The 72,089-nt window shown below is 37.9% G+C and overlaps 1 protein-coding gene across 1 annotated transcript; it reads left to right on the top strand.

The window, feature by feature from the left end:
* The first annotated feature begins 23,859 nt into the window (after nt 1–23,859).
* On the top strand, nt 23,860–70,205 carry Rfx6 (regulatory factor X6). Its single transcript, XM_027402075.2, has 19 exons — nt 23,860–24,079; nt 24,372–24,528; nt 27,303–27,426; nt 28,978–29,039; nt 38,241–38,318; nt 39,521–39,548; nt 50,270–50,377; nt 53,597–53,674; nt 53,765–53,878; nt 55,523–55,572; nt 57,461–57,620; nt 59,093–59,237; nt 59,797–59,906; nt 61,399–61,516; nt 62,915–63,037; nt 63,667–63,873; nt 65,940–66,452; nt 67,185–67,397; nt 70,030–70,205. The coding sequence occupies exons 1-19, from the start codon at nt 23,860–23,862 to the stop codon at nt 70,203–70,205; spliced, it is 2,784 nt and encodes a 927-aa protein (XP_027257876.1).
* Nucleotides 70,206–72,089: the final 1,884 nt, after the last annotated feature.

Raw genomic sequence — 72,089 nt, 5'->3', positions numbered from 1 at the left:
ATGACAGGAATGAACTTACAAAAAATTCAATAAAATGATTGTAATTATGGCCAAACAATCCAAAGAAGATAAGGAGATAAGTGGGAGTGGGAGACTTCAGTTCTCTACTCTCACCAATACCCAGGTCATACAGAAAAAAATGACTAAGCAGAGAAACTTAGAGTTAAATGACATGATAAATCAAATGCATCTAACATGTATCTACAGAACATTCCATGCAAACACTAAGGTACATATATTTTTCTCAAAAGTCCATGCAACATTATCCAAACATCAACCATACATTAGGACACAAAACAAGTCTCAACATAGGTAGAAGAATTGAAATAATATCCGGAATTCTATCTGAGAACCATGGAATAATGTTGGATATCAAGCATAAAAATAACAGAAAGAATACAAACTAATGGAAGCTAAGTAATACAAATTGAAGCATAATTGGGTCAAGGAAGAAATCAAGAAGGAAATTTTAAAAATTCTTAAACTGAATGAAAATGAAAACACAACACATAAAACTCTATAGAGCAGTCCTAAGAGGAGAGTTCATGTACTAAGTGCCTACACAAAATGTCTTAGACATTTGAAGGACTTTCTTTTTAAATATAAAATTTAGATCTAAGTATTTTGTTAGACACAGCATGAAAACATTTCCTGATAGGCTTCATCTAATCATCTCAAATTTTCATCACTATTTTCTTCCAAAGCACTGGGAAAATTGTTTTTCCTTCAAGGTAAAACTGATGGTTTGAGAAGAGAACTTCCTATGCAAGTCAGCAAAATATTGTTCTTGTGTCATTATACAGGCAACTTCTATATGTCTTTCGAAAATTCCACAGTGAGACTGATGCTTCATGAGAAGAAGGGTAAGTGCTGTACTTGTGTTACTGAGGAAGAAATTATTTTCTAATTTTGCTTAACTTCTGTGTGCTCTGCAGTAACTCTGACTGCAAAATACACAGTGGCTATCATTTATTTTAAATTGAGTTAGGACTAATGAACATCTTATTAGCTCGTTTTAATTGAACATGAATGGAGCTTGATGTGTTTTTTAACACACACACACATCATGCAATTTGCGCACTGATAAAACCCAGCCTCCCTTTATCTACTAATTGTCCCTCCACATTCAGGTCAACTTCTGTTAGGTTCCATATGTGTGACAAGATATATAGCCCCTGTCTTTCTGTGTCTGTCTTATTTAATTTCTCACAATGTCCTCTAGTTCTACCCATTTTTTAAAAAAATGATAAAATTTGATTCTTCTGTGTGGCTAATGATATTAGCAAATGCAGCTAATAATAGTGGTTCTCTGTATATTGATATGTATTTGTTTATAAGACTCTAAGGCTGGTTCATTGGCTTACCTATTGTGTTCGGTGCTTTGTAGTAAATATGGATGAACATATGTTTAACTTAACTTCTCTTTGAAATTCAGCAAACATATTGGGGATACTTATTAGGCAAATAAAAATAAAGCATGAGATCAGTGGCTTCAAATTCTGACTTAATCATTTGCTAGTTGTGTGAACTGAGCTAAGTAATACAATTTCTCAGCTCCCTTAACTGCAGATATTCCACCTAATAATGACAATCTCCTGGTACCTTTATGAAAATAATAAGTATGGAAATCACCTAAGTGACCTTGTGGCCTAAGCAGCACTTGCCTGTAGCTCTTATTAAGAAGGAGAATAACTACTAAGGTTTCCGTTATTACATTTTTGACACATGGGAGCTTAAATGTCACTCATACCAAAGCACTTGGTCGTAAGTGAGGAGACACTCCTTTAGAGTGTACCATGCAGCCTGGAGGCAAAGGCTAAAGTAGTAACCCTGTACATTGAGAGGTTTGGTCTCCTGAGCATCAGAGGTCACATTCTAGGCTGAATCCATCATTATGCATATTTTTAAAAACACTAGAAAGTTATGTCTTTAAAAAATTCCCCTAAAATTGGTTATACAGTACAATGATAGGACACATATTTTTTCACAAGCCTGCTTTCCAGAAAGGTTTGTGATAACCTAGAAAAACATTGGTCAACATCCCCACCTACTGGTTACTCCACACTAGCATTTTTTCAATTAATCAAAGAGCAGCAGAGGCTTATTACTGTTAGTATTTAGTACATGTTCTTTATTTTCATAAATTACTAGCAATATTGATAATAATTTATGTTTGTTAAACTCTTATTTTGGGTTGGAAATGTTTTCAATGGAAGTATTCTATAGAAAGGTATCACAAAATAAGAGAATCACAAAATAATCACAAAATAATAGACTTATAAAATTATATTTTGACTAGGCCAATATGATCTAGTGAAAAATAGTTTCCACTGTTATCTTCAGGAGGAATTCACTTATGAACAAACATCAGGACCTTAAATGTGTAATATCTTATGTCTAGAGGACTATAGCACTCTCTGAAGTGGCCTTTGTTCCCCCAGTGGTATTAAATTCTTCTCTTTTAACAATTTTCTCATGGTGATAAAAACAAAGAAATGAAGGAAGTTCTGAAGTAAAATTTAAGTTTAAAAATTAATTCATATATGACAGCTATAGATGTTTCTAGGATACAGTATAATAATTCATATGTAAAGCTTATACTAATCAAATCATAGAACTTGCCATCTCCATCTCCAGAAACATTTTTTATTTTAAAACAATCTTTTCTTATTTTACATACCAATCCCAGTTCCCACTTCCTCCCCTCCTCTTGCTCCCCCATCTTCCCCCTAGACCCCACCACTCCTCAGAGAGGGTAAGTTCCCATGGGGAGTCAAGAAAGTCTGTCACATCACTTTGAGGCAGGACCAAGCCCTTCCCCCGCGCCCCCTCCCCCCGCCCCCCCCCCCCCGCCCCTGTATCTAGGCTGATCAAGGTATCTCTCTAAAGAGACAAAGAGAATGGACTCCAAAAAGCCACTTCATGTACCAGGGATAAATCCTGGCCCCACTACCAATGGCCCCACACACTGCCCAAGCCACACAACTGTCACCCACATTCAGAGGGCTTGGTTGGGTCCTATGCAGGCTCCTCCACTTAAGTCCAGAGTTAGTGAGCTCCCACTAGCTCAGGTCAGCTGTTTCTGTTGGCATCCCCAAAATGGTCTTTATCCCTTTGCTCATATTGTCACTCCTCCCTCTCTTTGACTGGACTCTGGGAGTTCAGCCCAGTGCTTAGCTGTGGATCTCTGCATCTGCTTCCATCAGTTTCTGGATGAAGGTTCTATAATGATAATACTGATAATCATCAATCTGACTACGGGGAAAGCCAGTTCAGGTACCCTCTCCACTGATGCTTAGCGTCTTAGCTGGGATCATCCTTGATGATTCCTGGGAATTTCCCTAGTGCCAGGTTTCTTGTTAGCCCCATAATGGCTCCCTCAATCAAGATATCTCTTTCGTTGCTCCCCCTCTCTGTTATTCATCCATCTCAACCATCCAGTTCCCTCATGTTCTCTTCCCCCATCCTCTTCTCCCCTCCCGCTCCCCTTCTGCTCTCTCTTCTCCCTCACCGCTCCCAATTTTCTCAGATCTTGTCTATTTCCCCTTCACAGGGGGATCCATGTACTATGTCTCTCTTAGGGTTCTCTTTGTTACCTAGATTCTTTGGGGTCGTGGATTATAGGCTGGTTATCCTTTGCTTTACATTTAATATCCATTTATGAATGAGTACATACTGTGTTTGTCTTTCTGAGTTACCTCACTTAGGATGGTTTTTTCCTAGTTTCATTCATTTGCCTGCAAATTTCAAGATGTCATTTTTATTTATTTATTTATTTATTTATTTATTTTACTGATGATTAGTACTCCATTGTGTAAATGTACCACATTTTCTTTATCCATTCTTTGGTTGAGGGGTATCTAGGTTGTTTCCAGGTTCTGGCTAGTACAAATAATGCTGCTATGAACACAGTTGAGCAAATGTTCTTGTGGTATGAGCCTGCATCTTTTGGTTTTATGCCCATGAGTGGTATTGCTGGGGCTTGAGGTAGATTGATTCCCAATTTTCTGAGAAACCACCATACTGATTTCCAAAGCGGCTGTACAAGTTTGCACTCCCACCAGTAATGGACAAGTATTCCCTTACTCCACATCTTCTCCCACATAAGCTGTCATCTCTAGAAACATTTACTATTTCTTTATGTTGTAAGTTTTTTACTCTCTTCTCATACTTTAAAAATGAAAAGGAGATAATACACTGTTAAAAACAAATTCATCTTATTATGCTATAGAAAACTAGGATTTTAAAGAATATTTTATTTAAACATTGGTGTATGTGTATTGGTGTATGTTCACCAGAGGCATTGGATCCACTGAGTGCTTGTAGCTACAGGTGGTTGTGAGCTGCCTGATATGGGTGCTTTCTGGGAACCAAAGTCAAGCTTTCTATAAGATTGGTACATGTTCTTAGCCACTGAGTTATCTCCCCAGCACCAAAATATAGAATTTATCCCTCCCATTTAACAGTATTTTTACTGTATCACATTAAGAAACACGTAGGATTGGGGAAAACACTTCTAAAAGTTTTATTCACAAAAGTATTGATCTCTTTAATATATGAAAAATATGTACTATAAAAACAATAATAAAGAAATAATTTAACTCAAATCTGGCAGACGATCTGAACAAATACTTCTCAAAAATGTACAAAACAGTCCAGAAGCATGTGGAAAATATCTACTATTACTTATTATCAGGGAAATGCATCTCAAACCATTGTGATCTATTAGCTCACCCCAGTTAGAAGGGCCAAAGCCAAGCCACAGAAAGGAAAAGCTCAGCAAAATGTAGAGGAAAAGGAACATTCCTGCCTTGTTGGTGGGAATATAAGTTAGTACAGTCACAATAGAAAACAGTGTGGATATTCTTCAATAAATGAAAAATAGAACCACTACATAATCAAGCTATAGTACTATTTTCTATTTACCCAAAGTAAACAATCAGGACATGGGAGATACCTGCACTTTCATGTTTACAAAAACACGATTTTCTGCAGCCAAATAGAGACAGTAGTCTCGAAAGCCAACTATTTCTGTTGCCAAGGATTTGTGAGGACAAAAGAGAACAAAGTTGTTCTTTGTAAAGTTTATTTGAAAACACTCATAATGCTATCAAAGCAAAATTTCTATCTTTATTAGATAGAAATCTCACAGTTTAAAGACTGAGAAAGAATATAGTCTAGATACCTACATCCTAGACCTTAAACTTCAACCTGTTTCCGTTAGGTAACACAACATGGCCAATGCAACTTTTAAAAAAAAGCATTTAATTTGGGACTTACCTTTGCAGAGAGTTGGAGTCCAAAACCATCATGACGGGGAGCATAGCAGCAGGCAGGCAGTTAGGTATAGGACTAGAGCAGTAGCTGAGAACGTACATCTTGATCCACAAGCAGGAGACAGGGAGATGAGGATAGCATGAGGTTTTGAGACCTCAAAGTCCATCCCTGGGGACACACCTTGTTCAACAAGGTCTCACCTCCTTATCCTTTCCAAACAGTTCCATCAACTGAAAACAAGTATTCAAATACATGAGTTTATGGGTGCCATTCTCATTCAAGCCACCACAGGGAGAGAATGGGTATGCTTAAGTGAGAGTAATGGTAGCAAATCGTGGCCAGAATGTGGACTGTAGTGCTGCATGCACTGTTACTCACATCCCCGTGCATAGGGGTCTACAGCCTTTTCCCTCTAATTCTGTGGAACTCTGTAATTGCTTTGCTCTACAATAATAGCATTGAGGTGACACTATGACAATTTCCAGGCTTAGGTATTAAAAGGGAGTGACTTCTATTTCTGATTCTTGGAACACTTTCTCTGGAACCTAATTCAACCACCTAGAGATGGCCGTGATGCAGAGGTCATTCTTGGTGCTTCAGTTGTCCCAAGTGAACCTTAGAGAACATTAGAGATGTGAGTGAAGCCAGTTCAGCTTCTCCAGAACAGACTCCCATCAGAAAATGCCTCAAAGTATTTTAGTCAATTCCACATGGAACAGCAGAACGCCCAACTAATCATTGCTTGCATTTTTGACTCATGAATTCAAAAGGTATCTAAAAAAAGTTTTTTTTTTAAATGTAAGATTGCATTTTGGTGTAAATTATTAGACAGCAACAGCCAACAAGTATATCCTTTCTTAGTTCATTCTCAGCACAGTGGTCAAACTGAAGATTGCAATGTAATTTGTATCTTGCCCTTTCTTTTTTTCTTATTTAAATTAGAAATAAGCTTGTTTTACATGTCAATCCCAATTCCTTCTCTCTCCCACCCTCCTATGCCTCCCACCAATCCCCCATCCCATCTCTTCTGCTTCCCAAGGAAGGTGAGGCCTTCTATGGGGGATTATCAAAGTCTGTCACATCATTTAGGGCAGGGTCTAGGCTCTCCCCCATGTGTCTAGGCTAAGAGAGTATCTCTCTATGTGGAATGGGCTCCCAAAGTCCATTCGTACACTGGGATAAATACTGTTCCACTTCCAGAGGCCCCATAGACTGCCCAGGCTTCCTAACTGACACCACGTTTTGGGGACTGGTTCCATCCTATGCTGGTTTCCCAGCTGTCAGTCTGAGGTCCATGAGCTCCCCCTTGTTCAGGTCAGCTGTTTCTGTGGGTCTCTTTAGCCTGGACTTGACCCCTTTGCTCATCTCTCCTCCCTCTCTACAACTGGATTGGACTCAATGCTTAGCTATGGGTCTCTGCTTCTGCTTCTGCTTCCATCAGCTACTGGATGAAGGTTCTAGGATGGCATATAAGGTAGTCATCAATCTCATTATAGGGAAAGGGCAATTAAGGTACCTTTCTACTATTACTTAGATTCTTAGTTGTGGTCATCCTTGTGGGTCTCTGGACATTTTCCTAGTGCCAGATTTCTCTTTAAATCTATAATGGCTCCCTCTATTAGGATGGCTCTTTTCTTGCTCTCCTCTATTCTTCCCCTGACTCAATCTTCCTGGTCCCTCATGTCCTCCTCTCCCCTCTTCTTCTCCATTTCTCTTTCTCCTGACTCCTTCTGGCCCCATGCTCCCAATTTGCTCAGGAGATCTTGTCCCTTTCCCCTTCTCTGGGGGACCATGTATGTCTCTCTTGGGGTCCTCCTTGTTTCTTAGCTTCTCTGGCAGTGTGGATTGTAGGCTGGCAATACTTTGCTCTATGTCTTATATCCATATATGAGTGAGTACATACCATGTTTGTCTTTTTGTGACTGGGTTACCTCACTCAGGATGGTTTTCTTCTAGTTCCATCCATTTGCCTGCGAATTTCAAGATTCCATTGTTTTTATTTCCTTCCGCTGAGTAAATATACCACATTTTCTTTATCCATTCTCCAGTTGAGGGGCATCTAGGTTGCTTTCAGGTTCTGGTTATTACAAATGATGCTGCTATGAACATAGCTGAACATATTTCCTTGTTGTATGAATGTGCATCCTTTGGTATACATGCCTAAGAGTGGAATTGTTGGATCTTGAGGTAGACTGATTCCGATTTTCCTGAGGAACTGCCATACTGATTTCCAAAGTGGGTATACAAGTTTTCACTCCCACCAGCAAAGGTGGGAGAAGTGTTCTCCCTTTTCCACATCCTCTCCAGCATAAACTGTCATTGGTATTTTTTATTTTAGCCATTCTGACAGGTGCAAGATGGTATCTCAGTGTTGTTTTGAGTTGCATTTCCCTGATGCATCTTACACTTTCTTGATCCCCAATGACACTTAGTAAAATTCTGAAGTTCTTACAGTGGCAATCAAGACCTGATCAACCAGGCTTCTACTATTTCTCTAGCCTTACTCTTGTTTCATTTTAACTTTGTTTGCCAACTCCCAACACACTGGCCACCTGCGATTTTAGATAAGATTTGACATGTTACTCTCTCAGTATCCCATGCCAAGAATACTCTCCTTTGTAACAACTTTGCTGACTTCTTTATTGTTAGTAGGTGTTCACTTGAGTCTCTTATGAGATAATAAGATGAGAATCTTATTAACGATGCCTACCTTGGTTTCCTTATTTAAAGCTACTGTTTGTCTTTATTCCCTAGCATGCCTACTCTTAACACTGTTGATCCCACTTAGGCTATTTCTTTAATCTTTCTATTCTATTCTATCTATCTATCTATCTATCTATCTATCTATCTATCTATCTATCTATCTATCTATCTATCTTTCTTTCTTTCTATCAATCAATCTATCTATCTATCTATCCATCTTTCTACCTATCTATCATCTATATATATTCTTTCTCTATAATCTATCTATACTATATCTGTCTCTATCATCTATCTAGCCATCTCTATCATCTATTTATCTATAATTTATCTATAATCCATCTATCTATCATCTATCTCTATAGCTCTCTGTGTGAGTACATAAGTACATATGGATCATTGCATGTGGAGGCAGGAGGACAACCTCAGGTATCATTTCGTCGGAGCCATCCACTTGGTTTTTTGAGACAGGGTCTCATTGGCCTAGAACTTGTCAAGTAGGCTCGGCAAGCCGGTCAGGGAGCTCCAGGCATCTACTTCTCCACACAGGAATTACAAGCATGGACCACCACAGACATCTTTTCTATGTGGATTCTAGAGCTCTAACTCAGTCCTCCTGCTTGCAATGCAAACATTTTGCTCACTACACTATCTTCTCAGCCTCTATCATAGATTGTTTTGGCCTTTTCTTACAGGTTTGCTCTTACACTCTATTATAACTTATTAACTCATGATGGTGTTAAAAGTGTCAATCATCTTCACCAGCATGAACAATCCTAAAAGACAAGATCATTCGTATTTAATCACTGATGAATCTCATGTGGTTATTATATATTGATTACTCAATATCTGCTGAATCCTTGAACGAATAAAATGGCTTTGAATTTTGCTTTCATTATACCACACTTGGTAGATATGGGGTCTCAAGAATGACAACTACTTCTGTTCTAGAAGGGAAAAATATTAAACTAACTTACCTGAAATTTCTGAATGTGAAGATGTCTTCACCCTTATTTGTTTATGGGCACACTAATCAAGAAGTAAATCCTTGGAACAAACACATTTTCTTAATATAATTCAGTCGCCAGCATCATTATTGTCACCTTCCTCCAGTCACCATCATTATTATTATTGTCCTTCATAGCAAGCACAAGTTAAGAAACAAATACTAGCCAGGTGGTGGTGGCACACATCTTTAATCCCAGCCCTTGGGAGGCAGAGGCAGGCAGATCTCTGTGAGGCCACCCTGGTCTATGAAGCAAGTTCTAGGACAGGATCCAAAGCTACAGAGAAAGTTTGTTTCAAAAAACTAACTAACTAACTAACTAACTAAATATTTACCAATGCAATATTCTGTGACATAATAGCCATAGCATTGTTTCAACTTATTTTCAGCTATTATTTCTGTAACAGTATTACTTTTGAGCCCCACTACTTTTCCATCTTCCCTAATTAACTGAACACTTTTCACAATTGGGTACTGAATTATGACAAATGTGATTTTTTCAATGTCTATTAAGATTTTTACCTTTGTATTTTGAGTCAGCATGATCAGGTTATGAATTGACTTTTTAGAAGATTAAAGCTTCTTGTTTTCCTAAAATAAGCCTTTTTATCAGGATGGATAAATCTTTTAATTTCTTGTTGGAAATTAACAACAACAATTTCTTGTTGTTAAGATTTTTTAAAACTTGGTCATAGGTACTTATTGTTATTCTAGTGGGTCTGCGAAGGTGCTTCTGAGTTGGTAGATTGAGATGAGTAAACTTCCCTCCCCCATCCAAGCAGTCATTCAATGAGTTGTTTCTATAATGTCTGTATTGAAAACTTTCCATTGTAACACATCGTCCCACATCTGCTTCCGGATATTTTGGGGGTATGTGTGTTACTATTTATAATGGCTATTCTTTGCTCCTGACCTTCAATTTCCTCATATTTACCTTTATCCTTGGCAGCATGAAGTAACTGAATTATTAATCCTAAGAATGTGGACATGCCCATGTAATGGGTCTTTTTTTTGGACCACCAGCTCCCAAATAAGGAAGACTTATTATTAATTATGAAAGTTTGGCCTTATCTTAGGCTTGTTCCCAACGAGCTCTTATAACTCAAATTAACCCGCTTATACTAATCTACATTCTTCCATGTGGTTTGTTACCTCTCCTCAGTACCTTATGTCACATTTACTTTGTGTCTGACTGGCAAATCTCCACTCTCAGAATCTCTCCCCCACCCATAAGTCCCACCTATCCTCTCCTGCCTAGCTATTGGCCATTCAGCTCTGTATTAAGCCAATCAGAAAGTACCTAAGACAGGTAAGGAAGGACAGACGCATTTTCATACCATGTGATCAAATATCCTGTAACATGCTCATAAAAATATGAATAAAAATCCAAATTGAAATTGTAAATTCAATAAACCAAAGCAATACGCAATCTGTACAAAAACCTTAATTTAGTTGAGGGGTTGTTTTTACAGGTTTTTAGGCTGCTGACCAGATTCATGGACCAGTTCCTTTTCTTCTTTCCTTTTTGTGTACTTTATTATTGTTGGGGGGATTTCTGCTAATTCTCTCTTTGAAGAATTTGATATAGCTTGGATATAAAGTGTTCTCCTCAGGCTCCTGTGGTAAAGCCTAGGTCCCCTGCTAGTGGTCTAGGAAATTTCTGGGAGGTAGAGCCTGACTGGAAGAAGTGGGTCACTGGGGTAGTCTGGGGGTCTTCTTGTTCCCAGCCCCCTTCTCTCTCTCTCTCTCTCTCTCTCTCTCTCTCTCTCTCTCTCTCTCTCTCTCTCTCTCTCTCTCTGCTTGTTGGCCACAAGGTGATGAGCAGCTTTCTATTCTGCATGGTCCCAACACTCTGAAGTTTGCCTCACTATTGGTCCAGAATGAATAGAGCCACAGGAAGAGGAGAAGCAAAAGACCCCTGCATCCACCTGCTTCCTGGGTACCTTCAGGGACACATAAAACCAGTCTGCCACAGTGGTGTGTAACCTGTCTTTCCCTAATTGCAGCCTCCAGTGAAATGGTAGGGTTGATAATGTTGTTTGATATAGACAGAAGGCACTTCCTGTGTTATCTCATGATAGCCTCTTCTGATATGAGCAGTAAAATTGCTCTTGTATTAATGACAACATCCTGCACTACAACCTTAATAGGAGCAGACCAATCAAAAAGGAAGGAAGTAAAATGATACACCTGAGGATGTAACAAAGAAGTGGGTAGAATAATTGTCTCTTGGATGAGCTATGGGCTGTTGAGAAGGCTCCAAAGATGAAGGTACTTGCTTTCTGATGACCCAAGACACATGGTATAAGAGAACTTCAAGTTGTCTTCTGGCCTGCACACATGCCACCCACTGAACATGAACATCTAGTTCTCCCACTGCTCCTCACATGAAACACAATGAAATACATATATTGAGTTATATTCTCATACATCTCAAAGATCTTGACAGAAAGATACCTTGACATTCATAATAAATCAGATATGATCTCTTTGTAATGGATACAGGAAAGGGTGTAGATCCAGATGGGAGGAGGGGAAGTGGGATTTGATTTGGAGGACAGAGGGAAGAGTGAAGAGCTGAATGTAGCCTACCTGCTTCCCTGGCCTGTTTCCCTCAGAATGCCTGCATAAGTGGGTGACTGAGACAAAGGGATGATGGCAAGGAAGTCTGTAGAAGAAGATCTGTATGATCACTGGAAATGGGGGCAGAGAGGAAGGGGAGGCCACAGCAGGTGGTTTGTCAAAGAGTATGGCATGAGACTGGGGGATTTGATTGTATTTGGAGGTGAGAAGGGAGAGTGGATGTCTGAAGATTGCCTGCCTGCTTTCCCGGCTGCCTGGTGTGGCCTGCATGGCTCTAGGGAGTGAAAGTCTCTGTTTTCTAAAGAGGAAGAGAAAGAAGGGGTGAAGTTGGGTGGTAGGGAGATGGGAAGGATCTTTGAGTTTGTAGTTATCTTGTCATTTCTAAGACATTTTACATCTCTATTGCAGCTTAATTGTAGAGTTTGGGTGCTACATTTCATCATTCTCCCCCATTTACACCAAATTATACTCCTTTAAGTTTGCTTGGGTATTATATCCAGGTCTGGAAATTGCATTTAGACATGAGATATGATTTTTCAGTCCCCTTTTCTCTCAGTGTCCATTAACCCATCTGGATCTATTGTGTTCCTGCTACATCTCAGGACTGTGCACAGATGGATGGCAACTTTGTGAACTTATTGGAGGTCAGGAATCCCCTTCGGAGAGCCAGTCACTTGCCTGGGAAGATGACACAGCCTTCGTCCTCAGCAAGTCCAGAGGGGTTGTCTCAGTGCAAACATTAAAGGCCACCCCTGTTCCTTCAGGGCACAGCATCCACACAGGGTACATCCCATGTTTGCTGCTCAGTAACGAAACCATGGGGACTTTATAGTCTTCCAGTCCCTGACATACTGAGTCCTAGCAAAATAAGAAGAGGTCATGAACTTGAAACAGTCATTTTATCATCACAACTTTTAAGTGAAACTTCAGAATTTTATTATTCCTGACATGCAATTGTATTTACACATCTTCATGATTCCAATCGCTATAGCTTAGATAGATTCTTAGATTCGATCACCTCAGAGTAGCTGATTGAGTGATTGGAATTCTAAAATGTGCCTACTGTTGGCACTGTAAGTTTACCTTTTCTTTCCATAGGCTTGTGTAATTATCGTTATACCGGAACAGGGTCAAAACACAAATCACCTTTACTTGACTCTCACTCTATTAAAATCTTTATTTTACTTCATCACTTCCTGTATCAGTGATTGCAATTTCCTTTATTTTATGGTCTTCCTCAATCCTCTCATTTGTAACACTAAGTGAGCACTGAAGGCAATTGGCAATCCATCAACTGTTTAATGGAAACTCGTCATAGGATAATTTTCCGTTAGTTTAATTTTCCTTATATGATCAACCAGTAAGTCAGACAATGATCTTGATGACTTTACCTACTATCTCTAAAGGGGACAGTTAGCTGTCATATTTCTCATGTGTCCTTTCAAATTTAATTCATAGTTACATACAGATAACTACATTTCTAATGTGATTAAGTAGTAAATTAATACTTTAATGGCTAAGCTTTACACATAAAGATCTTATTTATTCACTTTATAATAAGAAAGCTAATTCACATTGATTTCAAGTTCATGAATAGGATTATATTCTTTGTGGTTTTCCATCTGCTTTTATGCTGTCCTGCTTGTCAATGATTTGTTTCTGGAAATCTGCACCAAGAGAAATTGCAAATAGACCAACCAAAGGTGTGATCATATGTAACTATTTGCTTTCTGTGTTAGTGTAAATGCTATCATAGTTTATTTTGAGTTCTGAATGCCATTTAATTTTTTAAAAGATAACACTTGATAGTCAATGTTACACATTTTCTGATTTATCCTGCAACATTTTAATATTATAGTATATCCAAACCAAAACTGAAAGATACATTGTTAAAATTCAACAAAGCTTAAATTATAAATGGAAACCCACAATTTTAGTATTGCATCCTTTAGGAAAATGATCAATTGGCGGTTGCATTTGAAGGATTGATCATGGTATTTTTAGTTATTTTATCTTATAAGCTTCAATGTCAATGAATCATTTTCTTTTTAAATTTTTTTTCTGGTTAGTATTTTATTTATTTTTTAATTTTTATTTTAGAAGCACTCTTATTTACATATCAATCCCCCCATTCCTTCGACATCCTATGCTCCCCACCCCCAACCTCCACCCACTCCCCAAGGATAGTGAGGCCCTCCACAGGGAACCCTCAAAGTCACATCATTGGGGGGGGGGGCTAGGCCCTCTTTCTTGTGTCTTGGATGCAATAGTATTCTTCCATAAGGAATGAGCTCCCAAAGTCCAGTTTAGCTATAGGGATAAACACTGACTCCACTGTTAGAGATTCCATAGACTGCCCAGGCCTCCTAGCTAGCACCCACATTCAGAGGGCTTGGTTCGGTCCAATGCTGGTTTCCCAGCTTTACGACTAGGGTCTCCATGTTCTCACTAGGCCAGGTCTCTGTGGGTTTCTTCAGCACAGTCTTGGCTCCTTTGCTCATTCCTCCTCCCTCTCTGCAACTGGATTCCAGGAGTATTGTTCAGTGTTTAGCTGTGGGTGCCTGTTTCTGCTTCGATCAGTTACTGGATGAAGGCTCTAGAAATGGCAACCAAGGTAGTCATCAATCTCATTATAGAGGAAGGGCATCAAAGGCAGCCTTTCCACCACTGCCTAGATTCTTAGTTGAGGTCATCCCTGTGGATCCCCTAACTTTTCCCCTGTGCCAGACCTCTCTCCAAATCTATACTGTCTCCCTCTATCAAGGCATCTCCTATCTTGCCCTCCTCTATTCCTCCCCTGTCTCAGTCCTCCTGTTCTCTCCTGTTCTCCTCCCCCTTCCCCGTTCCCCTCTCTCCTTCACACTTCCCTCTTCTCTCCCCCCTTGCTTCTAATTTGCTCAGGGGTTCTTGTCCCCCTCCCCTTCATCAGGGGACCATGCTTTTTTCTCTTGGAGTCCTTGCTTCCTAATTTCTCTGGTGGTGTGGACTGTAGGCTGATAGTCCTTTGCTCTATGCCTAATATCCACATATGAGTGAGTACATAACCTGCTTTTCTTTCTGTGATTGGATTACTTCACTCAGGATGTTTTCTTCCAGTTCCATCCATTTGCCTGCAAATTTAAAGATTTCATTGTTTTTCTTCCCCCGCTGAGTAATACCCCATTGTGTAAAAGTACCACACTTTCTCTATCCATTTTTCAGTTGAGGGGTATCTAGGTTGCTTCCAGGTTCTGGCTATTACAAACAATGCTGCTATGAACATAGTTGAACATATGTCCTTGTTGTATGAATGTGCATTCGTTGGTTACATGCCCAAGAGAGGAATTTCTGGATCTTGAGGTAGACTGATTCCCATTCTCCTGAGAAACCGCCATACTGATTTCCCAAGTGACTGTACAAGTTTGCACTCCCATCAGCAATGGAGGAGTGTTCCCTTTTTCCACATCCTCTCCAGCATAGACTGTCACTGGTGTTTTTGATTTTAGCCATTCTGACAGGTGCAAGATGGTATCTCAGAGTTGTTTTGAGTTGCATTTTCCTGATGGCTAAGGATGCTGAGCACTTTCTTAAGGGTCTTTCAGCCATTTTAGATTCCTCTATTGAGAATTGTCTATTTAGTACTATATCCCACTTTTTAATTGGATTTTTGGTGCTTTGGTGGCTAGCTTCTTGAGCTCATTGTATATTTTGGAAATGAGTCCTCTCTCAGATGTAGGGTTGGTGAAGATCTTTTCCCATTCTGTGGGCTGCCATTTTGTTTTGTGACTGTGTCCTTTACCTTACTGAAGCTTCTCAGTTTCAGGAGGTTCCATTTATTAATTGTCGATTTCAATGTCCATGCTACTAGAGTTATGTGCAGGAAGTGGTCTCCTGTACTAATTTGTTCAAGGGCACCTCCCACTTTCTCTTCTAAGATGTTCAGTGTGGCTGGATTTATGTTGAGGGAGGTCTTTGACCCATTTGCACTTTCTATCTCTGTTGTAAGAGTCGGTTGATAACTTATTTATTTTAGCTTGGAATTCTTATTTACATGTTTTTTTTTAAAGATGCAGCTATGATCAGCAAGCAGCTGCCATATAAAATAATTAAAAGTGGATTCTATCTCTTTTATATATTTTATAACTCTATCTTGTCACAATTTATGTCAAATAATCAAACACTTAAAAGTTTACTTTGTGCTGTCATAGATGACTAACGAAAATAAAATACAAGTAGATTATATAATGATTATTAAATTACTGATCTCACACAAGTACAGCTAAAGTAAACTAAGGAGAATTTTTTTTAAGATTTTAAAAAATCTTTTTTTTAAATTTTTATTTTGTTTTATTAGTTCAAATTAGGAACAAGCTTGCTTCAGATGTCAATCCCTTCTCCCTCTCCCGCCCCTCCCCCCAACATCCCTCCTGCCCCTAGCCATCCCCCCTCTACTCCCCAGGCAGGGTAAGGCCCTCAAAAGGGGCTCCCCAAAGTCTACCACATCATCCTGGGCCAGGCCTAGTCCCTTCCCTAAGGAGAATTTTCTACATGTCATCTTCTACATGAAATGCCCAGTTTAATAGTTCACTAATTATCCTTGGAAATGGAGAAAGTAGCTGAAGAATGACTCAATAACTTCATGAAATCAGGCTACATGTTAGATTAAGAAGTCAAAACTATCACTTAGGCAATACTCATTGATTAGGCAATAATCAATGAGTACATTAGCAGAGAAAGTGCTGAAAGTGTCCTGGAGAATTTTCAACAGGTGTCCCCGATGGGATGCCACTGGTCTCAGTGTCCCTGGAGGAGACCAGGGTCTCTGGTGTGCTGGCCTCTGTGATGCTCATTCCAGTGTGCTGGGCACAACAGATCCTCTTATAGATGTAGGGCATCAAAGACTAGGAAAACAATGAAGGAATATGACCACTTTTCCCCACCAGCCCCAAGTCCTTCCTCCACCCGGCCCTTCTAAATAAGCACCCATGTTAAATTGTAATGTGGAGGTATCCTGTATTAGGTATCTATGTTTCTAGACTATGGCTTGGGTTGCAACACATTCTCATCCTCCCACCCACCACACACACATTTTCTTGAAACAAACGTTTCTTATAATTTAGAAATTTGTAACACCTGACACAATCTTGATACACTCCATTGAATGCATTGGTTCATCAGTTCTCAAGTTACTGTGACTTCAGGTGATTCTGATGTAGATAGTACTATTTCAGTGAACACCAAATACCTTGTTATTTTGCACCTAACTGCTTCTTTTCTTGATCTGATGCTCACTAGCTTGTTAAATTATTCTATTGTTATATATCTACTCCTGACACCCAAAAGCAATGTTGTGGACAGAGTAGCTTTCGCTCATATCTTCCTTTTTATTAATTGTTAAATAAAGAAGGTATATTTGGCTCATGTGCTTTCAAGCAGAGTAAGAGATGGGAAATGAAGGCACTGTATTTACAGTCTTAGCTTGCACTTATCCATTCCACTAGGTGACTGAAACAAAACTAGTAATTTATGACTATTGTTATTATTATTATTATTATTGTTATTATTATCTTGGTTTTTCATGACAGAGTTTCCCTGCATTGCTCTGCGTGTCCTGGAACTTGCTCTGTAAAACAGACTGGCCTTCAACTCAGAGATCCTCCTGTCACTGTCTCCTGAGTTCTGGGACTAAGGGTGTGCATCACCACTCCTGGATAAAACTCATGTTTTTTAACTTGAGGAAATTATGTAAGTTCTAAAAGGCACTGCTATTCTAAATATATTTAAAAAGAAATGAATTTCTTCAAAATTATGATTAGTATGCAAATTATGACACAACCAGAATGATTAAAATTAGCCATTCACATGGCAATTTTATAAAATAGAAAACGTTAAACACTTAGGAAAACCATCATTTTTAAATGTCCTCTAATAAAAATTCTAAGGGCAAAGAATGGCTAAGCAATGGCACAAAGAAGGAAACCAGGTGAGGAGTCTGTTGTGGACAATGAAACATCAAGAATAGACCAGAATATCATGCTTAGCAAATTTGTGAGCTAGGTGGTGGCGCACACCTTTAGTTCCAGCACTCAGGAGGCAGAGGCAGGTGGATCTCTGAGTTCAAGACAAGCCTGGTCAACAGAGTAAGTTCCAGGACATCCAAGGGCTATACAGAGAAACCCTGTCTCAATAACCAAAACAAAACAAATACACATGCATGCACCCGTGTGCCTGCGCACACACACAAACACACACACACACACACACACACACACACCCACCCTTAAATTTATGCTATAATGTGTCTTGCTTTAATGTGTTCCTTTTTGAATAATTCCATTTTACTATGTTTTTCATTACAGCAAATAAAACACTATTAAAATCATACTTAAAGCATATAGCATTAATGCCACTTATTGGCCTTGTTTGGATAGAATTATTATGATAGAAACACTGAAAAGTATTCTGGTTTTGCTTATTCCTCCCAAATGAACATTGATACGACATTAATTTGTCTATTGTCTTCATCTTACAAATGCCACAGTATGTTATAAAATTAAGTGCATTATAAAGTAAAATCTTATTTCAGAGCTTTGAAATAATATAATACACAGTTGGCCCCAGAGGCACTAGGAAACCTGTGGTAAAAAAGACATCAATCATGTATTGTGAAAGTGAACTTGAGTTTTGCTAGTTTTAAAGTTGTACCTAATCTACTTAAAGGGTTTCAGGGTTACACTTGGAACACCCAGAATGCATCTCTGCATTAACAGCTTGCAGAAGAGACTGCTGAGTTCTCTGAGTTTGGGATAGCAGAGGAAGAAGTCTGTGTACAAAAAGTTACATTTTTCCTCTCTAGCTCATGCTTGAGGCTGTGGTCAACTGACTGGAGGCTGCTGAGTTCAGAATGGTTTGTTCTCCACAGCTCCAAGGTCAGGATGTTGGCTCTGGCTAGTGTAATTCTGGATGTCAGCTGCAACAATAGGCAAGTCTCCTAAAAACTAGCCTGGTCAAGCCACACGGCAATTAGTGGTGTTAAGGCTTCCAACATCAGCAAGAGCCCCAATGTATAAATGCTTTTCAGCTCTCTGCGTGCACATTTGCTGATAGCAAAGTTAAGAGTCAAGATGGCAATGAATTGAGTCCGGTAGGGTTAGAGGATGCATAAGCCTTTGAAGCTAGTACTATGACAATTAATATAAATATCTGCAAGGGGCTCTTTAGCCTTTTCCTTCTTCTGTCTTCACTTCCTGCTGTTTTGCTCACTCCACACCTTCTTTGCATCAATCTTTTCCTAATTTCCCTTCCCCACAATTGACTCATCCTTTTAACCTTCACTTCCAAACTTCACTCCCAGATTTGATATGGACCCTTACAATGAAGCATGTATATCTGAGCTTGACAAGGCTTCTCAAGGTCTGATCTGCTGCTGATCCCCCGTGCTCACCACACTGCTTTTCACTCGACTGTCCTCAATGCTGTTCTTCCACTTGCCCGAGTTTTCTTACTTCTGTGCCTCTGCCAATTTCGTATCCTCTGTCTGGAATGCATCTTATATTTAGTTCCACTGTGAATGAATAACATTCCTTCAAATCCAGAGAAGTTATAGTGTTGTTAAAATCATCACTCACAGCCAGGCGGTGGTAACTCACGCCTTTAATCCCAGCACTTTGGAGACAAAGACAGGCGAATCTCTGAGAGTTCAAGGCCAGCCTGGTCTACAGAGTGAGTTCCAGGACAGCCGGGACTATTTCACAGAGAAACCCTGTTTCTAAAACAAAACAAAACAAAACAAAACAAAATAAAGATTATCACTCATTGTCTTCTGTGAACCACTGCTGTCCTTGTTTGTGTATTTGTATTTCATGCTGTATTTATCACCCTGCATTCTACTGTATCTGCCTCCTCCACCACACAAAGAGTATCACAGATAGAGTAACTTGGCTTATTTACTTTGGAGTCAGTATTATCATAAATTTAGCTTTGGGTTAAATGAAAGAAAGGATGGAAAACTGCTACTACTTTCTATTTATAAATATTTACTAGGTACCCGCCATATGACAAATGGCATTTAACACATATATTTAGCACTTCATACAATTTGCAACTTGTTCTTTTCCTATTTATTATATGCACCAATTCCAACTGTCCATGGAAAACAGGAGGTCTTTCACAGGAGGACCACACTGATGGAAGGGGATACTGGATGCTAAGCTTCAACAAAATAACATCCAATTAGAAATAGTAAAAATAGTTTCACTTTCACTCAAGAAGTGAGTATTCAAATATTTCAAATGTACTTTTCCTGACATTTTTGACAAAGTCGTTATAATAAAAATTTACTTCTGTGCAAATATGCATCTCTAGAATTATGCAAGTACCTTCTGTTAGTAAACAATCAGGAGTTCATGTTTACTTATGATTTTGAAAAATCATTTGCTTTAATTTTTGTTTTATTTTGAAACAACTTTAATGCAGAGAAAAGCACAAAGTAGCAAACACCTATAGTACCTACCATTCTGGTCTTATAATTGTTCTAGTTACCATATCAAATAAGAAATGAATGGATTGAATCAGCCTTTCATGAAGGTCAGGCGATGAAGAATTGAATAAGTTTGCCTCATGAGAAGTCTAGACAGGCATTGTATTGAAACACTGTGGCTCAGGGCCTACTCTCAAAGGGGAAGTGCCTGTTCTGGACTTGAAAGACAGAAGTTCAGTTTTCATGAAAGAAGTTGTTATACTCTATGAAAACACCTGGTAACTGGGTTTTTCCATGACTGTGGTCAGTTTTAGCAACTAGCTGAAAATTTGTTTACATGGAAAATACCTCTTACTTTCCTTTAAAAATCTTCATTTCCATGCAACACCTATCCAGTTGTCACCAAGAAATGCTCCTTTTTCCCCAAAACCATCACTGGCACATGCCATCTATTCTGTGTCTAACTCTGCCTCAGTTTACCGCCCCCTGGAATCTGTCTGTAGCCTCCTTGAAACCCTCTCCTTTTTGGAGCTGTAAAGGGTTTTATGTATTATGGATATCCATAGTTTATGGATGACTTTTAAATATTTTCCCATTGTGGACACAGATTGTCTATCTTTCTGGTAGCCGTCAGGTGTATGAATTCTGAAGGAATCCAGTTGGTCTACTTTTCTTTAGCTGCTTGCATCTCTTGTTTAAAAAGCCTGGGTCAAGTCCTAAGCCAGGAATATGCATGTCAAGGTCTCTGAGAGTTGTACAGTTGCAGATTGTATGCCTAGAGCTTTAGTGTAACTTGATTTTTGAGTATTATATGAAGTAGGGCTCTACATTCACTCTTTTATAAAGCTTTAGCAATGTTACTTGAAAAGGTTTTCATTGGATTGTCTTTCTGCCCTTGTCAAAAAAATTGTGTGTTGCTTTCCAGAGGAAAAGAACAATGGCATACATGCTGTTATGAGAGGGTTAATTGGATGAGCATATATAGTTTTAGATAGAAATATATCTATGGCCAACTTCAGGCTGGGAACCAGGGAAACAATTACCAGATTAGTTCAAGAAGCTGAAAAGCCTTAGAACAAGCAAAAGAGGCCAACATTGTAGTAGTAGTCTGAGGCTGCAGGCCTGGAATTCTCTTAGAGAGGCATGGTGCAAGTTCAAGTTCAAAGGCTGAAGAGTATGAAATCTTATACCTATGGGCAAGAGTCTCTGCAAGAAATGCAATGGCTATAAAATGTGCATATCTTACCTTCTTCCGGTCTGCTCACTTTGGCCCTTTCCCTCATTGGAGGATGCTTGCCCATACAGTGCTTGTTTTCCTCAGCCAGTCTACTTACTCACACATCAGTTGTCCCCAGGACACCTTCACAGAAGACTTCCATTATATGGAATGTTCCTGAGTATGTCTACATATTAGCAATTAAGAGGCAAGCCCTACACACTAAGCAGGCTGGGAGGCTTTCAGAGGATTTGGTAGAGACTAGTCTGCCAAGTCGTCCTAGGTAAGCAACAGTGTCCCTTTGTCTAGCATATCTACATTGTTTATGCTTTCTGGGTTATGTGATGGACTGTTGGAGTACTGCATGGCTTCGGCTCCATTAACCCTTGTTTTGCTTTCTCATGATCCCCAAATGATAGACTGGTGAGACAGAGGAGACACCAGCACACAAAACATGGGAGGACAGACTGGCTTGGCTTCCATATAGCAACACTGCAGGACATACAGGAAACAAAAGCATAAACAGAGTGTGATTCCACCTACAGTTTCAAATAACACTGGACATCTTAGAACACATCCCCATGGAAATGGGGGCTATTGAACTCAGACATGGTCATCCAGGATGAGGGCAGACTTGCCTCATCATCTAAGCATTCTGTCATGGTATCCCCTTAGGAAATGTTGACATCAATTCTTTAAACTTTGGGTGCAATTTACTACTTACACCTCCTTGCCTTGGGATTTTTAATGTTGGAAGATTATCTATTACTGATTTAATAACTTTAATTATTTCATGTCTACTAGCAATTCCTAACTCTGAAGAGAAGAACAAAGAACTCCAATGGTGTTTTGTAAAGTAGACCATTTACTTTAAATTATGGCCAAAAATTTGTTTAGGGCCTTAGAAGATATTAGTTTGCATTTCCATCGATCAGTTCAATGGGAAAATTGCCAAATACTCACTTAGTGTTTGTATGACTCACATACACAAACACACCTTCTGGATATCAAGTGGTCTGTATTTTAAAATTAAAGGAGAAATTCCAGTCATTTTCTGAACATTTTCCTCATGGCAATGCAGTATTAGTGGATAGAGCCCTTCTGTGAACACAAAGAGGACTTCCATTGCAGAAAGCACCTGAGTGTGTCTCGGTAAAGGTTGTACATGTTAGCACTGAAGTGAAAAGCCCTACACACTAAGCAGTCTCCAAGGCTTTTTAGAAGACTAGGTAGAGAAGACAACGCCAAGTTGTCCTAATGGGTAAGAGCCTCAGAACATAGGATATGGGTAAGTGTGTGGCTCCAGCCTGCAGTCAGCAGCCACAGGAAGCTGGTGAGAAGAGCTTTGAGAGAGGAGATGCCTTTTCCAGCAAGAGCTGCTGAAAATGCAGAAGCTGCAACACAAGAACAGTTTCAGCTGCCCTGGGGGAAACCCTGCTCTTGGATAGACTGTTCCCTGTAAGTGGTCCTTCAGTGATCTGCCACTCTGGGTCTCATTTTGTTTTCTCTGGGTGATTTCAGTTTAATGTTATTTCATGCTGAATTCAAGGCTGACATCTCTTTCTGATGTCCCCCAAAGAAGATACAGGATCAGCTGTGATGAAACAATGGAAACCAGTGCCTGATCCTATCTTTTCCTGGAGGGCCTGTTTGTCAAAAGGACACAAAATAGAATGAAGAAAACCATGTGTCAGCCAGGCAGTTGGATCCCAAATCCCCACATAGCACCCTTCTCTAAGAAAATCCAACTTACTTTTAAACAAACACGACTTTTGTCATTTTTGATTGGAAGGTTATTAAATTTAAGCAAATATCCCTTGTACACTGCTCAGCGTGAAATGAGGAATTGTAAGGGAATTTTTGAGAGAAAAAAAATCTTTTTTTGTAAGGGAATTTTAAGAGAATGCATCTTTTCCTCCAATCTCGGCAGCTTAGAGAGCTGTGTGAGGCCCAAGTGTCCAAGTCAGTGTGCACAGTGCAGAGCAGTGTGATGTGACCAGCTCTGCCTTCCAGTCACTGAACAGGATGCTCCTGTATCCTTGGATTATGCTGGAAATACATATGATCAAGTCTGTGGGAAGAATGGCGAAAGCTGAATGGTACTCAGGGTTTTATTCCCTCTCATCCTAAGCTTGCAGAGTCAAGGCTGCCCTGACAGGTGCCTCAGTTAAGACTCCCGAGAATAAAGATGGGGACAGGTGAAGCTTCTTGTCCCAGTACAGAGGAAAGCTAAGCTTTCTGGGATCATTCAGGAAGTTTTTCCATAGAGAAGTAGCTCTAAACCTAGAACAAGGTGAGAGAGAACGCATGAAGAGGAAAACAGCTCAGGTGTGACTGACACGGTGTGGAAGTGAGCTGGGAGCAAGCTTCTGCTCAGACCTGAGACGCTCGAAAAAAGGTAGCATTGCCTCCGCCCTCCTCCACCCCGCCATCTGTGCAGTACCTGTTCACTCTGTCCCCTCTCCGCCATCGGTGGGCTCTGAGCCTGTGGCCTCCTCCCTGCCCAGCGGCCACAGGTTCCCCAGCCCCGCCCCGCCCCGCCCCGCCCCTCCCCAGGTCTCTGGGCTCTACACCGAGCTGGGCCAAGCTCTGCTCCCAGGTGTGCAAACGCTGGAAAGGATGGCCAAGGTCCCCGAGCTGGAAGACGCCTTCGTGCAGGAGCAGCCTTCGCGCCAACTTCCCTCCGAGATCGCGGAGGAGTGCTGCGCACAGCTGCTGGGCAAGGGCTTGCTGGTCTACCCCGAAGACAGTGCGTACCTGGCCGCAGGAGCAGCTGCAGGCGCCCCAGGCAGCCGGGAGAAAGGCGGAGACCCCAGGCTGCAGGTGGGAGTCAAATCAGGTGAGTGCTCCGTTCGCCTTGGCTGCGAGGCAGAGACTGAGTCCCAAGGGCGCCCAACAATAAAAATAAACCCATACTGAATACACATAGAAGAAGTAGGGTGCTCTGTCGGGACCGTTTTATTTCACCACGAAAAATGTTAACGGAAACATTGTTAACACCGAGGGCTTTGCTCAACTCCTGCCTTGCTCCTCCCCGGGCTTCTTATTCAAAGCAAGGCAGGTAGATGTGGAGGCCACCGGACTGATCGCATGTTCCCTTGTTCTTTGTCACTCCTTAAACTCGCCATCAGAAATGCATTTAAGCAATGGTAACTTTTCCTCCGAAGAAGAGGATGCGGACACACACGAGAGCAAGACCAAAGCCGCCGACCCGCAGCTCTCTCAGAAGAAGAGCATCACGCAGATCATGAAGGACAAGAAGAAGCAGACTCAGCTCACCCTGCAGTGGTAAGCCGGCCCCTACGCGCAAAGCGAGCACCCTCTGAAGTCCACCTGCCTGCCGGTGTCTCTAGGACCCTGGCTTTCCCCCTGCTTGCTTTCCTTAAAACTTCCACAAGTTTAAAAGACCCATGAGAAAAGCATCCATTTTCTTTTCACTGCCTACACGCACGATCCATGTTCTGATCATGGTGAAAAACGAGATATATATTTTTGACTAAAACCTCTAGGTTCTTCCCATGTGAGTAGTGATGAATTTTTCCGTGATTATTTGCTAAACACGGAAACTATTTATTTGGTATTTTTATGCTTTTGAGATAGGATTCTTCAAAATAACAAAAAGTGGAAGGATCCACATGAGGGCAGATACTGTGTCTTTGGAAAGTAGATGGATTGAGTTAGAAGTAAAAAACTGATAAGTCAGTTAAGCTGTTTTGATTAACAATTTTCAATTTATATAATATATCACACATATGATTTACTATAGCAAAACATCACAAACTGATTTTTTCCCAAGATCTTTTAAAACTAAAAGATTATCACCAGGTCTTCTCCTAAATATTAAGAGCGTTTTTTTTTTTTTTTTTAACCTTGTCTAAAAGGAAGAGATATCTAAAGTTAAGTCCTTGTCATTAAGAACATTTGCATAATGGGAAGGATTAAGGCACAAATTTCTTGCCAATTCTGAATAATAAATAAAAGATTACTTACTTACTGATTAGTTATTCTGTCTGTCTATCGTCTTTCTATCAGTCGTCTATCTAGTATTATCTAAGTGTTAGAAAAAATTGAAAAATAGAATCCATAAATGCTAGCAAACTTTATTTTTGTTTATTTAATTATTAAGTTCTAATTTGCATAGCCTAAAGTTCTGAAACTATGCTTGAACCCTTGCAACATCTGAAATATAAAACAAATATTCCTGTAAAGTTGTATTTTGACTATTGAGGTTTGTTGTTACAATTACTAGTTGAAAATACCCTGGAGTTGTACATAATTGAGAAATTATATGGAATATTTAGGAAACAACTACTGCCATCAGGATAATTGGGAAAATTTTTGACTTTGGATTTATTTTAAAGGATTTTGAATGATCTCTCCTGGGTTTTTAATTCAAATTGAGTGATTAGAAACAATCCTAGGTTGTTTAAAATTCTTATCATATATATGTATATATGATAAGATATATATATTATATATATGTCTAGTTGTTGACTCAGTATTTTGAAAATTGAACAATGACTATAAAAACAAGTACCCAAATAAATGGATTGTGGGTATTATATACCTACCTTTAAAATGCAAGTTTTAAATAGCAATTTCTCATAAGAATTTTCATGTTTTGAAGAATGTTACATTGCTCTTGTGTTATAAATGATTATGATTTTATTAAACTTGAAAGTAGTATAATTACATTTTAGTAAAAATTACTGGACAATTAGAAAAAATGGCAATAGAATATAGAAGTCTTCATTTCTAGATTGTCATTCAGATAATTGCATCACAAACATATTCATTACATTACATTTAGTTAATTAAATGGAAATCTACCCAGGTTTTCAAAGTTTATATAGTTATATCTATACTACAGAGTTGGGATTGTCTGTGTTGTATTCAGACTTCCATAGAGGTATATTGTTGTTTTAGATGATCATAGGTTTAATCACGTGAAAAGTTTTAAGAGTGGAATCAGATCGACATTTCAGCTTCAGTGAAGTGAGTTTACCCTGGTGTCTTTTCCAAACAAATACTATACCATATTTTCTCTTATTGATTAGGATTCAGAAGTAGTCAGGGTGTATGAGCATTGACAAGCTGAAACCTGGCAATCCTTTTGAATTGAGGATGTTCTTTTAAAAAACATAGCATCTACAATTTCACCACTTACAGTCCTAGATCAAATAGTAAACAATTGAACACTGAAGATTTATAAGGAAGTAAGATCCAGTATTTACAATGGTGGCCTGGAAGGAGTGGTTTCTACATTAACATCACATTGTGATTGAACTAACAGGTGATCACTGTTGTTCTTACTCTTCTCAAATTAATCCTTATGTTTTGTTTGTGTTTATGTGGCACATCTGTGCTTGCTTACAACACAAACATTGTTTCAGGGTTTTTGTGAGTCAGGAGTCTAGACAGGTTACTTGCCACTAAGTTCATGGCATTACCAGAAAGAAATTAAGAAATTAGTTGATGCTGGAATTTCATGAGACCTTTTTTCTATTGTTTCTCTAATCTCACTGGCTGTTGAGAGAATTTATTCTCTCTGTAGACCTGAGGTCCTCAACTCCTGTAGATTACCTGTTATTCCCTTACAGGTGGCCCTCTTTAGAAATTACCGTTTGTTTCCCTAGATCTGCAGAGAGTACCTGCTATGACTTCAGGCCTTCCTTCCATTTCTGACTTCCAGACATTGTTTCTAGGGGCAAAATTAAATGTAATCAAGAGAATTTCCTTTAATAGGAAATTAACTAACACTTATACATAACCTTTGTACACGTTTTAAAAGTCCACTGTTATGTTTTGATTATGTAAACACTGAATAGTGACAGCAGTGTAAGGAGTATATCCATCACCATAAACCACTAAGATTCTTTTTATGGAATACACATTCAAATTCCTCAATTTTTGGCTATTTTTATCCAGAACAAAGAAAGCCCATTTATGTTTACTCATTAACTCACTTGTATAGTCTGTTTTCAAAATGAGCATTAAGTCATTGAGGGGGCAGGGAGGTAATAGTGAAAAGGTTTGACCTAACTCTTGTCCTTTTCTCTTAGGCTTGAAGACAATTACATAGTGTGTGAAGGAGTTTGTCTCCCACGGTGCATTCTTTATGCCCACTATTTAGATTTCTGCAGGAAAGAGAAACTGGAGCCAGCTTGTGCAGCCACCTTTGGAAAGGTATATGACATATATTGGCTATACTCCCTGACAACTGACATATTAGGTAGACAATATGTAAGCCAATTCAACTGAATGATTTCTCCTAGAGAATGTAAAGATATTTACTTTACAAGCATAAATGAAATTCCTTAGTGTTTGGTTGGAACTGCATTATGTTTATATCTTGATTTTTGGAGTCACCGAATACCAGCTATCAGATCTAATGTGAGCTCAAGGCAAGCTCCATAACATAGTAGCTTGCTCCTTCAAAGAGGGTGCATTCAAGAACATAGTTAAACTATGTTGGGAAGTAAAAGTAAATGAGGGTCAAGCAAGAAATGCAGGCTCTCATTATTTATATAATCCAACCATTTGAGTTTTTGATAGATTTTTTTTCTGTTACTTACGTAGCTGTCCTAAATCTTTGTTTCAGTATGAGTATGCTTATGCCATAGACTTAACATTTTTATGATTGGGATTGATTAAATTTCTGACATTTAGCATTTCTATCATTAGGATGGGAATCTATGAATTTGACATTAGATGATTCATATGCATTGGTATCATTTTGAGGACCAAAAAATAATATTAATTACTTGGAAAACACTCATCTTTGAAACCCCTTTCAGTACTCTGTCATCTGATAATCTAGGATTTACTGGTAGAACTGTAGGAAGTTTGAGTCTGAAGTATCTCCAAAGTCAGATCCTAACCTGTAGAAGACTCACTGTCTAGAAAACAATGAGTTCTATGGTCTAGCTCCTTGGGTTTTCAGAGCAGGAAGAGGCAGATAGTTGATCAGGATGTCTCTATGTATACTAGGCTGACCTTAATCTCATTATGTAGCTCAAGCTGGCCTTGAACTTGTGATCCACCTAATCAACCTGTTGAGTACCAGAATTACAGGCATGCATTGTTATTTTTAGCTCCCCACTTTAAAAGCACGCTTTAAAAGTGGCCAAAATCTATACTTTAAAGTAAGTTATTTAGGGGCAGGAGAGATGCCATAGTAGTTAGGAAAACTGGCTGCTCTTCCAGATGAACCTCTGTAACTCCAGTTCCAGGGGATCCCATGCCTCTTCTGAACTCCATGATCACTGCATGAATGTAATACATACACATACATGCTGGTAAAACACTCATACATGTAAAATAAAATAATGTTAAAAAGTAGCTTAATTATTTTTGAAAACATGTTTTCTTACACAGACAGTGTGATATAGAGCACGGTACTCATGGACTTAGAATCCCGCCCTGCCTGTGATTAGCTTATATGATACTTGCTGATGATCAAGGCTCAATGCACCCTCTGAAGCATGATGAGGCAGCTTCAGATGTCCATGTTAGCACTACCATTTTTCTGACTCTACCTTATGGCAATGTTCCTTAAGTAGGAATCATAGAGCACCTTGAATACCCATCCAATAACACTAGAAGTAATTGACTCATCAAAATTTCCATAGAGCTCTCTTACGATCCAAGGATCCTTTCAGAATGGTGGTGGATATTTAATGTAGGTAAACCTTGCATTAGAACTACATAGTAATAAACCTTATCTTTCTTTTTTAGACAATTCGCCAAAAATTTCCCCTCTTGACAACACGAAGACTTGGAACAAGAGGACATTCAAAGTAAGAATGGAATGATAGGTTTCTTATTTATACTTATAGATGTAAGAAAACTATTGTCTTTATCAGTGAATGGAATCAGGTATTTTCTTTCTTGATGAAGTAGATGAACTTGGAAAGTAAATAAAAGGGCATATATTAGAATAAGGTTTAGAAAGAAAAATTTACAATGACCACCCATACTATCTAACATGCTTTCTTCTGAAATATGTTAAGTCAATAGTTTTCATTATCTTAAGCCATTGTTGAAGTCACCAGTGTCATGAGCAAGGAATGTACAAGACAAAAGTTAATGACCAGGGACTAAATGACAATAGGGGAGCTCTGCCATGCTTCAAGTTCTTCCTAGACTTTTCTCACTCAGATGATCATCACAGTCATACAAGATTCCTCTTCCCCCATTTAAGACAAATGGCATACATAATGACCTGCTTGATCATCTCTCACTATAAATACAAGCATGCAATAAGCTGTATGCAGCCAGCCTCTTGGCATTCTTGGCTTTTCTTTTATACCTATCTCTGTCAAACTCCCTTACAGGCACATGCTCACCAGTGATTCTTCTGTCCATGGTTTCATTTCTAACAGACTCAGGTCTTTCAGATAAAAAAAAAAAACTCAGCAGATTAGAGCTGTCATAGACCTCACCACGTTTTCATTTTTTCTTCTCTTTGCTGTTCCTTGAAAGACTAGATTCCATTCACTGCTCCCACTACTAGGCACACTATTCTGCCCATACACTTCTGAATCTGGGTAACAACCCAAATAGCTTGTTTCTATGATTACTCATTTTCCTTGGTTCCTTCCTAGCACTTGCTCTTTCTGACCATCCCCTCTTAAACACAGCATCTTGGTCTCTTTCTTCTCAGTCACTGAACTTCTCAGCTTCCTCCATCATCCTAGCTTGCAGGCCATCTCCTGAATTCCAGTGCAGTACTGGCCCATAGAAGGATAACGCCACCTTATATTAGTCTTAAATTTTCTGGTAGCCATAGTAAGAGTAAAAAGAAATGAGTGAAATTAATATAAATAAAGTTTTATTTAACCCAGTATACCAAAAATTATTTCAGTATGTAATTCATATAGCAATCTGAGGAAATATTTTATTTCTTTTGTTCATACTGAGTTTTTAAAATCCCATATATATTTTGCATATCTCTTTCAAAACTAGCCATTGTTTAAGTTTTTCCCATCTGTGCATGTCTAGTGGCTGCCTTGCACAGCTAGCTCTGGTCACTTACAAAAAATTAAGTCTTCCTTTTTTGAACTTTTCTACTGAAGTTGTCTCTTCTCATTGTCACTTTCATAGTGTCATTCAACACAAAATTTTCACATTGACTTTCCAAAGTTATGACAGAGTCTCATCTATCCCTCATGCTCAATGACTTATGCAGGCTTACATTTAAACTCTTTAAAAGTATCTATATCTATTGATCTGTTCTCTCTCTCTCTCTCTCCCTCCCTCTCTCTCTCTCTCTCTCTGTTGTGTGCACACAAGTGTGTGTGTGTGTGTGTGTGTGTGTGTGTGTGTGTGTGCGCGCGCGTGCGTATATGCATGAATGTTTGTGTGTTTATACATGTGCAATGCATGGCACTTGTGGAGATCAGAGAATAACTTTCAGGAGTCAGTTCTCTTCTTCTAACATGTGCATTCCAGGGACTGAGCTCAGCTCTTCAGGTTTGGTAGCAAGCACCTTTGCCAGCTAAGTCATCTCACTGCTTCACAATTTCTACTCTTAAAGGCAACTTACCTCAATATTCAAAGTCTATTATGACTTCATTTCAACCTGTTTTCCTGTATTACTGTTTACTTCTCAATATATTTTTCTGTTTCACTGTATCATCATCTCAGTACCTTTAAATCACCCCAACTGTCTCTCTTCTGTGGCAGCTTCCCTTCTGAGGACACTCTTGCCCTTGTACATATTTTGAAATCTTAGCCACATAAAGTAATTAGTCCTGAGTCTTCTGTTCTGAATGGTGTCTTATTCTGCAATTTGCATAGGCTCTTTGCACCCTCATGGCTGTTCATTATATCTGTCTCAGCATGACATTAATTTAGCCCCTTCCTCATATATTAGGGAGATATATTTTGAGGATAGATATTTGGTCTCATTCACCTTTAATTCTTTCTGATGTCTAACAACTAATGCATTGTCAATCAATACTTATTTTACTGATTTTGATTAATTTAAAAAATACTATGGCCTGTGAAAGAAGAATAAAATACCACAATGGAAAAAGAAAAAAGTAGCCTTTTCCTTCTAACCAAGTCAGCTTTATGTTAAGTTTGTCGCAGTTTGGTTTGATGATTTCCAAAGTACTGTATTGTGTAAGTGGAGGTGAGATCAGACAGTGTTTGAAGTCGAAAGATAGGGGGCAAAGAGGCAAAGCAACTCAAGCAATCCTCTTGACAGGATCTAGAAGAGGGCGGGTGGGCAGGCTACAGAGAAAGTCCATTAATCCCAGAAGGAGCCTTTAGGATTAGGGATGAATCATTAACTGTGCCCATTGTGACACAGCCACACTCTAGTGCTTACGTTGATATAGCAACATTTGGTGACTTCTGGCAACTTATTTGATAATTAAGGGTCATAGACATGCTGAAGGCATTAACAATTTGAAATTTTCTGCCTTATTGATATACCATTTGCTTTTTATGACATGGCTATCACCCTTCCAGGTATTGTAAGTGGAAATAATGTGCATTGTGTATACTAGGTCTGCTCATGGATATAGCAAGATGCATCTTGGAAATGGTAATGCTTTGCCATGATCATTCTTATCCAGGCAACATTCCTGATTTTATTCCTAAAAGACATCCTCAGATTTTATTTTGGAAGACAGTGCACCTAAGACAGCATGCCTAACGGTTGGAACATGAGTTTGAGTTGATCAAATTGGGGTGAATTCTATGCTCTCATATGTGACTGTGTGACAATTAGACAGTTCACTCAGCCTCTATCAGTAAAGTGGCTGTGTGACACCTTATATCATTGTTTTGAGAATTAAATAATATATAAATAATATTAATTGAGGATCAAATATGCTTTCAACCTTATAATGCTACTCTTTTATAAGAGAAAATTGTGACGAAGGCATCAAAATTGACAATGCAATGAAAAGTTATTGTTAATTGAATTGTACACAGAAGCATATTTGTATTTTCATTAGGTCTAATCCTTCCAATAATGATACAAGGTAGGAACTACTATGTTTTATAAATAAAGAAACCATAGTTAGAATGTTATTGACTTGCCTAAGGCCACAAACTCACTAACAATGCTGGCATTTATACAAAGGTTCAACTACTCTAAAGTTTATGCTTTATCAAGTAGTAACAGTATAAAAACCTACTTGTTTCTACTATCAGTCATATTAACAAAACAATTACTTTATTGAACTTTTTATTATTTTTATCTTTTTTAATTAAAAAATTTACTAATTCTTTACTGCTCCAACAGTTCTTAAGATTCATTACTATTAGATTTATACTATTAGATTAAAAAACAAAAATATTTTATTAATCTTCTCTAATTTATTTCTAACAAATAAATTCTTCCCCAATAAATTCTCTAATTCATTTATCTCACCAGCCTCTTAATTTTAACCCTAAGCATCCACTACGCTAATGCATTATCTTCCAACCACTATTTCTGCCATGTGTTTAATATTTCATTGATTTGAATTTTATAAAAAATACTTTATATCTATACAAATATGGACAACTGAGACAGAAATACCAATAATATAATCTTATTTAGAAAAATCAGCATATTATGCTTCCTTCCAGAATTTGAAGTCATTTTATTGCAATTGTAGTGTTTAATGCAATAAGTACTCTTTAAAAAATTGCTGAGTATTTCTTACTTTAAAATATAAGTGAATTTGTCAATAATTTGTTTTGACTTTATTGTGTAGCTTGTTAAAATGTTAATATTGTGTAATATTCTGATGATCATTGCTTCAAAAGTAAAATTTCAATTTTTAATGTCTGAATATTTCATTTGGGATTGCCAGTTGGAACTGTTTCTAAGTGAAGACTGACCAAAAGGCTCTTTTGTGTTCTGGGCAGGAAGAGGGTGTCTGAAGCTGACATTAGGTGTACTTGAGGTCCATGGAGCAAAGGCTCTTTTCATGTAATGGCAATACGTGGAATCTACAGCTTGGGAAGCAATGACCTATGTGACCAGGTGTGAGAAACACCAGTCTATGTGGGAAAGGGATAGTGGACAGCTCTGTGAATCGAGTGAAATCATTTTTGGTTTTTAAGCCTTATTTTCCCAGCTTCAATAACAGGCTCTGCTTATAAGTAGACACCAAGAAAGAAACCAACTTTATTTTCGTGTTTCTCCTCCTCCTCCTCCTTTAATTCCAAAGGAATACATAGAGCTATAATTTCTTTCACATTTTTAAATTTTTGGTTTCAAAAATTAAATTCTATTGGTATTACAGAGCAAAATTCATGAATATTTTATGATTTGTACTTCAGGGATAAAACATTTAGTTGGAATTGAGGCACAAAGCATGGTTCTAAAGAGCTTTGAGCTTTGAGGTATAAAGAATTATAAGATAAATAATCTGCTGTCAAAAATTGTTCACTATTAATATTAATTGATAAACATTATATTTATAATCTCACTGTGGCTACCCTCCAGGGATACAAAATGAGCAAAAAGAGTCTGTATGTATCTTTGCTCAAAATAGCTTAACACAGTAAGGGGGGTATAGGTGATCTCACTAATAGATACCATGCACAAGGTGGACTGTTTGAATCAGTTACACTTTAATTTCTGGTAGACTTTGATCAACCAAATCTTGGTTTTCAGACATGATGGGAAAAAGCTATTATCTTATTTATTAGTGGTGATTTAGTGGGTTAATAAAACTGATATGACAGCTGCTCTTATCACAGCAAGTTATTGCAAGTCCCTGAGCAGCTTAACTGCATCATTTCCTTATCAGTTATCATTTGTGTAGTGTAAACAACTAACATACTAGCTCTGTTAGAACATATGTTTCAGGAATTCTATATGAGAACTGGTGAGAAAAAGAAGAAATATAAGCAAAGGTATATGTTGATCAGCTATTGAAGACAAGTGCTAGATACAACATGAACATGTCAGCTGTGAAAGAGAAATGTAGTGGTTTCACCTCGTGTCCTAAGAATCTGTCATAGTTATATTACAAGCCCAAGAATTAATTAATCATTCCTGTGCATTCATAACTTACAAATGAGATCAGTCACTTGACATAAAGCACAAGTCAGAGGATAACTGGTGTTAATGAATGAACACAACTTTGTTACAAAATTAATTTGTAACCAACATTTTTTCTATCGAACGTAGCTAATTATACTCAGAATTTTAATGGTATTTATGACATGTTTCCCTTAGTAAAATGAATGTCGTCATATGGTGATAAAGAACTGTGAAATGCTAGAATGACCCATAAAACAAATAGCAGGTAGAGGTACAGAGATCAAAACAGTCAAGCAAATTTTACTCTTATTTACCATGTATTAGCATATGTTCTTTTGTTATAATATTCCTGGAAACATTTTCTAGCAAGATTTACTTTTGAAAAATCTACTAAGGACAAAATGGTGCTGTAAAATGCTAGAGCGGAGAGGAAGAATCCATGCATACCCTGCATGAACCCGCTCCTCCCTGTTTTACGGGGTTTATATTTAACTCTAGAAAGACAGGGTGCTCGTGCACTATCTCTTCACTTTTCTGAAAGACACTAAATCATCACTAAGACGATAACAGGTGACTTGTTAGACCAAAGGAAAGCTTAAGGGGAAACAATTGTTGTGTTTGCTCCCAAAGAAAGTTGGTATGAAGCACGGCGGTGGACAGAAGACAACACTTAGATGTGTGTCGCCACCAGCTTCCTGTCTAAACATGCTGCCCTCACATCTGTCCTACACAATATCCAAACATACAACTTTTGCTGTAGCCAAGTGTTTTATTGGTGGCATGGAAATTCAGTGACAGGTGCTTACAAAAACAAAACAAAACAAAAAAACCCCAACAAACTACTGGCTTTAATAAAGTTTATGTTTTATTGGTTTTCAAATCCCTAGAACATAATGATTTATAAATGTTTGAGGATTTCCTCAAATCTTAGTGCTTAAGCCGTGGATGGAGATACTAATGATTACAGGGACAAGGTCACAATGGGATAAATAGCCAAGAGTGGAATTCAGTGGACAGAGAGATTAGTTTTGCCTCAGAGACTAGGCAGTTCCACAAAGCTAACATTATGTCTCAAAGTTGACTAAGACAGATCCTATCCCAGGAAGGAAGACATTCCTAGTGAAGAGTTCAACAAAACCAAGGCAGGAGCCAGCACAAGCTCTTTATGGAGCATACTCCAGACAGAAATGGATAAGATTACAATGTGCTCATGACTGGCTGAAAGGAGTAATTATATATCCTTATATCACAGGAGATAAAATATTTTGATCTCTACTAAAGTTTAGATTATTCTGATAATGCATACATGATTATATATGCTTGACCTTACTTGGTAAGTTGTTTTTTTATAGTTTCTTTATGACACATTGTTGCCTTCAAAACTTTTCCATATATTCATTCAATTATTCAACAAGTTTATTGACTTCCTGTTCCAGGAAGCTTGCAATCTAGAAGGTTTTATTTACACATGGCAGGTCAAATATGAAACATTCCAGTCAATGTTGCAGGTCTTAGGGATTCATGCTGATGATTTGTGTTACTCTAACTCATGATGCCTCCTAGAGAGAGTGTGCATGATTACACACATATTCAAACTATATTTGACTTAAGAATTTCTAATTGTAAGCTTGAGCTAGAAAACTAGTTCTATCGTCTGCATTGCAGGGGTGAAGGCAACATGAACTATCCAAGTACAGAGTGTTCTGTCAAACAGTGGCCTTGAATTTTGCCTTCAAACCCATAAGGTTGTTAAACAGCCTTTAAATGAACCACACACAGGATTGGTAAATGGCACATGGGGTAAAAGAGTTTGTCATGCAAGCCTGACATTTGAGCTCGGTCTCTAGAAATCATGGTGGAAGGAGAGAACTGTCTCCTGAAAGTTGTCCTGATCTCCATACACAAGCACTGGCATTCACACCACTACACACACACACACACACACACACACACACACACACACACACACACCCCACATACTCCGCACACCATGCACCCACATACCCAATACTCTAAAATATAATAAATAAAACTGTATAAATCACATATTTTTTCCAAGCTTTGTCATGAAGTTAGGATAATATTCTACTTATAGACTGTATTTGAAATCATGTATGTACAAAATTGTTTACATTAGTAGGAACTCAGTAAATGGCTACTACTTCTATTATCATTTACTGTCTCTCACTTCAGCTGTAGCATGTGTCAATTTGGAATCACCCTTATTTGCATGCTCTTTTGCTCCAAGATTGTTAACTCCTCTAGGCCAGATACCCTCCTCTATTGCCACCGAAACCTCACCATCTAGCTCACAGAATACGTTTGAAGAAAAGAAGACTCCCTCTTTTAGTGGTTCCCTGTCTCCAGGCATGCTCATAAGACGGCATTGATAGACTATGTTCATCTCATCAGTCTTAAATAAGGAGACATTGCTAATGAGAAAAGCTGTTGCTTCTGCACCACAGAGGTGAAGGCCAATGACCAAGTCAGATCTCTGGTTTCTGTGCTGATATATCAGTTACATTTGACTATTGAATAAAATGTGCAAAACTGGAAAAAACAAAACTTTCTATTTATGAACTTTCTTGTTCTAATGGTTGGATTGGTAATGAAAAATACACAGGAAAATTGTTTTCTAAAAGTAAGGAAGTAGTAAGTGCACATGAAACAATCTTAATGTCATAAATAAGAAAAAGAAATACAAATCCACACTAGCCAAGGTCTTGAAGAATGTTGCAATTTAAAACAAAGGCAACTGCAGGTAATTTTAGAACCTGGAAACATACTTGCTTCTGTGCTGATGAGTGTAGTCACTAGAGCAGGACCAGTAGGCATCTAACTCATGAGGCCATGGACTAGGATGAATAGCTAGTCTTATTTTCCATGTAAATATTTCCATGAAATATTTTCCATATTTCATTCGTCATTATTCTGACAACTATCACAATGACCAGACATGGTAGAAATGCTCTAATGTTTATTGAACTTGTGGCTACCTCTTTGACTTATCGGGTTGTCTGCCATCTGTGAAGGCAATGTAGTTCTCTATAAACTGCATGGCAAACCACTTTACCATGGGATAGAATTATTTTATTACAGGTTGGAAAGAGGCATTAGAGGTGAAAGACAAGAAGATGGGAGTTCTAATAAGTTTATCAAAGTTTGAAGCGATGCTTAATGTATATTGTTTTAGCAAGTGACTAAAGTGTAGTTGTTTAAAATGTTAAGTCTAGAGAACAAATAGTAAACTTTGCAAAAGAACATAAAGTTATATTTTCCCATTCAAAAATTCTCTTGTGTTTGTTACCACTTGTTTATTTCTTCAAATGCAGTGACATTATACTGGTATCTTAGTTCTGAAGTTTTAAAGGGGAAATAATAATACTTATTCCAAATCCCCAAGCTCATAATCCTAATCCTACTGCTATATCTCAACAGAGGCATATTAATCGGCTAGTTTATTAATAGTTTAAGTACTGCTGCTATTGTTTATTATTTATTATTCACTGTTTAATGATTTCTGTTACTGTATTTCCTTTGATCATGTCTTTATTAATTGAGCTTGTTTTTACCATAGAAATGTAAAATCAGTTCAGAGTTTCTGAGCTTTCATAGACTTCTCATTTCCTGGGTAATAAAAATGTTTAGGTATGGAACCACTACACCAAGTCTTTTTTTTTTTTTTTTTAATTACCCATGTCAGAAGGATGACTTGAAGTACTTATCTGCCATTGATCTATCCCATTTAAACTTACATGGTATTACCATAGTAATGTTTAAAACCCAGTTAGTTTGGAGTCCAGTGGAAAAAAGTCCTTGTCCTTTAGTTTCATCCACTTCCTGAACTTAGATGCATGTAGATGGGAAAGCATGGTGGAAAGGTGGCAGTGTTACTTCCCAGGGAATGTCTTGTGTGGGCGGCAGTCCTTACTGGGTTCATTCTGTTATTCCTACTTTCCCTTTCTCTTTCACTAACACAGAAATGGCTCCTGTCTTGCTGTAGGTATCATTACTATGGGATTGGCATCAAAGAGAGCAGTGCATATTACCACTCAGTTTATTCTGGAAAGGGCCTGACAAGGTACAGTGATGTTATATTCAAGACTCATCTCTTCACTTCTTTAAATATGCATGACATCTATTCAATAAAATGACTTTGTAACTTTGGTTATTATGAAAATGTTTTCTCGTAATCATCAAATGTAATGTCAGCTTTGTGCGAAAATTGTCATGATATAATCTATATTACTTGGGAAATTATATAATTTTAATGGTTGGTGAGAAATTAACAGTGAGCTAAGAGTCCTCAGGAGATGAGAAGAATTCAAGGAGGCAGAATTGCCTTTAAATTTGTACTTACTCAGGGGTTGGGGATGGCTCAAGGGTTAAGAACACTTGTTCTCACAGCAGACCCACATCCTCTAGCTAACAATCATTCAAAACTCCAGTTCCAGAGAATCCAATGCTGTCTTCTGGCCTCCATGGGCACAGAACATACATGGTGCACAGACATTCATGCAGCCAAAAAAAATACCCCAGACACATAACATAAATAAATCTTTTTAAATATTTGCACTTACTCATAAGATTGGGTTTATTTTCAGGCTAGATTCAATAAAAATAAAATAAAAATGTGATAGTTTTGAAGAGAAAGTTGTTTTAAAAATCTGTACATTTGAATAATACCTTACTAGCAAAAGGTTATTATAATAACTGCTAAACACCCAATCTTTTAGACCATCTTACTTAGTAAGACAGTATGATATCACTGTCCCACTCATGTCTCTGTGGTAGAAGTCCATATTACTACAAAGACCACACTGTTTTAAGCTGTCATTGACTATTAGGAGCAGGATATTAATATTTGAGGTTATAGTCAATCAGACCAGACTAATTAATCTGCTCCTGAGATTTCCTTGTGGTGTGGTTACTAAGAATTACTTGTAGCCCTTAGAAGAAGAAATCACTTTAAAAGAAAAACATCTTAGACAAAAATAAGTCACTTGAGTTATGCTAAGATTAATTCGGGTGTTACAGTAGCAGGTTACTAGTGAATATTCACAATAAAATGTAAATACAGGCTAAGACACACACAAACCTTTAGCATAAACTATTTTTGTTTTCCTCAAATCTCACCCAACTCCCCTTTTATTTTAATTTCCTCCATGAACCACCTTTTCTTAGACATTTGAGCAGTAATGATATTGTGAACAGATTACTTTTAATGTCCTCTGTGTTTTCTTGGATGCTATAATTATAATTTCTTTCAAACTGATTTTTAAGGTTTTCGGGGAGCAAACTGAAGAATGAGGTAAGAATGCTTTTTCATCTCTGTTTCACATCTGCTCCGTGTCTTAGAAACTCAGAAAGTTTTCTTCCTTAAATATAAAAGTGAATGCTGTTTATTGAGAGCTACTTGAAAACAAGGACTCCAAATACAGTTAAATCAGACTTCGAGTGAGAATGTTCGCATAGACCTGCTCAATGGCTTCTAGTTCACTCAGAAGAGATAATTTTCAGTGATCTAATGCCACATACTTAGGAAATTGAAAAGAAGACTACCACTGACCTACGAACTTCTATTTCAACAATTAGAAAAGCTCTAATAGAAAACATAGAAAGAATTGGTATTTGGATTATGCTAATTCAGCAAAAACCTTGAATAGTTGTCAAGAAGCCCCAGTGCTTTACTGCACTGTGATCTACTCTGCTACTTTATGCACACAAATGCGCACATACAGACCCACACATGTGCATGTAGGCATGCATGCACATACATATGCACACACAAATGCACTAATGAATGCCTGCACACACATACACATGCACACACACACAATGCACTAATGAATGCATGCACACACATACACATGCACATACACAATGCACTAATGAGTGCATGCACACACACATGCACACACACATATATACTAATGAGTGCATGCACACACACACATGCACACACACATATATACTAATGAGTGCATGCACACACATACACATGCACACGCACACATGCACTAATGAGTGCATGCACACACACATGCACACATACGCATGCACACACATTTGTGCATTCACTCTCATGCATGCACTCTCTCTCACACACACATGCACTCAAACACACACTGTATGTAATCTTTTCCTTTTGGCTTCCTCTCCAACCTCTCCTTAAAGAACAGATCAGCAAACTGACTTTATCTAAATGAGTTAGACTACCATTAGGGACTGCATGGCTAATTAGGCTCATGATAAGACCTTCATTATCTTCAGTTTAACTAATCATTAAAACAAGGGGCTACAAAACTAAATACACATGACAGTGTGCTGTGTAGTAAACCCCAACTAAAGGTAAAGTGTAACTCCATTAGTTGGATGAAATAATGCAAGCACCTTATCTTAAAATAACAATAAAAGCCCCCAACCTTCTGAAATGAGCAGTTTCTTTCCAGTACTTTTAAAACAGCTAATAGTTAATTGCACAATAAACTCCTGATTGCTATTTTATCAATAAAATAATAGCTTTTTATTAGATAAACAACTATGAAACTTTAAAAATATTGACTTAGAAATACATGTTGGTTCATTAAAGATTCAGCCAATAGGGGTTTTAAGTGATTTCGCTCAGGTGTTCCTCCAGTATGATGAGATCTATTCACTGACCTGCCATGTACAGCACATCTTAGCCCACAGAGGAAAGGGAAGCTGCTTCTTGGATCTACTTTTCCCTCCTGAGGTGACTACATTACTAATTCAGATTTAGTTAATAAAGTTATCAATAAGCTATTCTATGCATGCTATATGGACTGTGTGTTTGCTACAGGCACCTGGAGAATTGCAATGCATCTTTGTGATGATGACTAAAATTGACACATGAGAGAGCTTTTTAAAAGCTCAGAACTAAGTAATTTGTTGCATGCAAAGGACTAAGTTTGAGGCCTTGAACGTCTTAGACAGTTTCTTCTCCTGAGCTGCACCCCCACCTACCTAAAGTGATTTTAAAATGATATTTGCACAACAAAGTTGAAATTTTACAGTTATTTTGTCCTTAAGGTAATCAACAATTCCTGTTTGCTAAGGACAAAAAACAATCAGTGCAAATCTATGTCTACTTCAGATTATTTGAACATTAATAATTTTGGGACAGGTTGAGTATCTGCCAAGACTGTTGATTTACAGCCAAATCAAGCGAGGCTGTGAGATACACGGGCTTAAAAACAATCAGAATAGGGCTCTGCATTTTAAATCCATGATCAAAGCAGCTAATTCACATATTCATGATACTATAATTTCTACAGGACAAGGTAGTATGTGGATATTCATGTGGAATTTAAGACATTTTTTATGAATTAACATTTTAAGACAATCAAGTTCATAAGATCACAAAGTAACTATGCTTACTGCCCTCTTTGTTTTTGCTTTTTAGTAGTTGTTTAGCTTCTGCTTCTGCTGTGGCCAGCTTTTATTTGCCTCTACATTTTGAAGCATTTAAAGCTCTGCAAAGCTATGTAGAAAAAAATAAATCTCATATCCTGACTATCCCAACTAAGACTTGAGAATGGAGGCGCATTTCTTTCCTTCAAACCAGAAAGAGAAAAGGCAAATTCAGATGGAGGATGCAAACACTGGGACAGCAAGCTAGGCGGCTTCTGTTAGGTGGTGTTTCTCTCTCAGGCAGCATGGGGCCAAAGAAGTCCGATGAGCTTTAGGAAAGTTGGCTATTCTCTAGAACAGTCAGCTGTTCTTAAATGCCATTCCCAGGGGGAAAATGCCATCCTGAAGTCCCCAGGTGCCCATAGTATACAGGAACTCTTCTGGGTGACAGATATTAGTTATATATCTTCCTAAGACAAATAGGAAAATTTAAATAATTTTGATGATACTTCATTTCTCATGAATCTTTTCTTGAGTCTGTAGAAAATAAGAATGGTAGAGTATTATAGAATTTGAATAACAGGAGCCATCAGAAATGCAGAAATATTCAAAAGCAGTCATAATTTTAAAGAAGAACATGTATATAAAAATTAAAATTAAAAGAGAGATTACTGGTTAGGTACACTAGTTATCATCAGTATTCCAATTCTTTCTAATTTAATGTATATATTTTATATTCCAATAGACACTTCTATGGTAATTAACTTTTGAAAATAATCAAAATAGCTGTAAACTTAGTATAGAAAAATATATAGGAAATAATAGTTAAAAGAAGTATAAACTTAGAAGAGACCATAAAAGGGCATGTCTAGTAGATACTAAATATTGTGACTCTCTGATATAGACTCAGTTGTAGATAGAAAAAAATGCAGTGGAGATTCAATAGCTGAGAAAATACCCTAGTATGCATATGGATTGAGTGTGATTAGTGTTGACTGCAATAAAAAGGGAGGAAGACAGTTTTCAAAGACTTGCCTCAAGTCCTTGCTAGAGGAAGTTGGATTATCAAAACAAAAGGTAATATGAATTATAACTGTCTATGTAAAGCCTGGATTGATGCTTCTTTGAGCAAAAAAACCCAGTTATTTTGTTGTTATTGACTTTTTTATTTTTTACTGATATGCCTAATATTCATTTTAAAACAAAAATATATCTCTTACAAACTTTATTTTATATTAATTAATATATATGCTTGAGAGAAAAACATGCTGATGACAGTTTTTATAGTTTATTTGGTATAAAACCCATAGATTTAGTTGTTTTGTTGTTGTTAGTTTTATTTGATTGTTCTTTCTTCTTTTATTGTTTGGGAACTTTGTACATGCATATCATGTTTTTTGATAAAAACCTTCCCCTGCCCCCTTTCCCCTCTTCAAATGAAACTGGGGTAGGCTTTCAGAGGTGGCATCCCAGAAGAAACTGACTCTCCCTCCCACAGCAAACATCAATTACAAATAGTTCCTCGGCTAGGGGTGAGATGAGGAGTTCCTCTTCCAACCATGCTGGGATTTTTGTCTGACTTGATCTTGTGCAGATCTTATGCATGTAATCACACCACTATGAGTTCATTTGTGTAATGGCACTATTTCAGCAAATACTGTTTTGCTACAGGTGTGTATATTTTCTTTCACTTATAATCTTTCCACACCCTCTATCATGATGACCCCTGAGCCTGGAAGAGAATGGGTGTGATACAGATGTCCCAATGAGAACTGAGTATTCCATAGTTCCTTATGTTCTGCACATTGGTCAATTTGTAGGTTCCTATATTAATAACTATCTAACACACGAAGAAGCTTCTCTGGCTGGGCATTGGTGGCACACGCCTTTAATCCCAGCACTCGGGAGGCAGAGACAGGCAGATCTCTGTGAGTTCAAGGCCAGCCTGGTCTCCATAGCAAGTGCTAGGATAGGCTCCAAAGCTACACAGAGAAACCCTGTCTTGAAAAACCAAAAAAGAAGCTTCTCTGTTAAATATTAAAAGATGCACTAATCTATGAGTATAGAAATGAGTCATTAGGGGTTATTTTAATACTATACCTACTTAGCAGAATGATAGTGTTGTGTTCTCCCCTAGAACCTATTATATGTCTAGAAATAGATAGTATTTATAACTATATTCTGGGATGTGGTAGCTACCAACCATGTGAAGCTATTGAACAAAACTAAAAGTTAAAATTTAAGTCACACTAGCTATATTTCAAGTGCTTATAAGTTATATGCAGTGTGTTTACTATTTTAGACATAATGAATTCAGAACATTAACATAATCATAGAAATTCTATTGAACAGTGCTGCTGCAGGATGTGTAAGAAATTTGATACATTAGAAATGTAATATGGTGAGGTTGACCAGATGTCTCAAAGGTTAAGAGTACTTTCTGCTCTTCCAGAGGACTCTAGTCCTTGCTTACTAGCATCTACATGAGGTGGCTCACAGCCTCCTGAAACTCTAGTTCTAGGGTATTTAATGTCCTCTTCAGGCCTCCATGGGTACCTGCATTCATGTACACATAACCACACACATGCACATAATTAAAATCAAAAGAAAAACATCTTTAAAAGAGACATATAACCAAGTATAAAGTAGGTAGGTAATTCACATAATGATAAAATGAATGACTATTACAAAGTGATGTTCAAAGCACCTATTCTGGTTGGCTAACATTCACATTATATGATCAATAAACATTTTGAGTATTATCAGCAAAAATTGCTCAATGCAAATATTGGTTAGAAAAATGCAAACCAGTCATGGTAGTGCACACATTTAATTCCAGTAATTGAGGGTTCAAGGTTAGCCTGGTCTACAAAGTGAGTTCCAGGACAGCTAGGCTAGGAATATACAGAAAAACCCTTGTCTTGAAAAAGAACTGAAAATAAAGACATAAAGGAAAAAGGAAATATGAAGTTACTAAAACTATTATGAGTGACTTTTCACAATTATTGGATTAAAAGCAATAAAAGGACTGAAGAAATGCTGTAGTTAGGAATATTGAAGAAAACACCACTGAATACTAGAAGAGGCAGTATCTGATGAAATTGAAGGTGCCATATTTGATGATGGCATTCCTGGAGAAACTTTTAGAAAACAGAGAGACATATATAAGAATTTTCATTTCAGCATTGCTTATGGTTTCTGAATACTGAAAAAAGTTTATCTATTACGAATTAATTGAAATAAATGAGCTATCTTTAGAATAGGAGACATCTAAAATAGCTAGGAGATGGGTAACAAAGGACATTAATGTAGAAGGATACATACTGTATGGTAGCAATTTTAAATAATGAGTATTATCTAGAACATATTTGTAGGAAATACATTTTAAAGTATAAATAACCATTTTAGTGGGGAGGGAAAGAAGCTTGCTGGAGAAAGGAGGGCTGCATAGGCTGCTTTAACATGGGAGTGTCTCATGTATTAGTCAAGATGGTAAGTATATGGCATTTTATTATCTATTTTATATAACTTTGCAGCTACAATGGAAGATAAACCACAATTAAAAAGAAAACACAAACAGAAAGAGGACAATAAGCAAGTCCCTTTGTGATTTTATGAAATTAGATAGACTTAAAATTTTAGTTTATAAATACATGTTTTAAATTTCAAAAATGTGGAGATTTTCTCAGAATCCTTTAATTCCTTGCAATAAAATGAAACCTAATTATATTGTACTGGTGAAGAAGACTTTTCTCTTGTTTTAAGTTAGAAACTAGTTATTTTTTAATTTTATTTCTTTTTATTGAAATAGATTCTTTTCTCATACAATATATCCTGACAATAATTTCACCTCCTTCTACTCCTCCCAGTTCCTTCCTCCTCCCCTCCCTTCAAGATCTACTCCCTTTCTATCTCTCATTAGAAAAGAACAGGCTTCCAATAGACAACCACCAAACATGGCAAAATAAACTATAATAAGATATAGCAAAAACTATCATATCAAAGTTGGACACAGCAACCAGACAGAAGGAAAAGAGTCTCAAGGTCAGGCACAAGAGTCAGAGAGTCACAGAGTCCATAGAAGTACTGAGCTGATATCTATAATATATAGAGGACCTGGTGTTGATTATATAGGCACTGTGCCTGTTGCTTCAGTCTCTCTGTGAGCTCATATGCACCTTGCTTAGTTGATTCAGGGGGCCTTGTTCTCCTGAGATCCTCTACCACATCTGGCTCTTAAAATCTTGCCACATCATCTTTGATGTGATTCCTTGAGCTCACAGGGGAGGGATTTGAGAAAGACCTCTCATTTAGATTCTCTCCCCACATAATGTTTGGCTGCGGGTCTCTGCATCTGTTCCCATCTGTGGCTTGAGCAAACCTCTCTGATGATGATTGAATAAGGCAGTGATATATGAGTATAGCAGAATACTTAAAGCTTGCCATTCCCAGAAATCCCCCTACCACTTTCATATCCTTTATGCTTACTCCCCTCCCAAAGCCTTTTCTTTTATCTCCAAGAACTCTAACAGGCCCTTTTGTACTCCATGACCTTTACACATAAATGCACATTTATAAAAATTACAAGCTAGCATTGTCATATGAGAAAGAACAAGTGATCTTTGTATGTCTGAGCTCAGGTTCCCTAACATAATATATTTTCTAGTTCCTTTCATTTTGCTGCAAATTTCATTTTTCTTTACACACAAGTGGTCGATGTACATCTACACTGATTCCATTTTCTTGCTGCTATAACTAGAGCATCATGATATGCACATTTCTCTGTCATAAGATACAGAATCCTTTGAGCATATACTTAGCCTTAGGGTAGATGTATATTTAGTTTTTTTGAGAAATTTCCATACTGATAGAGGCTGCTCAGTTTCCACACCCATTAACATTAAATAAGGTTCCTCTCACCTGTACGCTCACAGGCATTTGTGTCATTTGTCTTCTTGAGGCCAAACATTATGACTGGTAGAGATGGAATCCTCAAAGATATGTGTGTGTGTGTGTGTGTGTGTGTGTGTGTGTGTGTGTGTGTGTGTGTGTGTTTATGTGTGTGTAATTGTGTATGTAATTGTGCGTGTGCAATTGTGTGTGAGAGTGCAGACACACAGATGCCACAGTGTGCTATGGAGGTCAGAGAAAAACGGTGGATATAAGTTCTCACCTTCCACTTTGGGATGGGGTCTCTTTGTTGTTTGCTGCTGTGTATAAGAGGCCAGCTGCCCAGAGAGGTCCAGGTGACCTGCTTTTCTCCAGCTTCTTCTTGCCTTTGGAGTGCCAGAGTTACAGAGACATGCTACCTATCTGAGACTTCAGGTGACTCATGAGAGTTCAAACCTGCACATCTGTACAGCAAGCCCTTTTACCTACCAAGTCATCCTGGGTCTCAAATTCGTGTTTCTCCTTTGGGAAATATTCTTAAATTTCTTATTCTATGTCTAAATTAGGGTGTTTCCTTGTTTAGTTTTCAAAGTACCTTCTATATTCCAGATACTGATTTTCTCTCAGGTGTATAGCCAGAAGGGATTTCTCTCACCGTACAGTCTATTCTGCCTCACTTAACTGCTTCTTTTGCTGTGTCGAACCTTTTGAATTTCATAATGTCACATTTGTCAACTGTTGTCTTTATTTCCCAAACAACCAGATCCCTACTTAAGAAACATCTTCATTCTCTTCAAGGGTTTTCCTGGCTTGTTTTTCTCTAGCAGTCTTGAAGTTTCGGCTCTTACATTAAAGTCTTTAACCCATTTACAGGTGATGTAATTCAGGATGAAAGATGATCTTGTTTCATTCTTCAAAATGTAGATAATCAGTTTTCCTAGCACCATTTGTTAAGCATTCTATCCTTTCTTCAATGAGTATTTTTGGCATCTTTGTCAAAAAAAAAAATCAGGTGATAATAGTCGTATTGTTTCCTTTTTCTGTGACTCTTTTCGTTTTCATAAATTTTGTCTCAAGCAGCTAGAATATCAAAGTCACCCTCATCCCTTAGAGAATAATCTCTTATTTTCATAAACTACAGTGAAGAAAATTCCCCAATAGTCATCTTGTTTCTCCTTCGCATTAACTGCTCATGGTCTGTTGAATAATGTTGTATCAAGATCAATCTTGCCAGGTATTGGTGGCACACGCCTTTAATCCCAGCACTCGGGACAGAGAAACCCTGTCTCAAAAAACCAAAAAAAAAAAAAAAAAAAGTTCAATCTTAATCCCTCCCTCCTTAGGATATGCTTTTCAAATATTTGCAGACTGTTATCACATCTTCCTTTGTCATCACATAGCCACGCCAGACCACTTAGTTCCTTACTTTGCCTTCCTCACAAGGAAGACACTCTTATAATCACGTTTGTCTGTTTTCTTCTTTTTTGCTCCTAGAAATAAGATTAGTAGTTTACCCACAAATATGGAAGTCATCCTCTGAGACAGATGAAAATGAAATGAAACACTATAGAAGCCCAATGAAACAAAGCAGACTTCTGTGACCCGTCTGTAGTACACAACTTGACATCTCTTGTAGCGCAATTATAGCAACAAGGACACAAAAAGATAGCCAGCCCTTTCTGGTTTTGTGCCACACATTGTGGAGAGCATAGCATCGTTTCTGACTTTTGCCATCTTTGTAAACTATGGCTAGCAAACCCAAAGAAATGCGGTTTTAAAAGCTTTTCCTTGGGCTGCTTTGCCTCTTGCACACCTCCTACCTGTATCACTAGCTACAATTACACCAAAGTACTACCAATATGAAAATTCTAAACTATAAAGATAAAAGCATATACTTTGCTCTGTAATGTTCTCTAGCATGCTAAGCAATTTTGCTGGGAAATTTCTATTTATAATACCCCAGTATACAGAGATCTGCACTCATGACCTATTTTGTTAAGAGAGAAGTCCTCTGTGCACCGTTCCTCATCTTTCCTCCTACTAATGAAAGGGTAGCAATCTCTAGGGTGCATTCTTATGTTTCTGTATAAGCTTCATGACTGATGAATGCATCACTAAGGAAATCTGTTGCTTACTTTTTGTTTGGTTTCACTTTCTATACATTTCACATTTGTACTGTGATTTTTTTATTCTCTGAGAATTAATTCTCAGGGAGGATGCTTCAAGGGTACTTCCATTCCTCTAAGTTGTGCAAATGAAGTGTATGGTGTCTTCAGTAACACAGGTTTAACCTGCAAATTATGACAGGGAACAACTTTGTTTTTCTTTTTGGCCTACAGTACCCATCTTTGATGGTTCACTGAGAGTGTTCATATATGGCAAACCCAAAGCATAGAAAGTCTTTGAAGTAGACCTGGAATTGTGAAGACTGAATTAAATGGAGTGGGTTGAAATGAACTTACAATTACACAAACATATTATTTCTATAATAGTTCTTGATTATTCTTAAATTTTTATTTAATATTTATCATGCTTGAAAATATATGTTAGGGCTAAAATTTATAGCAACTAGGAAAAATTGACTTGCATATTAATATAGGATTGGTTTACATGCTCATATAGAATCTTTCCGTATGAAGCTGTGATTTTTAAAATATTTGATGTTTAAAGACCCAAAAGTCTTCCAAACTTTTTCCTGTATTACCATGAAAAATCTAGAAAGATATACAAAGCCTGATACAAGACAGGGTGGAAACCCGGCCTATGTATATCAATATAGCTTTAGTCTAATAAACATGTCCAACGTGAATAAGGATACACAAGAAACCCAGAAGTTTTAGGGGGACCTAAAAGGCAGAATTAAATTCTTTCTTTTCTACCTTTACCATATTTGTAATTTTATTCCTGACTCAAACTTTTGATTGCAACCATGTTTATTTAATTTTTTCCTTTCAGTTTTAATTTTTTGTTTTCTGAGACAGAATCTCTGGTGGTCCAGGTAGTCTCAGGCTCTCTATGCAGGTGAGGCTGCCCTTGAACTCCTGGTTCTTCTGTTTCTTCCTGCCAAGGGTAACTGCTCCTGAAAAGTTTGTTAACTTCTGTTTCTAGAGCAAGGACAATCAGTTCTGGCCTGTGGAACATATGCAGAGGCCCCAGATTCATCGTAATCAGACCTTCACAGTTCCTGTGTGGGTTTCCCATGTGTGTCGGCTCACAGCATTATACATTATTACACAATATGTATTTGCATTTTTCCTAATTTGCTGAACACTGCTTTCCTCTGGAGATGCAAAAGAATGACAAACTTCTGAATTCAGTGTGGGGGCGTTGATGTAGAGTTCAAATTACAAGTTTGGAAACCAGAAGACTTAGATGCTAATAAAGTCCAAGCAGTAACTAACCCACCTGAGACTCAGCAAGTGGATCTAGTTCTCATCATCATGCTTACATTACTGGTAAATGCACAGCTGGGATCTAGCTATTTCTGAAGTAGATCTTCCAAAATGCACCATTAACAAATATGAACTTAAGTTTACTCTCTAAAAGTTGTGAAAAATGACAAATATTCAAAACAAAACTCCCAAGTGAGAGGAAAAATCTTTGGTGATGAAATTACTTAACATTTGAGGGCAAATTGGCCGATTTATTCAGTTACACAGTTTACCTGAACCTCTAAATCTACACAGTTTGAAATATTCATTTCTGTTTCATTACCAAATCTGGAGTCCATAACCGTGACATTTCTTTTTGTGCTTCTCTTAATTACAGGGTGGTTTTACTCGTAAATACTCCCTGAGCTCAAAAACAGGAACACTTCTTCCAGAGTTCCCCAGTGCTCAGCATCTTGTGTACCAAGGATGCATTTCTAAGGACAAGGTATCAATTAAAGACACTTCTGTATGGATTTTCTGATATGTTGGCTCCATATCTCCTTTGGTTGGGAATCTTACAGCATTTGCAGGAAGCAGTCAGAAATCTGCATTGTCAAACAGAATTGATTGATTTATAGGAGAGACAAATGTTTACCAACATTGATTAAACACTTTCCAATTAATTATTTACCATTTCTATGATAGCGTATAATCAGAAGGTGATAAAATAAATCCCCAAAGGCTAAAGATTATTTTTATTTAAAATTCAAAATTGAGGGGGAAAAACTAGACTGTGTCTATTGTGTCCAGATTTTCAGTGGTAAGGTTTATGTCTTTTTGTTAATTCCATCTTATTTCAATAAGTAGTCACTGAGCATTTCTCTAGGACATAATCTGTTCCTAGCAATGAGGGGGATACAAAGAAAAGGGTTACACAAGATGACAAAAGAGAGAATAATTTTCATTGGGTTCATTCTATAAGTATTCCTCAATAAGAATTTCCAATGCTTCTTTAATAAAATCTCACACTAAATCTTCTTTTATTTCTTTCTACACTTCTAGAGCCATTTGTTGGGGCATCACTGGCTATTTAGTAGTGGGTACCATTATTGAATCAGAGCTTAATGATCTTTATATGTTTCTTTCAAGTGAAGCTCATTATATTCACATTGGTGAAATTGCTTTTGACACAATTCATATTTTGAAGTGCAAACACACAGGGATGCCATTAATATTCAACTGAATCACCTTAGCAATAGGAATTTTGTATAAAGAGGAAACACAGAATATTGATTTTTTAAAGCTATTGATACATAAACAGAGATGCAGAGTAACTATAAAACATGTTTGAATGCTAGATGGATTGTGCCAGGTAAGAAGAGGTCAAGTACTAAAGATAATCTTCAGATGTTGAATACATCCATCCATGCCCTTCTATTCTTTCCTCTGATGACAGTTCTTTTTTGTTTGTTTGTTTGTTTTGTTTTGTTTTCGAGACAGGGTTTCTCTGTGGCTTTGGAGGCTGTCCTGGAACTTGCTCTTGTAGACCAGGCTGGTCTCGAACTCACAGAGATCCACCTGCCTCTGCCTCCCGAGTGCTGGGATTAAAGGCGTGCACCACCAACGCCCGGCCTGATCACAGTTCTTAAAGTTAACATGCTTTTTCATTTATAGATATAATGACTTCATACTAGAGAAATTGCCAGTAAATGTTAACATGTGGCAGCTTGTGAGGAGAGATGAGAAATTCACTTCTTGGAGGGCAAGTGGTGTTGGTTTTCCTCTGTGGAGAGAGTTGCTTGCATGCAAACATGCCATGAAGATGTTTACTGTGTAAATATACCTGGTGAGAGGCAAAGAAGGAGGCAAGTGACAAAGAAAAATAGAGAGGAGAGGAGCGTGTGGCAATGGTTTATTTCAGTTCTCTGCTGGCCTCTAAGGAACTCTAACCTTTCGCACTGAAATTCTGGCAGATCATTTCTCACTCAGGTACCAAGGGTGATTGATTATGAGACTTCTTTCTTCTAAGTTCATTCCCAGTGGACTCTTTTATGAGTCCCAGGACTGATACCCTTCTCTCTCTTTTTTTTTTTTTTTTCTGGACAGCTTAGCCCTTTTACCCACCTGCAGTCGTCAAGATGCATTAGAAACAGGTTGGGGCTGAAGCCAAGGGCTTGAAGCACCATTTCTGCCTTAGGCAGAGAGAGAGTAGAAAATGCTCAGTGAGAAGTTGAACCCAGTAAATATTATTGCCAACAGCTTGGGTGGGATGGGGGCTGCTCTTTCATGGTGCTGTCATCACTCAAGGTGGTAATCAACTCCACTACATGTTCTCTATCCATAATTAAACTGAACCTTGATTCTTTCTGGTATTGTCTAAAATGATATCTGTTCTCAGAAAATCAAATCAAATGATGTTTCTGAAGAAGACAAGTACAATTAAAGTTTAATGTCATAAGGCATGTAAATATTAAATAAACACTAATACTAAGATCTCAAATTTCTGATGAACTCTGTGTAAAACACCATATTTGAAAAAATAAAGCAACACGTGAACTAGAATTTACACTTACACATTAGTAGATTTTGGAGCCCAACAGGTTAATTTCTACTAATTTATGTAAATTGAATAAAGTGATTAATTGTGTTATAAAATTTTAATCCATGTATTACTTACTCTGATCATATTTATACCCGTTACCTACACTTTTCTCTTTTACTTCATCCCACTATAGCCTTTATATTCCCTAACTGTATCAAGATGTAAAGTTTTGACAACCTTATGACTTCCTTTCCATCCTTCACGCTGTCCTTATTCTCATTTGAGAGGTTTGCCTTGGTGATCTATCTAAAAATAATAGCTTTGCCTAAAGTGTAGAGCAACTTTTATTTGCTTTGACAAAAACATCCCACTGGATATACCCTGTGATGAGCATAACTCCTTGGAATGAGACTGCTAGTTTTCGTGCCATCATTATTCAGTGGCAAACTAGACCATAATGACAGATGCTGTCCCAGAATAAGAGGTAAAATGCAAAATATTAGGACAGGCAATGACCACACCATCATAGATGCTGTTGCGATCCAAAGAGCCAACATTCATCATTTTTAAAAACATATACTATCCACTTTGTATGTGTTAATTCACTTAGAACTTTTATTAAGGTGACTTTAGAGTCAAACCCTGAAACCACTACACCACACTGCTCCAGCATCCAAAGAGTTGATGTATTTCAGGCCAGATATGTGGTAGGACACCCTTTATTTTGGCACTTGGGAGGAGGAAGCAGGTAGATCTCTATGAATCTAGGGCCAGCTTGGTCCCAACTGTGAGTTTAAAGTTGGCCAGGGCTCCATAGCAACACCTTGTCTCAAAAAACAGCAATAACAAAAAGTTGATGCATTTTGACATCTTACATTTCTTTTCCCAATAAAATATTTTTTCTTATGCAGAAAATTTAGATGATATTTTAGCCAATAGCCAGCTTTTAAAATGCTCTTATTACATCATGTTGTATCATATTTCATCTTATCATGCCATATGGCATCAGATCACCAATTTCCACATCTTTGTCCTCCTATCCTTGAGATAAGGATCTATTCCTTATTCCAGGTCCTCTGCATTGAGCAACATGCCTGGTCTATAACAGGAACTTCAAAGTATGGAATGAACAAATAAGAAATTAAAAAATTCTTTAGTTAAGCTTTTTCTTCCTTAACATAGGTTGATACTCTCATAATGATGTACAAAACTCACTGCCAGTGTATCCTTGACAACGCAATCAATGGGAACTTTGAAGAGGTAAGGTGACAGAATGCTTCTCTGTGGCATTATGTAAACATTAACATCCTGTTCTTAATAAGTTCAATATGCTCTTTGCTCCACAACTAGATCCAGCATTTCTTACTCCACTTTTGGCAAGGAATGCCTGACCATCTCCTTCCCCTGCTGGAAAACCCTGTTATCATTGACATTTTCTGTGTCTGTGACTCGATTCTTTATAAGGTAAGTATCTTGGAGTTCCCTATTCATGAAGAATTTAGTTCCTTAAATGACACCCGGAATGCTTGCAGTGCATTCACAATTATTTTAATACTTGTTATGGTAAACAAAACCAGCTCACTTTCAGTTTACAGCTAAGAACAATCCAAAATAAGATGTGGTGGCTAATATATACAAAATTTGTTAAATTTTGTTACTTCTATCTAGGAGATGTTTTCATAGTAACATAATGCAACATCTACTTTCTCAGGAGAAAGCATGATTAGATACTTTCATAGGATTAACACCTTGAAAATCTCTAGCTTAAAAACATCAATGTCCAGTTGTGTCCTTAACCTAATAAGAGTCCACAGATTTCTTCAGAATGGTCACAAGAAGGGATCCTGGTATAGATGACCAGGTTGACCTGGCCAAATATTTAGTGGGAAAGGAGATAGCATCTTCCACAGTTAAGCACTAAAAAGGCCCAAACAGAGCAGTGAAATGATATTGCACCTTAAAATGAACTTGCCTGCATTGACCTGCCAAATTGTCACACACAAAAAAAAAACAAAATTATCCTTTGAGTACATAATCTGAGAAAGTTTACAAGACATGTTGGGCAAATTAGTTACTTCTTCATTCTCAGCATTTTGGAAAACTAGAGGAGACACCAATACATCACTTAGAGGCAACTTTGCAACAATCGACAGCTTGACTTGAAGATAAGTGAGGGGCCACATCTTCTTCCTCTGTTCAATAGATATAGAAGGATAGAATGCAGAGATAAGTGCAGAGTTTTCTTGCCTTCAATTCAGGCTCACATTGATGGACAAGAAGGACTGTCTTGATTTTGTCTCTCTTTTATTGAATAAATGCCAATGTTTACAAGGAAAGATTCAGTTTGCACTATGTGATTGTAATGCTTATCACTTTAAAAAGCAATTAGTAGGAGATGAGAGGTAGCTCTTAGTGAGCACAAAAGAGATCTGGGCTCAGGTACACAGCTGTCACCATCAGAGCAACACCTTTAGATGACAACTCAGCTCTTCTAAGAAATATCCACCCATACACACACACACACACACACACACACACACACACACACACACACACAAATTATTTTTAAAAATTTAGCCCAACACAAAAATTTCCTGATTTTAAGTATCAGTAAGTACATTTAGTTCTCTTAGTCATGGTAGAGCCAGGGAGGCACAAAGGGCACAGCAAATAAAATAGTGTAAACTGAACATCTGTGAGGTCTTACAGGGAGCATCCAGCTTCTAGTATGAAAACCATTGTGTGATTAGCAAGGCCAATCCATGGGTAATTCACACTAGGGCTGTTGATTGACTGTCTCCTATGTTCACATACAAATCACACATATCCATTTATGTGAGAGAAAAATCTAACTTTCTGATAGGAATCATGCCACTCTCTATGAAAGTAAGAAAAAAGTCATCAATAAATAGTGCACCCTGCATTAGAAATAATTATTTCTGGTCCTGGGGATGCAGCTCACTCTGCATCACTACCTTGCGTCCTAGAGGTCCTGGTCACTCCTCAGCTCTGCCTAAACTGGGTGGTAAGACACAAGCCCATTCTCCCAAAACTCTAATCACAGTCATTTCTAAAGGTTTTGTGTTAACCCTGTTTTGCTTGGTTAAGGTTCTTACAGATGTCCTCATTCCTGCAACGATGCAAGAAATGCCCGAAAGGTATGTTTAGCTAATAAAATATGACAGTTTCTCCTCATACACTATGTTAAAATGAGAAACATTGCCCCAGAATTCATTCTTTTATGAAAAATACTTTTTCTGTCTATCACCTGGGAAGGGTGTGCCTGGGTCTTCATATTTAGGCATCAGTAAATAAAATGGGTGAGATGAAAACCTAAAGTACCTTCAGTGTGAGGCCTGCCAAAATGAAAAACAAAAGTTGGTATCCAACCATGATCGACCTCCAATGTGCTTCTACAGTTCTTCAAAGGAGACTAGCTAGAGAATTCATGGGATAGTCAATGGGAAAATAAACAATAACAAAATGTATGAGGGAATTTTGGAGAAATCTTAAACTATTATACTTTATGATTAACTTTAATTTAATCTTCAAAATCAGGAAGTGACATAATGAAATTACAAACTTCTTTCAACAAAACCCCTAAATCTTAAATACTTTATTTAAAATATATGGGGAGAGTTTTTACACAGCCATTTCCAGGGTGAAGACATATAACTTTGGGGGAAAATGAGAAAAAATTTCTCTTGAAAATGGCCTATAGAATAATGTAAGTTACTTTTCAACAGAAGCCACAAACCAATGTCTGTCTTGATGTAGTGCTCAAATGCATATTGGCTGATAAAAATATTTATTTATTTTTGACATCTTGTCATCAGAATGTTTTCCTTTTTTATATAATAGTTGGCCTTGGTCTGGTCAATAGTTTCTTTTAATTATCCCTGATATACTTTAAGCATTTAATCTGTACTCTGAATCTGTTGTACACGACTATTCTGTGTCACAGTCCCAATGGCTATGCTTAGTTAGTGGAAAGAAGCTATTATGTCACTATTTAAAACAGCAGTAACATCTGAGCTTTATTAAATCATATTCTTTCAAAATACCTTTGACTATGCACAATTGAAAAACTGAAAGTACAATATTAACATTGTAGCAGTTCCTCTGAGAACATTTCCATATCAGTATATATGGGCTGGCACTTTCCTTTTAAGAGAAGGCATACATTCCCATCATCCAGACAAAACTGTACTTTATTTAATCAACTCATTGTCATTGAATGACGAGTAAACAATCAAATATTATTCACGAGTAGATATTATGATCCAAAAATTACCAAATGAGGAAGTTAGAAGTGAAGAGAAGTTCATTTAATGTTCCCGAGGCAGCTAAGCCCCAGAGTTTGAACCCAAACTTTACTTAGCCTTTTCCTTATGTTTTATCACTTCTTCCCACATACAAACCACATCAATTACACTTAGACTGCTTTTATGAAACAAATATGAAGATTTTGGAGTTTTAAACATTTATATGTTCTTACATACACCCTGCCACAGTTTGTTATTTTAAGTTCACTCTATAAGTAGTACATTTTTGATCATCAGTCACATAAAATTATACTTGGATGATAAGAATATATTGATAAAACTAATTAAATACATAAGTTGTTATAATGTCAATGTAGTATCATCTGAGGAGTCAAAATATGGAACAAAATGATGACACATTTTTCCAAGAAATGTATTTCACAGAAAATAATCAGTTATGAGTTAATGATAATAAAGTACCTATTGATCACTACTTTTGTGCTAGGATTGAACAAGGTCATTTTCTATGAGGTATTTCATGTAACTCAAAATAATCACATAACCAGATACTATTCTTAGTCCCATTTAATAGATAAGGAAACGGGAGTTTGAGGAAGTTGAGCATTTTAATTAAGATCACACATAGCAACTCCAGGCCAAGTCTGTTTGCCTTCAAATTCATGCTTTTGGAAGTGTTGGGCAACAGGACCCATCCATAGAAATGTAGATATTCAATAAACTTTTGAACAATGTAATTCCTAACCCAGAGTTTTCTTTGTAGCTTGCTAGCAGACATAAGAAATTTTGCTAAAAATTGGGAACAGTGGGTTGTTTCATCCTTGGAAAACTTGCCAGAAGCCCTAACTGACAAGAAAATCCCCATTGTGCGAAGATTTGTGTCTTCTCTGAAGCGACAGACATCTTTCTTGCATCTTGCTCAGGTATGGGGGTCCCCTGAGAATATGAGTCACCCAAACCAAAAGGACTCCTCCAATTAAGGGTCTTTCACAATTTGAAGGGAGCTAAGCATGCAGCATCAAGATGTAGTGTTTAACCTAGGACAAATGCTAGACCTGAGACAGGACACATAGCTATAGAATTGTATCTGTATGTCTGTGTTTTTGCTAACTGTACAGTATGAGCATTGATATCCTGCTTTTGAAAACAGACACTGCCCATGTAACATGATGTATATACCATAAGAAGTTGGCTGGAGAGCATTCTGAAATTCTCTGCACTACATTTTGCAATATTGCTGTGATTCTAATTTATTTCACAATAAAAATTAATGTTACTGCAATCTCAAAGCAAGATACCAACCTGTTGTGAGGAGTGAGACTGTGTTCTTCATTGTGTGTGTGTGTGTGTGTGTGTGTGTGTGTGTGTGTGTGTGTGTCTATGTAGATGTACATGAGTACAGGAGCAGTGAGGTCATGTGATTCCTTTTTCATATGTGTCTTTTAAATTGAGTGTGTGTGTATCTGTGTCTGTGCACATGAGTACATGTATCTGCAGAGTCTAGAGGCATTGGGTTCCCCAGAACTGGCGTTACAGGTGGCTGTGACTGACTGACATAGGTACTGGGAATCAGACCCGCTGGAAGAGCAGTACATGCTCATGCATCTTTCTAGGCTGGCTTGTGATATTTAATGTTATTAAACCTCCATGCCATCTACACTATAAACTGCTACTGACAGTCACTGTCAAATACAGAGCAGCAAAGTAAATAGGTATGAATACCACATACAGTTGTCACTGCCACTATAATTGTTGCCTTTATGAAGGAATTCAGTGTCCTAATTTTTTTTAAAAAAGAAACAAGCTAGATAGATAAGTCCAGATAAGAAATGTAACATTTAACATCCTTGCTTTGTGATGATGGATCAAAAATATTTTCATTTTTAAAATCTCAAATGAAATTTCAAATCTATCTCAAAGATGATCATGAGTTTCAGTTATTGCTTTTAATTTTAAAATGAGGGAAAACTTTGAGCAGAGGAGATAATTGAATCAATCAAGTATTTGCCATACAAACATGAGGACTAGCATCCACACAATAGCCAGGCATGGCAACAGCTTATGTCTATAAAGCCGGGGCAATGAAGACAGAGAGATGAGGGAGGGTCCCTGGGGCTTCCTGGCTAATCAGTCTACTTGAATCTGTGATTTCAGATCCACCCAGAGGCTCTGTCTCAAAAAATTGTGTAGAGAGATACTGAGGAAGGCTCCCAATGTAGACCTTTCGCCTCCATAGAGACACATGCGTACAAATACACCCAAGCATGTATTTACACACAGATAAACTCAAAAGTTATTTGTGATTATCTCTCTTCAAGAAACTACTTTTATCAGGGCTAAAGACTTTCTCAGGTAGGCCATAATTGATACACTTGTCTTCTTTGTCTATGTGCAGATTGCCAGACCAGCTCTCTTTGACCAGCATGTGGTGAATTCCATGGTATCTGATATTGAAAAGGTTGACTTAAATAGTATCGGATCTCAGGCACTTCTCACCATACCCAGCAATACAGACACGGAATCTGACATCTACAGTGAACGTGAGTCTGTTTAGCAAACAACAGAATCTCCTAGCTTTGACACTATCAAACTCTTAGTTGGTAACTTAACTGGGGGACAGGGAAGCTGTGCCATTGATTGTAGGCCATTTATTAGCATCATTGGCCTCTGTGCACATATGTGTTTATGGTATAAACCTATATTTCAGTATATCCCAAGACAGATACACTGATGACTGCCCTAAGCACTTTTGTTACTATTATCAGAATGAGAATTTAATTCGTTTCACATATTTATCCATCTCCCTTTCCACTTTATATCATAAAATTTCTAATGATTTATAGCTCAAAGTTTTATCTTGAGATCAAAGTAGTTGTGATATATTTTAATTTTTAGTTATCACAGGCTAATTATTGATAATGATGAGTTTTATAATGAGATTTTCATGTGTATATAATGTATTTGATCAGAATTATTCTTAATTTCCCTTTTCTCCCTCCCACTCCCACTGATCCCCTTCCTCTTCCCATCTATTTTTTGTTCTCTTTCTGCCCCTGTCTTCTCCTCTTGCTCCTCCTTCTCTTCCTTTTGACATGGTAGATGACTCTATCACTGTGTTCCAAGAACTCAAGGATCTCCTTAAGAAGAATGCTACGGTGGAGGCATTTATTGAATGGTTGGATACTGTGGTAGAACAGAGAGTTATTAAGGTATTTTATGAATAATTCAGAAAATATCTTTAAGAAAAACTCTTAACTGGCTATAATGTTTTGGTTGGTGTGGAAAAGGTCCAGACTATGCATTTTAAAACCATATTTTGTGTATTTGTGATTACAAGGAAATGGGGCCAGCCTAGATGACAGTCAACAGATGAATGGGTAGTGAAAATGTGGTTCATACACGAAGCAGAATTCTTTTCATCTGTTACAAAAGATGAAATTTGTTGGAAAGTAGCTAGATCTGGGAAGTATAGTATTAAGTGAGGTGAATCAAGCCCCCAAAGACAAAACCACATGCATGTTCTTCCACACACATGAGCCTGGAACAGAGCCTGAAAGTGTGTACACATTACGGTGTTACTGTGGGTAAAGGCAAGAAAGGGTGAAAGCAGGAGATGAGAAAGGATGGGGTGGGAAAAGGACACATGTGACATGAAAGAGGTAAGAGACCTGGGTGGGGTTAATGGGGTCCAGCCATAGCAGTAGAGGGTGAGGAGGGTTGATGGGGTCCAGCCATAGCAGTAGAGGGTGAGGAGATGAGGAGAAGGAGCAGCTACTAAAATACACTTTGTGCCACAATGCCATGATGATATTTAAGAGCTTGTATGTTGATTCTAAAATTTGAAAATGCTTTGAAAAGTTTTTGAAACCCTATAAAATCAAATGGCCCAAATATTAAAATTAGGAATACAACCAGTTTGAAAGCACTGAACACATAGTCAGTTCTGTTTCTTCTTTAAAGGATATAGAATACTGTTTTTTTTCTTTATCAGTTTATGAAATCACACCTGAACAATAGCATTAGATAAACTTAGAAACTGGAAAGATTTGAGTCTTCCCCCCAAAAGCAAATTTTCTCAATATTGACTGGAACTATGATTTTTCTGCACTTGAATTCTGATGCTGAAAGGTCACAATTTTACATTTTCTATTTGGTTTCTTCGTCTCTTTCGGTTAACCTTCAAGTCATCCATCATGAAGAAAGGCACTGAGAACAAATATGTCCCTCGCTAGCTGGTGCGAGCCACTCCATATCAAGGAAACTGGTTATAGTCTGGGGACTTATTGTTCTGGAAGGAAAACAGACTCCCTTCAGGACCAGAGAAGACTGTTAATCATTTACAGAAAAGTACAGCCCTCACTTCATGCATTACCTTTTGTCCTCTTAAAGCTTTATCAAAAAACAATTGAAGATAAAAAGCCTGTAAATTCTTTCATTCTGCAGTCTAATTCTAATAGGAAACCAAGCTATAAAAAATAAAGATGTAGTGTCTTTAAAAGGACAAAACAAAGCAAAACAAACCAACAACAAAAAACCAACCACAGGCTAACGTTAAAAATTCCTGGACAAATCATTTTATTTGATGAAGTAAGTATGGAGCCAGGCTGCTGGTCAGGAAGTTCATCTGCTTATTCATCTGAACAGCGTGCATGTGCAGTGAAATGGCAGATTTTATAGCTTCATTTTATTTTTTAATTTTAGACAAGCAAACAAAATGGGAGATCTCTGAAGAAGAGGGCTCAAGACTTTCTGCTAAAGTGGAGCTTCTTCGGTGCCCGTGTAATGCACAACCTTACCTTGAACAACGCATCGAGTTTTGGTATTGAGTGTGCTCTATAATGACGGGTTTCTGAATGATTTCATCTGTTCTTCAGTTCACACGTTTTCAACACCTTATTACTTATTTTCCCTTCTAAAAACACACCTGAACATCAACCAAGTTGAGAATGGTAGTTACAAGCTACAGTTCTGGAGTCAGTCCTTCTGTAGTGTCAAGTCCTAGCATTGTTTGTCCCTTTGAGGCCTTACCTAAGTCAGCCTGAGGAAGAGTCCTTTCGTAAGGTATAGGTGTTAGACGAGATGATGCCAATAAAAAATTTTTCCCCATATAAACCCTGTGTAGACGTGCTTGCATAGATTTTCTGCATAAAACAAACAAATAGAAACAATAATGGAGACACTATTCCCTGGAGGCACTACTCATTGTGTAACATGGCTGCCTCTTCCATCCTTCCCTGGTATCCTCTTAGCTACAGTTGAAGAACCAATGTGTAACTTAGAAGGCACAGGCTCCTAAGTTTCTGAACAGTCTTGCCTGATCTTTAAATTTGCAACATAAATTGGGTTGTCAGCTTTTTCAAAATTTGGGTATCTTCTTTGCTCTAAACTTTCCAAGCTTGCTGAATTTTAGTTATAATAATAAACTTATAGACAGTGAATTGGATTTTAAGAATTTTCTATATTTCAAAGCAGGTTAAGAGTCAACTAAAGTTTGGAGTTAAAGTCAAATAATGTGTTGAAGGGTCAAAAACAATAGTCTATTATTTAAAATAGTTTTCCTTATATTTCAAGTTTCTTAAGATGCACAGCACTGAAGCCTGACTTTATTATGAAGAAAACACTTTTGTTAGAAAGCTGCTGAATGGTTCAAAGAAGATTAAAGTTTCCAGGTCTAACTTTCACATGAAAATTACTCATTTGCTTTTATTTTTAAATCAAATATGGTTCAGGCTAGAAAGACATCTTATTTGATAAAATTTTCAGACAACATTGCCCATCGTCTAATTATTTAGTACAAAGTAAACAGAAATCAAGCCGGGGAGAGCTCATTCTCCCCAGTTGAAGCTTATCATACACAGTGTGTGCCCTCTTAAAGCATAAAGCCTGGCTCACTTTCATCCACATTTCCCTTTGATGTAATTAGTGGCCAAAGGGCCAGCAGGACAGTGCACACAGGGAGCTGAGCAGGAGGTACACAGAAAGATTAGAGCCCCAAGTTAGGTGTATTGGTCTCAGCAGGTCATTCAAAGTCCAACACGTATTTGTTTATTTCAGTTGTTCCTTGTAAAGTGTGGTGAGATGGTCACAAAGATAAGCTTTCTCTTTCCTTTTCTCTCCCTCCTCCATTTTCGCTCTCCTTCCCCCTTTCTCTCTCCTTCTCCCCATTTTCTCTCTTTCCCCCCTTTTCTCTGTACATGCCCCCTCTTCTATAAACAAGGTTCTTTCCACTTGATCCGGATGCTTCTGGATGAATACATTCTCCTGGCAATGGAGACTCAATTTAATAATGACAAGGAGCAGGAGCTACAGAATTTATTGGACAAGTATATGAAGAACTCAGGTAATTTAAGTAGCTATTATACCTCTCATATTTATTTATTAAACCTACGTTTAAGGACCTGCAGGCACACAGGGGGGTTCCTATAGTCTCAGTTTTTCTCTCAGTTCAGCACCATTAGCACCAAACCTGGACAAGATGGAGTACCCTTTCCCCTCCATTTAGACACCACAGTGAAAATTCCTCAATGGAAAATGGACGTTTACACAGCTTAGCTCGCTTAGTTTCTGAGGCTTCAGATGAAGTTAGAGAAGCATCTGCCTTACCCTGCTCCTCCCCACAATCCATGTAATTCAAAACAACACATGTAGCAATGCCATGTAGAAATACAACAGGAGATTAGAGAAGAAAGGATAGCCTGTTTTAGGTGAGAAGCCAGCATTTTGAAGCCTATTTAGCCCAGGATGGATTGTTCAGTGCCCTTCAGAACATGCCCTCCCACAAATACTCAACTAACAAACCCAGCGCCATAAATATCAAAGCCTTCCAGCCTGTTTCCTGTGGAAAATAATATGCAGGAGTTTCCAGATTCATTACTCAACCAAGATGCACTTTCAGTGTCTTTTGCTTGGGCTTGCCAACCAAGGGTATTTCATAACCCCATCTTTGTCGCTTTAAAATAACATTTGCAGATGCAAGTAAAGCTGCCTTCATGGCTTCCCCGAGCTCGTGCTTTCTGGCCAACCGTAATAAGGGCAGCCCAATTTCCAGTGACACTGTGAAGAACGAACGCCACATGGAGACATCCTACGTCCCTCTGCCTTCCAGCCAGCCTGGAGCCATAACCCCTGCTCTGCACCCGTTCCCAGCTGAGAACCCTGAGAACATGCCACTCACAGGTATGGGGGGAAGCAAGAAAGCACACCTACATTTTCCAGCCCATCTCAACGGACCCATTCCTTCATTTGTCTTAATGCTCCCAATCGTAGGAATGCCAAGGAGAAAAACATTTCATATTATAAAAGGAAAAAAACCACATTTTTTACATGAATGAGTTTATATTCCTGACTTTTTGCAATTACTATTTACATTTATACTATTACTCTTGGGATTATCATGCGCTGACACTAACTCACACCAGAAGTGTGAATAGGTCTCTTCATTTAATAGAAGAAAACATATCTTAGCTATGCATCAAGTCTTTAAGATACTTAGAAGATAAAGTGTGGACTGCTTTCCAGGCATAGTGGCACACATCTGTAATCCAGCATTCAGGGGACTGAGGTAAGAAGGTTATGCAGTCAATCTGGGCTGGGTGGTATAGCAAAACCCTGCCTTTTTCTTTCTTCTCCCTTTCTTTCTTTCTTTCTTTCTTTCTTTCTTTCTTTCTCTATCTCTTTTTTTCTTTTTTTCTTTTATGACAACAAATTGTTTACTTCATAAGAAATGCAGTGCATTGCACTTCAAATTGAAAGCCCTTACAGTATATAAACTATTAACACATAAAGAACATTTCAATTGATAGACTTTTCAGATTCTTGTCTTTTTTAAACATAATTCTTTATTGATCCTTTGGGAATTTCACATCATGCACCCCATCTCCACTCATCTCCCAGTGCCCCTATCAGCCTCTCACCCTTGCAGAGTTCCCCGGAAAAAAAGAATTAAAAAGAAAAAAACAAAAAAAAAAACAAAAAAAAACACACCTCTTTGCTCCCACTCCTATTCCTCTTTCCTTCCCACCTCTCCAGCACGTCTTCATTCCTCTGAGGGGCACCGGGAGCTGCAGTGTCACACAGTGTACCGTTTGCCCGGTCAGCCTCACTTGCAAATGTTCTTGCAATGAGTCATTCATTGGTCTTTTTCAAGGCCTCTGGTTTCTAGCACTCCATATCACCTCATGTAAACTCTCGGATATCCTGAGTCTTGGAGATCCTGTGGGTATCGTTCCACAGGACCAGTCCCTTCAAGTGCTCCAGCAGCCCGTAGATAGGGTAAATGTTAGGGAGGGCCAACCCAAGGCCCCGGATGTCAACTGTGCCCAAAGCCCTGTCTTGAAAACCTGGGTGGTTTATTTGACTTTGGATTTGGTGAGACGTCTCTCCCAGCCACTTTAGGATAGCTATGTAATACCTTTATGCTTCACAGAAAAATGAATTTTCAGTGATGTGAACTAGATGTCTGAGAATATTTTAAATCTGCTTATTGGCTCATGGGCTTTTTAAAAAGTCCCATTTTATACATGAATTCACTGGGCATGCAGAATTTTAAGACAAGAGAGACAGGGTTTTATGATACCAAAGGGAAGCCTGGGAGCTGGAGACATCTGTAAATCCTGGTGCTCACCAGTTGTGTTTCCATGATGTTTTCAGATGTCCCTGAAACAATGGGCATTGTGATGTCACTGCTTTTTTTATTGTTAAAGGTCAAATAATTTTGTTTTTTGTTATGGTGCAGTGTGGGCATCACAGTGCTTTACACTTCATACTTGTGAGTTCTTTTTTTGTAATTAAAAATATTTTTCACCAACCTGGTCTTTAGAGAGGGTTCTAGAACAAGCCAAAGCTACACATGGAAAACCTGTATCAAACCAAAGGAAAAAAAACAACCAAAAAACAACAAAATAAAGCAAGAATTTTTCATACAATATATTCTGATCATGTTCTTCTCCCTCCTCCTTCCAGCTCCTCCCAGATTATCCCAGATCCACCCCCCTCCTACACCATGTGAGAAAATGAAAGAATCACAGGTTCTACTCTTACCATCTCCAAGTTACCAACCGCTGTGAAATACAGCTGTGTTGTGAATATATGTGTGCTTATATATTCTCCAGCTCAGTTATTTACAGAAAGAATTACTAAGTTGGAACAAAGGGCCCATTAATAAGTCATTTGGATACTTTTAAAGCCATGATCCCATCTACTTCCTATACTACTCATAGAATGCTCTCACTCTTTTTTTCTAGGTCAAATAGAGCTTTCACAGAGTACTGGCCATCTGATGACACCACCTATTTCTCCAGCCATGGCAAGCCGAGGGAGTGTCATTAACCAAGGGCCAATGGCCGGCAGGCCACCAAGTGTGGGCTCGGTTCTCTCAGTTCCAACACACTGCTCAACATATCCAGAGCCAATTTATCCTGCCCTCCCTCCAGCCAACCACGACTTTTATGGGACCAACTCCAACTATCAGACTGTATTTAGGACACAGTCTCATGCTGCATCAAGCCTCTATACTCATCGTGCAGAGCATGGGCGATGTGTGGCCTGGACTGAACAGCAACTTTCTAGAGACTTCTTCAGTGGCAGTTGTGCTGGGTCCCCATATAATTCCAGGCCACCTTCCAGCTATGGAGCATCCACACACACACAAGAGTCACACAGTATGCAATTTTTGAACACGGGAAGCTTCAATTTTCTGAGTAATGCAGGAGCTGGCAGCTGCCAAGGGACACCATTGCCTTCTAATTCTCCTAATGGTATATAATTTTTAATGACAGTTTTCTGGCTTTTAAGATGGCAATCTGAGTAGCACCTCTCCTGAGCATCATGCCATCTGGTAAAAACTGTAAAAATCACAGAATCTTAGCTCTTGTAGAATGTGTCTGCCATATCCCAACATATGCCTTCATTCTTGTGGATTTATTGAAGTTTATCATACATGGTTTAAAAAACAGTCAAAACTTATTGATATGCATAGAAATAAGAATATGCTTTCCTTTGATAATATTTTCAATGAAAACTATGTCTTCCAAGAGAATTAACAGCACATTTTAAAGACTGGCTCTAAAATCTCTATTCCCTGTTTGGTTAAAAACAAAACAGAACACCTGAAGTTAAGGAAACTGAAAGACCTCTGAATTTATTCAACTTTAAAAAAAGAATTTCTCCTAGGTGTAGGTTGGTCTTTCTCCCAGGAACATGACTCTTCTTCTGTCTTTCTTCATAGACATGCTTTATAACTTTAGATAAAGAAAATATGACAAAGATATGGTCAACCTCAAAATGAATAATACATCAGTTACCTTTTAATTCAAAAATATAATAGTAAACCATACTACATAAAAGTATAAGTCCAACTATGAAGTTAATAATAGAAATGATATTGACCACTTGATGTTTTTAGGACTATATCCAGTTACGTTATTGCTCTGTTTTTCCTGTGATTCATTTTGAAGCAAACAGAATATTCTCAACCTGTTCTGTTTTAGGATACTATGGAAACAATATGAACTACTCAGAGGCTCACAGGCTCGGATCAATGGTAAACCAACATGTTTCTGTCATCAGCAGTGTTCGCTCACTGCCTCCCTACAGTGACATCCATGATCCACTTAACATTTTAGATGACAGCAGCCGGAAACAGAGCAACTCCTATTATCCGGACACATCCTCTCCAGTTGCATGTCGGACTCCTGTAGTAGGTAAATTGTTTTCATAGTCATTGAAATAATTTTAAGAAGTGACAAATTTCAGACATACAGAATGACCTGGGAGAAATGTCCAGGTGAACTAGGCATGTGTGGCCCTAATGTAATATGTCACTCGATCTGAAATCATGTTTTTGTGTTTGAGTAAAAAGTAAACTTCAATTTCCATTCTTTATATGATTAATACAACTGATTAAAGGTCTGTTGCTCCTTCCAAAACAAATAACTTACGTTTGCTATGTATAAAAAATTTAATACAGCTTGTCAGAGGCATTCTAAGTAGTAGTGAACTTTATGAGACCAGGAATGATGCATTTTCCTCATTCCCTTATGACTATCAAGATTCACTAGGAAGTGTCAAGAATTATCTTTAGGCCCCTCATCTCCATCAGTATCCCATACCGCTGGGAGTGCTTGTGGCAGTGGCAACTAGCATTTTCTCGATTTTTTTTTTTTTTTTTTTTTTTTTTTTTTTTTTTTTTTTTTTTTTTTTTTTTTTTGTAAAATGAGATTGAATACCCTGGCAGAAAATGTTGCTATTTTTATTGTTCAAGTCAAAGTGAGCAAATCAGTATGACTGCTGTGAAGTCTTCCAGCTGCTTCTTCTAACCTGAGCCTCATCTATGAAGGGACTAGATGTAGCACCTAGCTGGCTGCACAGCAGGAACTTAGCAAGCCAGTTGGTAATAAGAGAGTGCAAAGTAATCCAGAGACTTCAGGCATGGCTCCTGTCAGAACCTGTCATGTGTGAAGCCTTGGGTTTGACTTCTACAGCCAAACTAACAACCTTAAATTTATATATACATTTAGTTTCCTTTAATTAATAAGTTATCTATGATAACATAGACTTTGAACCTAAACTTGTGAATACATTTATTTTTGGAAAATTAATAATGAAGTATTACAGGGAAAGTATGCATTCATCAAGTATCAAAAGTAGAGTGTTAATGTGTAAGGGAGAGAACTGAAATCTTCAATGGAATTGATTTTAACACTAGTGTAAGTGAAGGGCATATGACACCCAACAGAAGCACTGGGAAAATGAAATAAATTCCATCTCTCATCACTCAGTGTACTTTTCCAATAATCCAATAGGAAGTACTTCTTCCCTTCCTGTGGCTATCACAAATGTGCCCTGAGTGGTCTAGCAGCTCATCTCCTGCTATCTGCTAATAGTCATTGCTTCTAGGTTACTCTAATGAAGCAGAAAATTCCACTTCAGGAAGTTTCCTCACCACCAGACTAAAATGTGCCGCGTTGCTATTGTTACTATTAGTTCTGTTTACTTGTAGAGATAATGGAAGCTTTGATGGAGCATGGCTTGGAAGTAGGGTGGATTCTAAGCTTTAGCTGTCAGAGCTGGCTTCTGAGCAGATTGCAAACTGGGTTTCAGAGTGCAAGAGGAAAGGGAATAAGTGAACAAGCACAGTGGGGCCTGGGACTCATTAAGTCATCATTAGTTATAAACCTGATCCTTAGAGACAGAGAATGCATTGTCTTGACAATGAGAAGTTATCAACCATGCCAGAGGGATGTAGAGCTCTTGAATGTGTATGTAAGACCCTAGGTTTGAGGATACTGAGGCAATCAGAACTTAGAAGTTTATGTTGTGGGGGAGAGTAAGGCAATGGATATGTAAATGTGTATGTTACAAAGATAATTCCATCATCATAGGCTTTCTCTCATATGGGATCTCTCACATAATGAGAAAGTAGACATTGGGATTAGTTGGGCAGGGGGAAATCTAGCTGGAGAGTGAAGGGAGTTTGGGGAAGACCAGTGGGGGATGGGAATAGATCAGAATAAGTATAAAGACCATAGATGCTATGATAAAACCCATTACTTGAAATATTAACCTAAAACAATTTAGTAAAAGATAACTTTAGTGTCTCTGAAGTGTGGAAAGTGGCAGCTGGCAAAGTGGGAGCTGCTTGAGACAGGTGTCAGGAATAGAAGTCTGAGGCAGGAGCATTGACATTGAGAGCCGGGCAATCCAGAAAAAGCACTGTGATGATGGAATGGGGATGATCTAGACTGAAGACACAGTTACTACAGAGCCTCTGGAATCAGCAAAAAAGTTGCATATTTCTGTGAGCAGAAAGAAAATCAATGTGCCTTGAGCAGGTAAACGAGGGAGAGAGCAGAGCAAAGTAAATTTAAAAAGTCAGTTCATGGAGGGTTTTATGAGTCATGGTGACTGAGTTCTGTTCCTAGAGTGTAGTAAGTCATCATTCTCTGAAAAAAGGAGTAGGAAGTGCTTTGCATATCAGTGAGCTCTTTCTAGCTCTTCTCTGTAGGGTGAGAGATGGAAACAAGGGTGAGAACATGAGGCTGCTGTTGGTTAGGAAGCAATGGTGACTGGAGGTGCGGACAGAAGGTAGAGGTAGACTGGAGACATATTTTAGTGACAGAATGATATACGATATTGAGTTTCCCTTATGAAATAATATCTGGCAAGACAACAAATGGGAAAAATAGAAGAAAATATTATTGTTCTGGCGAATCATGCACACTCACATTTAAAACACCTGATATATGCTAAATGCAAAAAATAACATAAATAGGTTCCAAGTGAGTGGCTCTGAGTCAATTTGTTTTCAATTGCTGATTATATTTTCCCTCCTAGCTTCCAACTTGCAAACCCAGATTCCTTCATCTTCATCCCAGTGTATGTATGGAACTTCCAGTCAGTATCCAGTGCAAGATAACCTGGACTCCAATGGAGCAAGCAATAGAGAAATGGTGTCCACTTTACCACCCATCAACACCGTGTTTATGGGGACAGCAGCTGGAGGAACTTAAACAATGTGGAATGCAGGGGAAACTCAAAATCTCTGTTGCATTGATGCCATTATCCATTCCCAGCTGCCCTGAGAGCAAAGAAGGTGGAAGGTAGAAGAAAAGAAGGCACAGTGACTGAATGTGTTTTTCAGATCACTGATACTTTGGACAACTCCATAGTAAATGGAGATACTTGTATTGCACACAAAGAGGCTAAAATATGAAGTCATTATTAATCATGACTTCAAACACTATCAAGTGAAGCCAATGGGAATTTGGAGATGCAGATATTACAAAGATGTAATATTTCACTTTCTAATTTATTTAAAAAATCTCTATGCCCCTTCATCTTTGGTTTCTAATACAAGAAAATATATTCTATGCCTTCACAATGTCTTTAATTTATTAGGCTCTTCTAATCATTGTTTACTATCACTTATTTGACAAGAAGTCAAATGTCTATGTTCTACCTCCTGTGGAAATGTTTACATGGTCAAGACTTAATTGTATGCAGCCTGGACCAAAGTGACTTGACCTTTTCTCCCTGTGCATTAGCGTGGTGATTTCTGTTACATAGTAGGGTTCCAATTCTATGTATCTGAATGGGAATGATAAACTCTTTCTTTATTTAAAATGATGTGAGGAAATAAAAAAGAATGTATGGAAGTATTTTCAAAGGAGTGATTGCTCTTGGTATTGGTACCATTCCTGAAGAACATGTGACTTGCAGGCCAAAGTATTTGAAGTATGAAATGAAAGAAAAAATAAAGCTTGCTGCTTAAGACACTATAATTCAAGAGCATTTGTGTGTCAGACTCATGCCTATACATGCTAAGAAATTAGACTTAGACTCTTTACTTTTCCTTGTAATTAAAAGTAGTTGTTTATTAAGTACCTTGCAAAAAAAATCTGGGAAGAAAGGTATTCAGGGATCATCTGGATGCAAAGGCTAATTCAGAAGTGAATTATGGGTAAGCTAATGCAACTGATAGCACCATCTATTTACATATGTTTCTTTTTCTTTTCCATATGTACTGGCTGTGTGGTTCATGGCCTATACTAGAAGACTTCCATTATAAAATCTGTTATAAAGAATCTGCTATAAGCTTCTGATGATTCATCTCATCCTTTCTGTGTAGAGGATTGCTGTGGACTTGGGCTATTGCCACCATTTGCTTAGTAGCATGATTACTTGGTAGCATACACTATGATCTAATGAACAAGCAGAGAAATTTTGCAATATTAGCAAATCATGAGAAATACAAAGCTAGATGTTGTATTCCTTCCACTAATAATATGGTGGGACTACAAAGAAATGTGAAACTATAGGCTTGGAATGAAATAACAGCATTAAGGAGTGTTTTAACATAGTTCTTGAGAGTTAGGAAGCAAAATTTCAAGGCATGTTTAGCATTGTCAGGTGCTATGCTATATAACATGGAAAAACATAAAAATGAAGGTGGCACTGCCATACCTTAAAACACCCTTGTGTGGGGATGAAGGATATGGGGTGAAATTAAAGTTTGAAGAGTTGAGGGTAAAAAAATAACACTGACTAAATGATGGTCCAGGAGCATTCGGGGATGAGGAGAAACTGCATAGGGAAGGCTTTACCTGGGGACTATTTGGAAAACTATTTCATGTAAATGCCCAGCAGCTGAGAACAAGCAGATGTGGGAGACATAAATGTAAGAGTATTTTCAAAGACAAATGAGCATCCTTCAGACAAAGTGGCTTATTCTCTAGGCTTATTTGCAAGGTATTGAGTGGAAAAAGTTGACCAAGGCATGTACAGAAACCCAAAAGACAGGTTAGAAGCATCCTTGGGTTTCATATGTTCCTGGCTGATGCCAACTTCAAGAAGCAACACATGACTAACTTTCCCTTTGTCGCAGAGAATGGGCT

This window comes from Cricetulus griseus, chromosome 2 (genome assembly GCF_003668045.3).
Source record: "Cricetulus griseus strain 17A/GY chromosome 2, alternate assembly CriGri-PICRH-1.0, whole genome shotgun sequence".
Classification (NCBI taxonomy): domain Eukaryota; kingdom Metazoa; phylum Chordata; class Mammalia; order Rodentia; family Cricetidae; genus Cricetulus; species Cricetulus griseus.
Note: the sequence above shows the minus strand (reverse complement) of the source record. Positions and strands in the feature narration are given on the sequence as shown.

Excerpts from the sequence above, each read along its gene's own strand:
- Rfx6 (XM_027402075.2), top strand. The coding sequence starts at position 23,860 with ATGGCCAAGGTCCCCGAGCTGGAAGACGCCTTCGTGCAGGAGCAGCCT. Across the intron at positions 53,879-55,522 it reads GTGACTCGATTCTTTATAAG|GTTCTTACAGATGTCCTCAT; the intron begins GTAAGTATCTTG and ends TGCTTGGTTAAG. Across the intron at positions 59,238-59,796 it reads ATCTGACATCTACAGTGAAC|ATGACTCTATCACTGTGTTC; the intron begins GTGAGTCTGTTT and ends TTGACATGGTAG.